Consider the following 72,089-nt stretch of genomic DNA (forward strand, 5'->3'; position numbering starts at 1 on the left):
AGGGTGCTATGGTGTTAAATGCTGAGCCGTAGTCAATGAACAGCATTCTCACATAGGTATTCCTCTTGTCCAGATGGGTTAGGGCAGTGTGCAGTGTGATTGCATTTGCGTCGTCTGTGGACCTATTGGGGCGGTAAGCAAATTGGAGTGGGTCTAGGGTGTAAGGTAGGGTGGAGGTTATATGGTCCTTGACTAGTCTCTCAAAGCACTTCATGATTAAGGAAGTGAGTGCTCAGTTACCTTAGCTTTCTTGGGAACAGGAACAATGGTGGGCCGCTTGAAGCATGTGGGAATAGCAGACTGGGATAGGGATTGATTGAATATGTCCGTAAAAACACCAGCCAGCTGGTCTGAACATGCTCTGAGGACTCGGCTAGGGACGCCGTCTGGACCGGCAGCCTTGCGAGGGTTAACACGTTTAAATTATTTACTCACGATGGCTGCGGTGAAGAAGAGACTTCAGGTTTTGGTAGCGAAAAAGTTGTTTAGTTTGTCTGGGAGCAAACCAGGAAGGCTTATATTTTGAAAACTCCATGTTCCATAGCCTGCCTTTGCTCCATTTAAAGCGATATCAACCAGTTTCCTGTTCCTATTGCTTCCTCAAGGTGTCAACAGTCGTTAGACATAGTTTCAGGCTTTTATTTTGAAAAATGAGTGAGAAGGATAACATCACGTCATTGTATGGCCAGGTACCAGCAGCGTTTTGTATGCGTAACAGAGTTTGTGCAGCCATTGCCTTTCCCTTTCCGAATGAAAAAGACAGTTGCGGTTTAGTTTGTCTGGGAGCAAGACATCGGTGTCTGCAACGGGGCTGGTTTTCTTTTTGTAGTCCGTGATTGACTGTAGACCCTGCCACATACCTCTCGTTTCTGAGCCGTTGAATTGCGACTCTACTTTGTCTCTATGCTGACGCTTAGCTTGTTTGATTGCCTTGTGGAGGGAATAGCTACACTGTTTGTATTTGGTCATGTTTCCGGTCGCCTTGACCTGATTAAAAGCAGTGGTTCGCGCTTTCAGTTTTGCGCGAATGCTGCAATCAATCCACAGTTTCTGGTTGGGGAAGGTTTTAATTGTTGACGTGGGTACAACATCACCGATGCACTTGCTAATAAACTTGCGCGTACACATCAATGTTGTTGTTCGATGCTATCCGGAACATATCCCAGTCCACGTGATCGAAGCAATCTTGAAGCGTGGAAATAGATTGATCGGACCAACGTTGAACAGACCTGAGCACGGGCGTTTCCTGTTTTAGTTTCTGTCTATAGGCTGGGAGCAACAACATGGAGTCATGGTCAGATTTGCCAAAAGGAAGGCGAGGGAGGGCTTTGTATGCGTAGGCGGAAGTTAGAGTAACAATGATCCAGTATTTTGCCAGCCCGGGGTCACGCATTCAATATGCTGATCAAATTTAGGGAGCCTTGTTTCAGCAGATTAGCCTTGTTAAAATTCCCAGCTACAATAAATACAGCCTTAGAATATGTGGTTTCCGGTTTACATATGAAGTTCTTTCAGGGCCGTTGAGGTGTCTGCTTGGGGGGGATGTACACAACTGTGATTACAATCAAAGACAATTCTCTTGGCAGATAGTGCAGTCGGCATTTGATTGTAAGGAATTCTAGGTCAGGTGAACAAAAGGACTTGAGTTCCTGTATGTTGTTATGATCACACCAAGACTTGTTAATCATAAGGCATACTGCCCTTCTTCTTACCAGAGAGATGTTTGTTTCTGTTGGCGCGATGCGTGAAGAAACCAGGTGGCTGTATCGACTTTGATAACGAATCCCGAGTGAGCCATGTTTCTGTGATACAGACAATGTTACAATCTCTGATGTCTCTCTGGAAGGCAACCCTTGCTCAGATTTCTTCTACCTTGTTGTCAAGAGACTGGACATTGGCTAGTAGTATACTCGGGAGCGGTGGGCGATGTGCCCGTCTACGGAGCCTGACCAGAAGACCACTCCGTCTGCCCCTTCTGCGGCACTGTTGTTTTGGGTCGCCTGCTGGGATCCGATCCATTGTTCTGGCCGGTGGACCAAACAGAAGATCCGCTTCAGGAAAGTCGTATTCATGGTCGTAATGTTGCTCTTATATCCAATAGTTCCTCCCGGCTGTATGTAATAAGACTTCAGCTTTCCTGGGGTTACAGTGTAAGAAATAATACATAAAAAACAACATACTGCACAGTTTCCTAAGAACGCGAAGCGAGGTGGCCATCTCTGTCAGCGCCGGATGTATATCTCTGTTGGCGCATATGACCAATAAAAATTTGACTTGACCTACTTTTTCCACGAAATAGACGGACCAAGTGAGAGATACGATCCCTTATTGATGTCACTTGCTAAATCCACTTCAATCAGTGTAGATGAAGGTGAGGAGACAGTCTAAAGAATGATTTTTAAGCCTTGAGACAATTCAGACATGGATTGTGTGTGTACGCCATTCAGAGGGTGTACGGGCAAGACAAAGGGTTTAAGTACCTTTTAAAGGGTATGGTAATAGGTGCCAGGCACGCAGGTTTGTGTCAAGAACTGCAACGCTGCTGGGTTTTTCTCCCTTAACAGTTCCCATGTATATCAAGAATGGTCCGTCACCCAAAGGACATCCAGCCAACTTGACACAACTGTGGGATACATGGGAGTCAACATGAGCAAGCATCCCTGTGGAATGGTTTCGACACCTTGCAGAGTCCATGCCCCAATGAGCTGTTCTGAGGGCAACTCAATATTAGGATGGTGTTCCTAATGTTTGGTATACTCAGTTTATAGGCAAGCCAGCAACAAATCAACTATTTTAAATACTGAGACCATTCTAAGAACAGGCAAAGACGAAATAGTTATGCAACATATCTATGATTAGTGAATTAGATCGAGATGAACTTCTTTCACTAGCCAGGCAGCTAACAGGCAAGAAAGCTAGGAGTAAACAAACAATGAGGTAAGTATAATCAGACAGCATTACTGTCAGTATAAGAATGTCGGGTAACAAATTAGTGGCAGAATAAGTATAATTTGTTGCTGTGACAGCCAAATATGTTAATAACGACATGTGAGGCTGCTGAAAACGTTTATTGAAACTACAAAAAATTGCTCCCAGACAAAATTGTTTGCTTAGGATGACGCCAAAGTTATGCTAATTACAGGGAAGTAGTGGGAGAACCCTATGGCTGTCCCATCCTCAGGAGCTTGGTTACGTTAAAAACATCTTAAGGATCTGACCCTTTTTTTCAATTTTCGCCCAAAATGACATACCCAAATCTAACAGCCTGTAGCTCACATATTGAAGGAAGGATATGCATATTCTTGATACCATTTGAAAGGAAACACTTTGAAGTTTGTGGAAATGTGAAATTAATGTAGGAGAATATAACACAATAGATCTGGTAAAAGAAAATACAAAGAATTTGTAAAACTTTTTTGTACCATCATTTTTGAAATGCAAACAAGTGTCAACAAGATACAATATTGCCAACTCTCCAGTATCTTTGGTTTATTAGCTAACCGAACATTATTTCCCTAGTTCATTCATTCTCGCAAATCCTTTATTCCGGTATTCAGATTTTCATTGATGTAAATAATCCCATGAACTCTCTCTGCTCTCACTTGGTATGTTTACATGCACTCAGATTAATAGTTTGATTAATACGTTTACATGCTTTGCCAGAAGAATGATTTCCCTAATAATCCTGTTTACATGGACACTTAAAATCAGGCTTCTTGATGGGACTTTGATAAATGCAGAAAAATAGCCAATCAAAATAACCACAGTGACCATGTTATTTTTGGGAAGCATGTTGATTTTGAGTTCAGACACATTTTGTATGTGAAAACTATTTCTAAGATGTATACTTTCAGTTTTTCCGAACTCACTAGGATAACTCAAAAAGTGGGGCAGGGGGAAAGGGAGGCCTCCCTTCTACTTGATATCTCTCAGGTCTCATAGTTTCAGCTTTCAGTGCATATATAACATAATTTAAAAGGGCAACTCCAAGAGACCATTAGTCTCAGCACAGTACTACACTGCAATGCATTGCAATTAAACATATTCCTATGTACATAACTTGTATTATTTTCAATCTATTGCTTCTTGTTGGAATGGATCAAAAATGTATTTAATAATATTCAAATGTGGGTTATGTACTTGCTCAAGAATATTCTGATATGGAAAAAAATATCAACATTTTTCACACCTGGCCGTTACGATTGGAGACAGACAATTAGAGAAGCTGCCTGTCCCTAAACTAGGGAGAGACTGGACTTACTGCTGTGAGGAAACGTGTGTGTCTGTGTGAAATGTACCATTTGATCTTGTGTATGGTATTCAACAACATGTCGTTTTTGTACACGTCTGTACTGTAACTTTACCTCTTCAAAAGAAAATGTCCTAATTGTGGAAACACTTAAAAAAACGTGTCTCTGAGTCAATTCATCCTGATAAGGAACCTTTCAGACCTACTAGGTTGCCCAGGATGGTTCAGTTCCAGTCCTAGAGGGCCGAAACCTTTTCTTCTACCTGGTACTTTATTGCACTCACCTGGTGAATAAAGTCCCTGATTAGAAGGAGAGGATGAAAACAAGAAGTAGTTCTTTCTAGGGGCGATGGTTAGATCTGGCAAACAGTGTAGAAATGAAACCGGAGTTAGTCATTCCACATGACCATTATTTAACTTTCTCAGTGCCCTGCAACTGTAGGTTTCATTTGCCCAATACAAACACAAAACATGGGTTCCAATGATCCACCAATCATGTCATTGTCAGAACATTAAAAAGGTAGGTATCTATCACTCAAAGTTAACGCTATTTTGCTCATGCGTAAAAAAAAAACGAACAAAAAAAACAGGCCAACATTGTTCAACAGAAGAGGGAAGACAAAATATACAGGTTGTTTTCGCAAGGTAAAAAATAAAAATGTATTTGTCAAGAAATTTTCATATTATACACTTTTGAACATAAATATAATCAAACACACAAAACATGGAATGATATAAAGCATGCCCATTGTCACACACTAACAAGGAGGCCAGCAATATTAATTCTGCATTCTCTTAATATTGGCAGTAATCTACCCCATAATCCAACCTTTTAACACATCTGACCAGAGTTGGGAATGATTTTGGCATCCTATCAGAATTGGTTATCGCGTCAGACCATTGGAAGATTGAGAGTGTCGTACATTTCCTTAACATTAGTCAACTTATCAAAAGTGCTTGTGATATCTATACCATGCAATATACAGTGAGCAGAATATTGTCGATGATAACTTAGTATATCGGTGTGAGAAGCTTGTGAGTTGAGAAAGATTACAACTTGGCTTGTAAAGGGATCATGATGACCGACTTTGTTCAAATTAATTTCTTGCATATAGGATGCTGAATCCACAAACTTCAGAAACAAAAGGAAAATGTATCCAATGCACCAGTGGACAGTGTACACATAGCACCATGGTAGCATCGCTCCTCGTGACATTGACTATTTAACTGGAAGCTCATGAAGATGGTTCCGTATGGTTCCTCTTGTAAAAGTTGTTGTCATGGTCTAGTTAGTACAGTGGGACAAAAAAGTATTTAGTCAGCCACCAATTGTGCAAGTTCTCCCACTTAAAAAGATGAGAGAGGCCTGTAATTTTCATCATAGGTACACTTCAACTATGACAGACAAAATGAGAAAAAAAATCCAGAAAATCACATTGTAGGATGTTTAATGAATTTATTTGCAAATTATGGTGGAAAATAAGTATTTGGTCACCTACAAACAAGCAAGATTTCTGGCTCTCACAGAGGCTCCTCTGTCCTCCACTCATTACCTGTATAAAAGACACCTGTCCACAACCGCAAACAGTCACACTCCAAACTCCACTATGGCCAAGACCAAAGAGCTGTCAAAGGACACCAGAAACAAAATTGTAGACCTGCACCGGGCTGGGAAGACTGAATCTGCAATAGGTAAGCAGCTTGGTTTGAAGAAATCAACTGTGGGAGCAATTATTAGGAAATGGAAGACATACAAGACCACTGATAATCTCCCTCGATCTGGGGCTCCACACAAGATCTCACCCCGTGGGGTCAAAATGATCACAAGAACGGTGAGCAAAAATCCCAGAACCACACGGGGTGACCTAGTGAATGACCTGCAGAGAGCTGGGACCAAAGTAACAAAGCCTACCATCAGTAACACACTACGCCGCCAGGGACTCAAATCCTGCAGTGCCAGACGTGTCAAGGCCCGTCTGAAGTTTGCTAGAGAGCATTTGGATGATCCAGAAGAAGATTGGGAGAATGTCATATGGTCAGATGAAACCAAAATATAACTTTTTGGTAAAAACTAAACTCTTCGTGTTTGGAGGACAAAGAATGCTGAGTTGCATCCAAAGAACACCATACCTACTGTGAAGCATGGGGGTGGAAACATCATGCTTTGTGGCTGTTTTTTTTCCAAAGGGACCAGGACGACTGATCCGTGTTAAGGGAAGAATGAATGGGGCCATGTATCGTGAGATTTTGCGTGAAAACCTCCTTCCATCAGCACGGGCATTGAAGATGAAACGTGGCTGGGTCTTTCAGCATAACAATGATCTCAAACACACCTCCCGGGCAACGAAGGAGTGGCTTCGTAAGAAGCATTTCAAGGTCCTGGAGTGGCCTAGCCAGTCTCCAGATCTCAACCCCATAGAAAATATTTGGAGGGAGTTGAAAGTCCGTGTTGCCCAGCAACAGCCCCAAAACATCACTGCTCTAGAGGAGAACTGCATGGGGGAATGGGCCAAAATACCAGCAACAGTGTGTGAAAACCTTGTGAAGACTTACAGAAAACGTTTGACCTCTGTCATTGCCAACAAAGGGTATATAACAAAGTATTGAGATAAACTTTTGTTATTGATCAAATACTTATTTTCCACCATAATTTGCAAATAAATTCATTAAAAATCCTACAATGTGATTTTCTGCATTTTTTTCTCATTTTGTCTGTCATAGTTGAAGTGTACCTATGATGAAAATTACAGGCCTCTCATCTTTTTAAGTGGGAGAACTTGCACAATTGGTGGCTGACTAAATACTTTTTTTGCCCCACTGTACATGGTTTGGATCAAAGAAGGTAAAAAAAGATGGGAAACCGCATCAGTCTTAATTTGGGTCCGGGCTGGAGCTTTTTGAAGCATTGAGTCTTTCTGAGGACAACAGAGAAGCATATGCGTTTCTTCCCAGTGAATCTGTTTACTATCTCGCGGCAGCCATCTTGTCCCCTGTGCTTTGTTTCGCTTTGGCAGGGCCCGTGGATTTGGCTCGGATTCTGGCAGGCATAGCGGTGGACACCTGGGTAAAGGGGTCCTGTGAGTTGGCCCGTTTTATGCTGGTAGTAGTAGTAGTAGTAGTAGTATCAGCCCTGGGCTGGAGGGGAGGGGCAGTTGTGGGCCGGACAGAGAGGGACTGTCTAGTTGGATGGAGACGCTGGGGGGAGGGGCTGTCTGACCTGCAGTGGGAGGTGCTTAAGCTACGTTGGGTCACAACAACGCAGCGCAGGGGCATTCGGGGGCTGCTGCAGGGCTGGGCGGGGACAGGACAGGGCCTTGGACAGGAGGAAGAAGAGGAGCCGGTCTGCAGAGGTTTAGACCGCCTCTGGGTTGGGAGAGTGCTTGGTCCTATTTTCTGAACTTGGAGCCTGAAATGAGAATAGGTGGAATAAGAGTTAATCCTTCCCCTCGGAAACCTTTGATAAGTCATCATTTTCAAGTGTTATCACAAAAATCATAAATCTTTACAGTAACAGGACACCTTTCAGCCAATCAAATTAAGCTTAGGTCGTAAACAAGATAAATCAGACCATCTTTGACAGAAATGGCAATGGCTAAACTCTTGATATTTGGCACCGCAAAGAAGAGTTCTCATAAATTATAGTAAAACAAGCAAGGGTCTTTTCATTTACTATTGTAACCAATACAATGTTAGAATGTTATGTTTGCAAACATGATGTTGTGAAGGCTACCTACCCATTACCAAAGGTGGATGCATCTCTACAAATGCCCGATCCTGGCACAGCGAGAGGAGAGGACACGGCGGCCAGCAGCCACCCTGAGGGCCTCTTGATGGGGGTGACGGGCCTGGGGATCCTGCTGTTCCACTCCGTCTGGCCCTGGTCCCCTCCAGCCCCTGCGCTGGCCTTCAGACAGGACCTCCTCCTGGCCAGAGACTCGTCCGAGGCATGGGTGTCTTCCTCCGAGCCGGTAGTGGAGAGCGTCTCGGAGGCCCTACCGTTTCCGGAGGACAGCGAGGAGGATGTCCCCGAGGGCAGCCTCATCCAGCGGCCCTGCTGCTTCTGCACCACCAGGCGTGCCAGGTCCAGTTTCCGGGCTCTCTTCTGTAGTTGCGCCCGGGCAGAGAGCGAGGCTGAACACTCCGAGCCTGTGCCCTCTTCAGACAGTAGAACCGGGATGCGGCTTTTGATCCTCCGCCTGAGGGTGGTGTGCGGTAGTTCAGCGTTGGCAATACCTTCGGTAGACAATGGCCCCTTGTTGGAATCTACAGAGAGAGTTTTGTGTTCCAGAATGGGCGACATGGCTTCCGGGACAGGCTCCAAAGACTTGACGAAGACCAGCGGTGGGCGGTCGTCCGATTTGGTGCGCGTGACACCATTCTCCGGGGTCACGTCTGGGATAGAATGGGCTTGGGGCTCTCTGGAAGGACTCTGGGATTCCTCACCCTTTTCGACATGTCCGGTCTGTTCACGGGTGTCTCCTTCCCATGGTGAGGCCTCCTGGGTAACGGCTGAGATGTCGCAGTGGTCGCTGCTCTCCTTTGCGGTTTGACCTCTGGAAGACATGATGTTAAAGTGGGAAGTCTCGGAGATGTGGACAAAGGTGAGCTCAACTTTGGTGAAGGGGGGAGATGCGGGGGCGATAGGGGTGGATGGCCCCAAGTCCGACCTCAGTGTGAAGGAGAGCTCTGGCTGGCTGCCCGCACCCACCAGAGGCATATCGTTCCTAGGGGTAGAGGCAGACGGTGTCCTGAAGTCAACCTCGAGCAGGACGTGTTCTCCCCCAGTGGATGGAGACTTCCGGGTATCCCCCGGCGAGAACAAAACCAGGGTCTTGGAGCCGTCCTCAAAGTCAGGGTCAGCATCTGCGGCTGAGGCGGGTTCCCGGGGGCCGGCCATGAGGGTGTCAGGGGCCCCATCCTGGCTCCGCTCTGTGCTCTTTTGGCTGGTCTCGCTGTATGACTCACTCTTGGACACATCATCGTCCCGCGGGCTCTGGGGCTCCTGGACCTCGTTCTCTGCCGACAGAGCTGCTGGGAAGGTTCGCCGCTGAGGAAGGGTGCCGGTCAGCATGACAGTGAGGAAGTCGGCCCTCTTGACCTGGAGCTGGGGAAGGATGTGGAAATACTCCTTCTCATCCATCTGGCCCTTGGTCCTGAAGTCTGGACAGGGCTGATATAGGCCATTGTGCTCAGTCAGAGACATGATCATCTACAAAAGATGCAATTAAATAATTACTTTTACAAGAGGCATGCTGGAAATATGGTCAAGGCAAAAAATATAAAACCACAACTATTTTGGAAGATATGGCTCGTGTCACATGATGTAAATGGGGACAAAACTGTGAAAACACCCAACATTGTGTAATGTGAACATATCTAAGATAAATTAATAAAGAACGAAACGAGGGACAGCATTTTCCCCCCAAACAATTTAATGTTTTTTTGGTTATTCACAGGCTTTTAAAGATTGTCTAGATTACATACATTTTTAGAAAAGGCACAAAAATGCTTTGAAGAGTTTTCCCTTTTAGATACACAGTCCAATATCTTGTAATTTTCAAGTGTTTCCCTTCATAAAGATTTGACACACAGTACACACTAAAACCAACTATCTTGCATGCTACTACAGATTAACTGAGAACTCAGTAGTCAAACTGGTTAAAATGACATCTTTTCAACCAGTTTTAATGTTAAAAATACATAATTTCAACCAGTTTTGCCCATTGGGAATGGAATATTTATTGAGTTGTATGTACATAAGTTTTGTTGATTTACAAAAGGTTTAAAATACATGCTTTTTACCTGTAAATGTTACAAGCAGACTGTACAATTGTATTGTGATACAAAAAAATGCTTAGACATGTATATACAGTGTATCGTACATCTAAAAGACAGTCATGGATCACGCTTGACAAATACTGCAGTTATAATCACTACCATTTCTTTCTTTGACAATTCTATCATACAGTACCTTCTACTATCTCATGAGCCCTCTGTTTTTATTGCCAGTATTTTCAAGAGCTGACAAACAGAGACAACGAATAAGCCAGTGTCTCCAAATGTGACGATGAATGCTCTTTCATTTATAACATTTTGACAGAAATCTGTCCATTTCTTTAGGTTGTGCATGTGAATTTACTGAAATGGAGATTAGTGTTTTTTGAAGGACACCAAAAAAAAAAAAACATGGTCCTTGTAGCTTCATTGAACAAATTCGTAACATCTATCTCCTCAAATGCAATCAATCACATAATGAACTATACCCTGTTTTTCAAAAAAATATGTACGGATATCCACTTTTCAAATCTGGTCAGATGAAAAACTATGTACTATACAACTTCAAGTAATAGACGAGGCATTTGTGTGCCTACATTAGAGCCCTGCACTGGCATACATTTTGTAAACCTAAACCCATTTTAAGCCCAAACGGTTGTTTCTGCCAAATTTCAGGCCCTAAACAAACGCAAAATCAGAAATAACCTCCTCCGTTATTGTCCATTAGCTGCTCGTCTTTCTGTCACTAGCTCCCTGCGCTGCTGCATGCACTCTGAATGCCTGTCCATACGACTCCGTGCATGCGGCTCTGTGCATGTGCTTTGTCAATAGCAAAGCCTCTGCTTGCTGTTCTGCACAATGACGAGACAGAGAGCAGTTAGCTGTTAAACTAGCTACTTTTCGTCACTCTAAACCAAAGGAACATTATTTTCAGTAAAGTAATCTCTCCTGTAGACTCAAACAAATGTCTTGTCTTATATTTGACGAGGTTGAAGCACTTCTGACACCATGATATGTACTGCGCAGCAGAGCAGAAGCAAATGGCTCAGCTTCAAAATGTTAATGATCAAATTTAGTGATACCCGTACCCTAGTTATTTTTTTCATTTCCTGCACTAATGTGTTATCATTTACACACTGTCAAGTTTCATGTCTTAATTAATTATAAAAATAAAACTTTTCTTTGACAGAATAATTATTATCCTATTTGACTGTTCATTTTCGGCAGTTCTTACTTTCTCTGGGGGTCTGTACTCCCGATGTTGACTGTTTATGTGCTTGCCAGTTAGCTAGCAGTTCTCGGCTGTTAGCAGCCAACGGCTAGCAGTTGCTGACTGGCAACAAAAATGGATGACTGTCATTAATAACTGAATTATTTAATGTAACAAATCAAATATGAAACCTTGTACACAATTCATGGTAACCGTAAACAATTCATTTAGACCCGACGTTCATTTGAAACACGCGTTTATTTGCTGAAATGTGTGCCGTTGCCCAGCTATTAAAAGGGACAGGCGGCTGTTTGAGACTGCGTTTAATTGAAGTTTTACGGTACATCTTCATTTTCAGTCAATTTTCCTTATGGAGATTCATAAAATATTCAAGTCATTCAACACAGTCAATGACTTATAGACTGAAAACCCTCTTTCAAATTCTAGACTATGGTTGACAAATATGACTCTGCAATTCAAGTGATAATTGTTTACAAGACCAAGTCAGGCTTTTTATATTAACTCAACTTGAAAGCCTAAGGGTTAGGGGACTTTGAGCATACAGTGTACTTTACATGTGCAGTGGCTTTGTGTAATGTTATGTGATATTATGTTACATGTTACACATCTATGGCATTTTCAATCACTCTTAGTCCATAGCTAAAAGGGATTTCTGCCGCAGTAAACAGTTTACAATATTTCACAACAGACACTTTGCCCATGTCCTGTGGATTTCACAGCAGATCTCTCAACCTATACTGCCATCTAGGTTGGACACCCAGCCTTGTGGAACAAGTCATTTTTCAGAATATAGGACAGGATATGCAGAACATATGGAAGATGTGCTCATGTATCAGTGACGTGAACCGAATGTTTAACTTGCCATCTGATAAATTAAAATAAGAAGGTGCGAATCACAGTCCCTCTTCGCTGCAACTTGAAATTCATTTTTGATCCTTGAGTATACGCCAAGTCAATATTCACATAATAATAATAATAATAAGGAATTGCACGCCCAGAAATTGGGGAAAACAAACATTCTTTCCTTCGTCGTTGATTTTTAGTTATACAGAAATAACAAAACATGCCGAAAAGCTGCTGTGTTGTTCAATGTACATGTAAACAGGTAAAAGAAATCCCAATTTATGGTTCGCATTGCTCCCACGTTGGGAAATAGAGCCTGCGAGAAGAGCCCTGTGGCTTCAGGCTATTTGGTGTGGGAGAGTGGGAAATGTGGGGAGCCGGTGTCCAAGTATGCTACACATAGCTATGTGTATGGAAAACATTTCCTCACAGGTAAGACAGTTAACTTGTTAAATATAGTCTGCTTGGTAACTCCATTCACTACTTGTAGCTGTATAGTCTGTGTTGGCTAGCTTAATGTCGCGGTCGGTAGCTAGCTAGCACTCACTCACACAGCCGCTAGCACCGTCATGAAAAGGGGCATGAGGGAAGCCCTACAATATTCTGTTTTTAAGTAGGCAATGTTGAAAAGTAATCTTTAGACATATTGTACTTTTCTTAAATGTAGTTTTGTAATTGACTAAAACAAGCAGACAAGAAAAGTGTGTTTGAAAAGGCTCACATTTTTGCTGTGAGCCAATGGGGTAACCTAGGTAACCTCAGGTTGTTTTCCCCACAGGTGAGCAGGGCCGGGACGTTCTATCTAATACCGACTGGGACTATCCCGTTACCAGTGGTAATGTACTGTACATAACTCCCAGAAAAAAAATACTGGGTTGTTCCACCAATTGGGTGCCCTTAGAGTAGTATAGTCAAACATAACTTGATTTCACCAAATGAATAGTTTCACCATATCAAACGAGAATTCAGTTAACAGGGTTGACCTTAAAATGAGGGACAGAGGCACATAAACCACTGATCACATTAAATATATAATAATCTTTCAGAAATCAACATAACTTATAGCTTTACAATGATGGTGTAGACTTGGGAATTTTTGGGGGTTAAGTTGGTTAAAATCTTCCTAAATTCTGAAGAATTTGAGGGACCTTTCAAAATGCTGGCACTTCAGCACGTCTTTATTCATATTATAAAACAGACTTATTGAATTGTCCATGTACTCTATATTAAAGGGTACTTCATTGAATATAACAGGCTTTTAGAATTCAATATTAGTGCACAATTATTATAATTGTTTTATTTTATTTTGTACTTTTACCCCCAATCTCGTGATATCGAATTGGTAGTTACAGTTTTGTCCCGTCGCTGCAACTCCCCTACGGACTTGGGAGAGGCGAAGGTCGAGAGCCATGAGTCCTCCGAAACATGACCCTGCCATGCCGTACTGCTTCTTGACACACTGCTTTCTTAACCCGGAAGCCAGCAGCACCAATTTGTTGGAGGAAACAGTCTAGCTGGCGACCGAAGTCAGCTTGCAGGCGCCCGGCCCACCACAAGGAGTCGCTAGAGCCGGGTGGGACAAGGGAAAAACATTAAAGGGACGCAAAAGGCACTCATTTAATAGAACAACCCTACTATACATTCATAGCCAGAGTTTGATCTTATTATATATCATGCAAATAGGGTTAGAAATATGAAAACAGTCTTGTACAATACAATTTCTCTGCAAGTCAATTTCAAAATTGCCTGCGTTATTTTTAGAGTTCAGTGACAATGTTTGACATCCTGTTTTGATTGAGCGTATTATGGCGAGATTTGTTTTACCGAGAACGGACAAAAAAGTTCAAAAACAATATGTTTTTTAATAGCAGTGCCAATAATGTCCAGGAAAAATGTGCATATGTGCAAAATTAAGTTTGGAGTTAGCAGCTAATCCACTCTCAGTACATTCACTGAGTAGTGCTCGCTGCGTGGTGCTACACACACAAAACGACTAGCATGATTTGCAGAAAATCGTCGAACCAAAGCAGCGGGAAATTAACTGATGGAACAGTTATCTTTTCTAATCAGAGACAGAGGCGACATTCAGAGAGGGATGCTTGCTTGCTTCTTAGTGCTGTTAAGTAAATGCAAATGTCTTAAATGCAAAGCTTGGCAAAAGTAAAAGTGGTGCATATTTTGTAAGCGTAGCCCTTTAGCGCATTCACAAAAGCAATCATAAAAGAAACATAAGATCCTACTCATTGAGAAGACCAAATAAGAAGGCTGCATGTGGTTATGCCATTTCAGAAATACAGTAGTGTCGTTCCTCCTCACAATTGTTTCAGAAAAACAGGGAACACAAAGCCAAGAGATACACGGTTATTACAAGAAGACATCAGTAAAATATCAGCATAAAACATTCATTAAATGTTGAAAAGACGTCCAAAAAAACTTGGTGTGGAGCAAAATCAGCATACAGTGCGAAGCCTGTGATGTCACGGGTCTGAGGTGTAATTCTATACAATTCATTTCTATACTGTAAATTTTTTCACTTGGCTACATCTACAATGCATGCCCTTTACATTAGAACTGCTACCCACTTAAGGGTCTGTTACCTCATTGGCATAAAAAAAAAAAGTGGCATAAAATGAGTGTGGAAATAACCAATACTCTCCCTGGTCTCCTTTCCTCTTAACCTTGTTTCTTCAAAATGGCATAACATTTTTTTCCCCCAAGCACCCTTAGCATATCTTATTTATTGCGTTTCTCATCTTTTGCATCAATATTTTCTACCTGGGCCCAATAGTGACCATGTTCTCCTGTTAAGTCCTTTATAAAGTGCAACAGTGAGGTACAGTACTCAACGAACAATGGAGAAAGAAGTGCTATGTTGATGACTTATCTACACAAATATACTGTCACATACAACAGTCGATCCTGATATACAGGATATATGTATGTAGCTCACTTCACTGCAAAAATGCACACCAAAACCCACAGAATTCCAATGGCATTGTTGGCTAACTTTGGCTACTTTAATGAATGGTTATGCCATTCGAATAAATGGTTTATGCTATTCCGCAAGAAGATAGATAAGACAAAGCCCCCCAGTGCAATCCAAACCCTGGCATTATCTATCTATAACAATGATACAGTTGAAGAGCTGAGCCAATGCAATGGCAGAGATGCCATTCTATGGAGCTTAAACTGTAAGTGCCTGAACTACTTTGGAACCAGATTTCATTTCATAAAACACAGCTGTTTGCATAATACCTGCCTAACATCACAGCTCCTCCCTAACCACCCTAACCACTGGTCCAGGGTCTACCCTCCTTATGGTTAAGGATAGGATTCAGTGTTGGGTGATCTTATCCTAGATCTGTGGTTAGAGACAACTTCTATCTCAAGCAGGAAAACCACCGTCTCTCTGGGTATTACTTTATACGTGCAAGTTTTCCTCCGTCAACATTCACACATAGCAGCTTTGCTACCGATTCCAGACGGTGACGTGATTTCACATTATGACCAAACAAACTTCAGACAACTGTGAAATAACTACTGGGGTGATCTGAATCTGGAAACAACGTCAGCACAAGACCTGTTCATCAGGAGCTTCATGAAATGGGTTTCCATGGCCGAGCAGGTGCACACAAGCCTAAGATCACCATGCACAATGCCAAGCGTCGGCTGGAGTGGTGTAAAGCTCGCCGCCATTGGACTCTGGAGCAGTGGAAACGCGTGGAGTGATGAATCACACTTCACCATCTGGCAGTCCAACGGAGGAATCTGGGTTTGGCGGATGCCAGGATGCCAGTTTGGTGGAGGAGGAATAATGGCCTGGGTCTGTTTTTCATGGTACGGGCTAGACCCCTTAGTTCCAGTGAAGGGATATCCTAACGCTACAGCATTCAATGACATTCTATACGATTCTGTGCTTTCAACAGTTAGGGGAAGGCCATTTCCTGTTTCAACATAACAATGCCCCTGTGCACAAAGCGAGGTCCCTACAGAAATGGTTTGTCGAGATCGTTGTGGAAGAACTTGACTGGCCTGCACAGAGTCCTGACCTTAAACCCATCACCTTTGGGATGAATTGGAAAGCCGACTGTGAGCCAGGCCTAATCGCCCAACATCAGTGCCCGACCTCACTAATGCTCTTGCGGCTGAATCGAAGCAAGTCCCCGCAGCAATGTTCCAACATCTTGTGGAAAGCCTTCCCAGAAGAGTGGAGGCTGTTATAGCACCAAAGGGGGGACCAACTCCATATTAATGCACATGATTTTGGAATGAGATGTTCGACGAGCAGTTTGTCATGTATTGTAGCACATGTTAATAAATGCTATGTCACGTAACTGAATTAAGAACAGTTATATGAAAGGAGGTTTCACCATTTCTTGCATCATAACGTTCGAATCATGTTACTGTAGCAACAAGCCTTTTTAAAAACTCAAATACATAACGTTTAAATTCTCAGCAACAAAAGAGTGATCAAATTAAGATTGTACATCTATACAGTACATTGAACTCAACCACGATAACGCTTGTCGTAAAAACATGACACTGAATATTAGAGAAAGGGAGTTTTCCTATTGCAAAACCCCACACCTAATATCCTCACCCTTCAAAAGCCTGCCTAACCCATTGCTCCAGCATTTCAACGCATAGAAAGCATGGATATGCCAGCAACGGACAGACAAAAAACACCTCTATAAAGTACACCAAAAGCAAGATAAGACATATAGAATATAGCGCCCTGTGAGATAAACATACAGAAGCGGAAATATTTCTGTTTACACTCCACAAGAACTAGCCTGGTCCCACATCTGTTTGTGCTGTCTTGCCAACTATGGTCATTTTTATGGTTACGGACGTGACAATGATCATAAGTGTTGGCAAGACTCCACAAACAGATCTGGGACCAAGCTACACAAGATCAGTGTGTAGACTGCAGAGCACTTCTACTGCATTACATGCCTTCTCTGGGGAATAATTTAACTCTAATGCTTTGTCACAAGACCCTCGTAACAGTGTCAGGAGCATGACATAACTGACGCCTTGGGATAAACAAGGACAACTTATGACTCTACATTGTTATGGCACCGTTGATAAAGTAGCTGGGCTAGTATGTACCTAACTCACAGTTTCTGTTATGACTGCTTAAAGTCAGCTATCATTAGAGGCAGTAACTGCTTATGACATCTATATGTCATTCTCATGACAGTGCACATAGGTCTTACAAGGAAATATTATTTAAGGAAAGTGTGGTAACTCTTAACTTGTAGCTTGCAGGTATAAAGCTTTATTACTAGTTATAAGCATGTATGAGCTTTTATAATAACTTACATTGCATTATAACCTCATCATAATGCCTTATAACCTCCTCATAATGCATTATAACCTCATAACGCATTATACCTGCACAGGCAAACTGCGATTGGTACATCCATTTTAATATATACCCATTGATTCTTAAAGAATATAACTTATAATTTCTCAGTTCAACTGTCGTACCCCATCAGAAGCCAACATATAAGCTTGGTTTACTCCATTGTTTGTAAACAATGTAATTGTTAAACAGCATCCAAACATGGCTAAAACTACAAGTTTGATATCATGGATCTTCATTCCTTGCATCTATAGCTCTGTCTAGGAATTCAAGAAAAGTACTTCATCCCCATCCCTCAGCTGTTTACCAAAACAGTGGTGGGGTGTCCGCCTTGTTATTGTTTGATCAGAAGAGGACTGGCCACCCATCATAGCCTGGTTCCTCTCTAGGTTTCTTCCTAGGTTCTGGCCTTTCTAGGGAGTTTTCCTAGCCACGTGCTTCTACATCTGCATTGCTTGCTGTTTGTGGTTTTAGGCTGGGTTTCTGTACAGCACTTTGAGATATCAGCTGATGTAAGAGGGGCTTTATAAATACATTTGATTTGATCTATAGATTGCCCCTTTAAGCAAAGTGTTACCAAAAGCGTTACTGAATTCCTTTAGCTACGCATTGCCGACATGACCTGCATTCGACGACAATCCCTCAAGCCTGCAGCATGAATGGAAAAAGAATGCAATGAAGTTGAACAGTCTCTTAACAGTCTCGGTTTTGTGACTCCTCCTCCGCACGGTACCAATAAATGATGAAGAGGGAAAGGGGAAACCTCAAGTTTACACTTCCATCACTTTTTACTCAAATTGCACGTGCAACTCTGACTTTGCAAGGAGCAGACTTTTATGAGTTTATTAAGTGAAAAATATTTTGCCATCAGCACTTTTCTTCTCTTCCTATTCACTTTTTTAAAGTTAGTTAAATTAAAGTGAGTTGTTTGAACTGTGTTTTGTTTGTATGTTTGTGTGTGTCTGAAAGATAATGTGTGCGCAAGCGTGCATGTGTTTGTGTTCTAACCAACCCGTCAAAATAGGGCTCTTTGGGTTTCAAACTGCGATTATGTCCCTGTGTATGTACATAATGGGTGAAAACGAGTATACGCTAATGCATTGTGGCATGCAGAGTGCCCCCCCTCAGCTTGTGTTCTTATTCATGAGCTTTGCAAGCAATTGCTGGATTTGCGTGCGCGACACGTTCAGGACCGAGTGCCTGCTCCGTGGGCTGCCAGGGCTCTGCAGGGGAGCGTGGCGCCGGTGTGTGGAAGAGTTCATGTGAGCGGGGCTGCTCTCGGCTGAGCGGCTCCGCTGGATGAAGGACCCTCCGGGGTGCGGGTACTGCTCCGTCTCCAGCGTGGATGATGAGAAGACGTAGGAGGCCAGCCTCCGCAGCTGATTGGGCCTCGGGTGGTGCCTGTCATCCTCCAGCTGCAGAAGAGACCAAACAGAAAACAGAAGGAGGGGCATTAGGATGGAAGGGGGAGGGACAACAAGGTCATGCTAACAGACTATAAACCAGTAATTGGTTCACGTTCCAACTCTCATGAAACGGCTTCATTTCCTTGCCTTCTTACCCTTCCTCACCAGTATTCTAAAAGGATTAGATAGTTGAGAGTTATGGGCTTGGGAGCTCAACTATCCAGTACCTTTCAGGTCAGCTGATAAGAGGGTAAAAGAAGGAGACAAGAAAAGGGATCCATATGGAGTATTGGAACATATCTTGTCATACATCTCTCCTTCCCTGTGTGCATGCTGTAAGGGCTCTCAGGTGTAGTCCAGAGAGAAACAGGGAGAGGAAGACTCTATGGTTGCCATTACAGCAGAGGCGTTACAGTATGTTAAAATGATAGAAGACAGTATTCTACAAAACAGTTAAGTAGGTTGCCAGATTGGAAGCAAATGAGAGTAGGTTTCCGTCTATCTCATAATCGAGGCACAGAGCACGCATTCCTCAACAATGGCATTAAAAACACGCACAAGTACGGCACATGTTCTTCTAGTATGTAAACACATTGAACCTGGGAAAATGCCTGGACACGATCAAATTTCATTACACTCAATTTGACTAAAATTCGGAAAAAATAAATCACCATTGGAAAATGCAAAATGAATAACACAAAATATAGATGGTCTCATCAAGCACACGAAACACAAACGCACAACGAAGGAAAGGGGATAAATATGGCTCAACAAAAAAAGGAGGAGTTCGGAACAGAAACGAAGTAAGAAAAAAACAACAGAAGTAAGGACTATCCTAAACTGTGCTTACCCCAAAACACCACTTTATTTCTTCGCTTGTTGTTCCCATGGCACCCTCGCTTTTTCTCCTCTGGGTGAGTGCAACTTGACATACTGTACTTTTAAGTGATAGGTTGAGCAAATGCATCAGTTATGTCAAGGAAGAGGTCGCAGGGCAAATAAATCGAGGGTCCTTGACATGTTTGCGATAGCGAGGCCTGCCGTACTAGGCACTTGCAATGAAATCAAAAATAAGGCTGGTAAAACGTGATTGGCGAGGTAAGTATAAATCGACATGTTGTTTTCTTTTCCGGTAATCCATGACAAGGAAATACAACTGGCACAGGGAATGGGTGAACTGGCCTTGTGGTTTTGAAGGGTCCTTGTGTATTCAGGTTTTTATTCTTACCATACACCTGAGAAAAACGTTCTTTAACATATTTCATGGACATACTGTAACCGTCAGAAAAAGACACTTACAAAAACGTACAAAAAGGTTAAATAGACATAAAATATCAACTTGTTCAAATGGTACGCAGACTTGCATAATTATACAAGAGACCTTCCGGACTGGTTTCTAATTGATGCAGTGCTAACGGACCCTAATGGTACATGGATTATGGGTAATGTGTATTCAAAAAACAATCTGTAAGATTTTTTGTTCAAAAAGGTTTTTAGGCAGGGCAACAAGGTCAACCATATTAAATTGTAATCTAAGCCAGTGGGAAAAACTGGTTGAGGTCAGGTTGTGTTCTGATTAACGTCTTTAAATAGTTGAAATCATCTGACCAGATGGCAACCAAATTATGGTGCCTTTCCCATGGCTGGATTACCGAACGAGTATGCAGGGCACATGCCCTGGGGCCCTAACCTCCAGGGTGTCCTCCCCCCAAAAACTATTGAACACGTTGGTTGGGGGCCCCCGGAAATGTTCTCTCAGCCTCATGGCAAAATGTATAGAATAGCATGAAATTTGCTATAAAACTGCAAATGTTTCTGTCTGCCCCCTGGCAAAATGTGTAGAATTGCAGGAAATGAGCTTTAAAATCAGGTTTAGTATGATCTGAGCTAGTTTATGTATTTTTTTTCAACGTGAAGAGATGGATATAATTGGTTGAAAAGACAAACAAACTGACATTATGGTCAGGTTGATAAAAGAAGGATTACATTACTTTTTGCACCTGGTTGTAATCTGATGTTGGTTCAACAACAACCTATATAGTCTTCATTTTTCCCAGGGTTGTTGATGTCGTCATGTCATCTGATTATCTGACTTCGCTTCAACCAGATTTCAACAAAAGGAAACCTTACAAAAGCATGTTGTGTGAAGTTTTGGATTTGTATACAAAATAGTTTGAGTGTGTGTATTTTCTTCAATAAAAATAATAAAAACAAATTAGATTTTGGTTTTCAAAGAACAAGGATTTGCTCCAAAATGAAGTATCTCCAAAATGAAAATAAAATATTTGAAAAGTCATTCTTCCACAGTGCATTTAAACTCCATTTAAATTACACTCAATCGAGCCAAGTCGTTACATGAAATGAGTCCCTTTTGGGTAGTGTAATTTGGTGAAAGTTTTATTTCACCTCATTGTAACATTCTGTCATGATGAGCACATGTTCAACTTAGTAAAAAAGTGCCAAATAAAGTAACAGGATTAAATCAGCCATAAAACCCCTTGTGATAGGGGGAACGAAAGCTTGTTGTGTGCAACAGGAAGGGGCAATTGAATGCAAGCTTCAAACATTTTTTTATTGTTAAAACATTTCTAGCCTGTCCACCTATGGGTAACATGGTTGACATGTTATGCTCAAACGCACTCAGTTCTCCACTACAAAACATGGCCAAAAAGGGTAGAACCAGCTCACCTGCCTTACACTATGATTTGACTATATATATTAAATGTTCTTAAAAGGGCCAGTGCAGTCCAAAACTAGATTTTCCTGTGTTTTATAAATATTTCCACACTATGAGGTTGGAATAATTCTGTGAAAATGATGATAATGCACTTTAAGTGTAAAAGCTGTTTGTTTGGCTGGGTGAGATTTTTGAACCAACTGGTGACATCGCCAGGTGGTACAAGTTAAGTCCAATAAAGAGAGTTTGCCCTACTCTCTGCCAATAACAGCTAGTTTTCAAATTGAATTAGGCTCCTTCAAATTAGGTCCCTCTCTCAAACCACTAGCAGACAGTTCTAACTAAATTCTTGCTTGAGAAATTTCATTTAGCTAAGGAGCTATTTTGGTTTCTTTGTTTTCCATTAAAAAGGCCAAAATCACAGTAAGGTACTTCATTTTTACCCAGAAATGATTTCATATTGAGATGAAAATGGCTGCATTGGACCTTTAAGAAAAATATATTTAAAAGATAGTTTAAATCGTATTAAAAACGAGAGTTCAGTTCCTGTAACAGGGTGGACCTTAAAGTGAGGAAGAGTTTTTTTTCTACTTAAAATTAATCACAAAATAAATATGAATCTTCAGAAATGACTGTCAAAGCAACAAAATAACTAGGGCTTTATGAAATGTTGCAGTTAAGTAGGTTAAACTCTTCTGAGATGTCACAGAGTGCACAGAGGAACATGTACACATTTTGGCACTTTAGCAAAACTTCATTCATATAAAAATCTAATGAATGTATTTCAAGTCTAAGCCTTGGTTGGTTTGGGGTGGTTGGGTAAACAGACGGATTTTGATGGGAATATCGGCCCTAGGGGATGGGTCATTTTTAATATTATAGGCTTATAAAATCCAATATTGATGCACAATATCTATTTGAAATATCAAAGGGGCACAACATGGACTGGAATGACCCAACTACACTATTGTTTTAATTAATCAATCTGAACTAACTGGAGTTAAAACCACATCTCAGTGACTACTGACTGACATTCTTGTTAGTTTTGTTCTTTTTTTGGCTGTTGTCCTTTATCAGTGAGGGCCATTGTTTCATTCATATAGAGCTGTATCCCGTTTTCCATTCAAACCTTTCAAATGATCTGGAAGTTATTGCTCACCCTAACCTCATAGATAAATACACCTGTTCGTCAAACATCTCATTCCAAAATCATGGGCATAAATATGGATTTGGTGCTGCTGTAACAGCCTCCAGTCTTTCTGGGAAAGCGTTCCACTAGATGTTGGAATATTGCTGCAGGGACTTGTTTCCATTCAGCCACTAGAGCATTAGTGAGTTTGGGCACTGATGTTGGGCGATTAGGCCTGGCTCGTTCCAATTCATCCCAAAGGTGTTTGATGGGGTTGAGGTCAGGGCTCTGTGCAGGCCAGTCAAATTCTTCCACACCAATCTCAACAAACCATTTCTGTATGGACCTTGCTTTGTGCATGGGGGTATTGTCATGCTAAAACAGGAAAGGGCCTTCCCCCAACTGTTGCCACAAAGTTGGAAGCACAGAATTGTCTAGAAAGTCATTATATACTTTAGCGTTAAGATTTCCCTTCACTGAAATTAAGGGAACTAGCCCGAACCAGGAAAAACAGCCCCCGGCCATTACTCCTCCACCAACCTTCACATTTGGCACTCTGCTTTATGGCAGGTAGCATGCTCCTGGCATCCACCAAACCCAGATTCATCCGTCGGACTGCCAGATGGTCATAGGAAGGCCAAAAAAGATCATCGAGGGCATCAACCACCCGAGCCTGTTCACACCGCTTCCATCCAGAAGGCGAGGTCAGTACAGGTGCATCAAAGCTGGGACCGAGAGACTGAAAAACAGCTTCTATCTCAAGGCCATCAGACTGCTAAACAGCAATCACTAACTCAGAGAGGCTGCTGCCTACATTGAGATCCAATCACTGGCCACTTTAATAAATGGATTACTAGTCACTTTATACAATGCACTAAATAATGCCACTTTAATAATGATTACATATCTTACATTACTCATATCACATGTATATACTGTATTTTATACCATCTATTGCACCTTGCCTATGCCGCTCGGCCATCGCTCATCCATAGACTGACATGTACATATTCTCATTCACCCCTTTAGATTTGTGTGTATTAGGTAGTTGTTAGGGAATTGTTAGATTACTTGTTAGATATTACTGCACTGTTGGAACTAGAAGCACAAGCATTTCGCTACATTCGCATTAACATCTGCTAACCATGTGTATGTGAAACACAATTTGATGAAGTGTGATTTGTCACTCCAGAGAACGCATTTCCACTGCTCCAGAGTCCAATGGCGGCGAGCTTCACACCACTCCAGGCGATGCGTGGCATTGCGCATGGTGATCTTAGGCTTGTGTGCGGCTGCTCAGCCACCCATTTCATGAAGCTCCCGACAAACAGGTCTTGTGCTGACATTGCTTCCAGAGGCAGTTTGGAACTCGGTAGTGAGTGTTGCAACCGAGGACAGATGATTTTTACGCGCTGCATGCCTCAGCACTCGGTGGCCCTGTTCTGTGAGCTTGTGTGGCCTGCCACTTCGCAGCTGAGCCTTTGTTGCTCCTAGATGTTTCCACTTCACAATAACAGCACTTACAGTTGACCGGGGCAGCTCTAGCAGGTCAAACATTTGCCAAGCTGACTTGTTGCAAAGGTGGCATCCCATGACAGTGCCACGTTGAAAGCCACTGAGCTCTTCAGTAAGGCCGTTCTACTGCCAATGTTCTATGGAGATTGCATGGCTGTGTGTTTGATTTTATACACTGTTCAGGCTGATATAGCCAAATCCACTAATTTCAGGGGGTGTCCATATACTTTTCTTTGTATAGTATTCATACTCTGCTCTGAGTTAGGTTGTTTTGAGGGATGTTTTGTGGCACCCTCTAGTGTTGGGCACAGGGGAATAAAAATAAAGAACCAGTGTTACTGTACTCACACCATGTGTATGGGCCTCCCATTAGACATACACAGTAGCCATGTATGACTCTTTTCAGCATGCACAGTTTATGCAAATCAGGGTTCTCCAACTCTAGGGAGATACTGGATGTGCAGGTTTTTTCCCCAACCCAGCACTAACACCTGTTTCCAATAATCAACTCATCATGACCTTCATTCAACCAGGGATGTCAAACTCAAAACAGTCTATCCATCATTTTGGGACTTTTTGATGCTCCCTGATTGTCTAGCTTTCAAATTCTGTGATTATTAGTGAGCTGGACACAGTCAAGAACATTTATGTATGTAGGTCCATTATCATTTCAACACAGTTTCAATTTGGTTTTAGTCATTTTAAAGTATATTGAGTTTGTTCCCCCCCACCAAAAAAAAACAAACATTTATATTGTTTCAAAAAAATAATCAAGCCACCCGTGGGCCGGATTGGACCTCCTCGCAGGCAGGATCCGAGCTCTGGGCAGTACGTTTGACACCTGTGCCATATGCCAACCAGTGATTGGACCTCCTCGCAGGCAGGATCCGAGCTCTGGGCAGTACGTTTGACACCTGTGCCATATGCCAACCAGTGATTGGACCTCCTCGCAGGCAGGATCTGAGCTCTGGGCAGTACGTTTTGACACCTGTGCCATATGCCAACCAGTGATTGGACCTCCTCGCAGGCAGGATCCGAGCTCTGGGCCGTACGTTTGACACCTGTGCCATATGACAACCAGTGATTGGACCTCCTCGCAGGCAGGATCCGAGCTCTGGGCAGTACGTTTTGACACCTGTGCCATATGCCAACCAGTGATTGGACCTCCTCGCAGGCAGGATCTGAGCTCTGGGCCGTACGTTTTGACACCTGTGCCATATGCCAACCAGTGATTGGACCTCCTCGCAGGCAGGATCTGAGCTCTGGTCAGTACGTTTTGACACCTGTGCCATATGCCAACCAGTGATTGGACCTCCTCGCAGGCAGGATCTGAGCTCTGGTCAGTACGTTTTGACACCTGTACCATATGCCAACCAGTGATTGGACCTCCTCGCAGGCAGGATCTGAGCTCTGGTCAGTACGTTTTGACACCTGTGCCATATGACAACCAGTGATTGGACCTCCTCGCAGGCAGGATCTGAGCTCTGGTCAGTACGTTTTGACACCTGTGCCATATGCCAACCAGTGATTGAGCGTTGGAAAACAAAGCATTTATGAATCTCTTTGAAATGCTCATGGATGTGTCTTTGGTTCATACTTAAATGCCTGTTTCTTGACACATATTTGTGTACAAAGCGGTATTTCAGAGTTGAAAGTGTAACGTGACAAAAATTAAATATAATACAGATATCATTGTTGGGCAAAATAGTATGATTGCATTACATTCTCACCTAGAAGACCCCTGAAGAACTGAAACCCTAATGGAAGCTACGGGACATTGGTTTTAACAATAAAAAGAAACATTTTGTCAACTTCAATTGTTCTCCAAGAAATTGCTGAATTTCCTCTATAATTCACCTAAAAGACTTGAACATTCCCCATATTTTCTTTCTGCATCTTTTTATGTATGAGGTAACGGTCAGCTTAATCACATTTGGTGGCAGCGGTGGGATATGTTTCCCTAGCCTGATGGGAAGACCCACTGTTTAAATGTTTTAATTTAACATTTTCAACCAAAGGTTTTCATGTCAGGAATTTATAACACTGACGTCAAGAACATGTTCGGTATGAAGAAAACATTTTGAAACTTGGTGGCACCACCTGAACATGTCCAAAGATGATATTTCTGTTACAAAAACCTTTTGCTACGGCTATCTGGATGTTTGTTACATTATTCTCATCAGAATGACAAAGTGTCATCATGTATGCATATATCTTGTTTCATCAGTGTGTCATAACGAGGGCATCAAGTGCAGTGCAACCCTAACAAATGTCAACCCGAATACAGGGACGTACTGGGACCAGGAATCTTCCCGGGGTATGGACCGGCCCATCTGGCATTTGCCGGAACCGTAAAATGAAAAAAATGCTTGTGGAGTCATTGAGAAAACTATTGAGAAAATATTGTAGAAATACATTGGGGGGAAAGAACCTATCAAAAACAACCCTACTCATGCCACCATCTCACCCAAAAAGCATAAACTGTTCAATAATTATTATATGTAATACTACATCTGATCTGATGCTGGAATATGCAGTTAGCAAAGCCACGTCTCCCATTCATACCGTAGCATTACAAAACAATGGTTAAAACCAAAAGTCATGGGCAAAACCAAACTGATGGAAAGGAACAATTTGTGCCTGCTGACACAGAAAAAGGCACATTTTCTCTCTTTACACTGGCAGGATATGTCACACCAATGACAGTGTGACTGACACTAAAATGGCTGCAGGAATAATGGTCGCCCCCCGCCAAGGTATTCACTTCCCACTGGCTTGCAAAATTGTAGGATTGCAAAATTCCCAGGTTTTCTAGAAAGATTACTTGAATTATAAGGAAATAAGACGGAAATCCGTGAATCTTCCAACTGAGATTTCTGGAAAAACAGGTAATTTGGGTTAAATTATCGGAATTTCGCAACCCTTGGTTTACCACTGCATGTTAATGGACATCCCGACCAGAGGGGGCACCGAACAGCTCATCTTTACATAATCTGGATAGATCAACAACACCCACCGCTAAGGTGGGTCTCATCCATATCATCTAAAGATTGACCACACTGTGCAGCAGGCGACCCAGCTCTGAGCCGACTACCATGAACATGCAAGGAGAGAAGGCTCCCTCCACCAATAAGGTTGGCCCGATCTCTTACCGGTCTTTGGGGTCCGATAGGACGGCCTGGTGGGAGTGAATGACAGGGCGACATGGCGGGGCTTCCCCCACTTCGTCTGGAGGCTTCCTCCTCGGTGAGCGTGAGCATGCCCCGGCTGCTGTTGGTTGTGTGGGTCGTCTTGGGCCGCACCACCATCTCCGCCCCTAAAACAAAGGATTGGTTAGGAATCTAGTACCCTTTTCACCATATCATGCCAACCGGAACCAAACTGTGATGGGTTGAATATTTAATTTTCACATGGTCCTTTTCAGCACGGTTCCAGCAAATGTGATGGATGCATAACCAGGTCAGCTCAGTACAAATGCTTTGGTTCGGCTCAGTAGCGTGAAAAGTGTTTGTCGGATTAAGTCAAACGTTAAATAATATTTTAATGTCAGAGGAGAGATGAGCATCATCGTCAACACAACTTGTACGGAATAGAACAGAACTGAATACAACAGAACTGAATAGAACAACATTGAACTGACTGAAATTTCACATTATTGAATGTACATAAAACCTTCAGGCCCACCTCCTCCCCGCAGCTTCCTCCTCTCCTCTCCCTCCTCCAAGGGCCTCAGCTCCTCAGGCTCCTCATCTGTGGTGCCCGACGTGGTGGGCTGGAAGTCCCTCAGCTCTGTCTCCTTGTCAATGATCACCCACTCCTTGCTATCAAAGTCTTCCTCCTCTGCTAGCGGCACCGATCTGATAAAGGCATTGCTGTGGGCTTCCTGGTCCACGGACGCCACCGAGCCCTCGCCGTGCCGCCCGCGCTGCAGGCCGTCGTCCACAGACAGCATCATGGCCGGTTGGGACGAGTACATGTGGCGCGAGGGCGAGCCCAGGATGTCCATGCGGGACCTGATACTGTGGCACACAGATATGTCCACATACACACAGGTACAAGCACGAGGATGTAGAAGTGCACATAGACACACAAGCACGCACAAACAGATGCAACAAAAGACCAAAAGAACACACACATTAAGTATTGAATTAAGTATTAAAGTGGAGGGCTATAATAGATAGGCTTATAGCAGTTACACAGACCCTAACCCAAAGGACTTTCCTGGAACGCCTAAGAGACTAATGTAGCTAGGTACAATACTAAATGTATTTTAGCATAATGCACTTCCTGGTTAACTACTATACTTAAATACTACTATACTAAAAGCTAGTACAGGTCTGTAACTAATACTAGAGCTGGTTTGTAGTGGTCACCTTTGGCCATAGCCATCGACGGCCCTCCCATCAGCGGCCGACATGCGGTCTGACTCTGGGCTGTTGATGCGGCGGTACCGGAGGGAGCGCACCTGGCCACTGGGGGACTCTGGGGCCCCTCCTGCCCGGCACGGCGACATGGGACAGGCCCCTCTGCTGGGTTCATCCCCCTCCTGGGCCCCCTGCAGACACAGAGGGGAGAGGAGGGGAAGAAACGGGAGGGGAAAGGAGAGACAGGAGGTCACGATGGTGTATGCTAAACAGTAATTCATTCTAAAATGTGTCTATTACCACTGCTAGGAGTTTAAAGGGTAGGCCTTCGCCTGTCTAGTGTACACATTTTCTGTCTGGATGTTCGTCTCAGTCTGTGCATCTGTATGTCCGTCTATCATCCTCTACCCAGCCAACTAACAATCGATCCCATATTTTTCATTAATAAAAAATGCTAAAAATACTGTTATCAACAAACAGTATAAGCTACGCTAGAACAACATCTACATAGATGCCATACAGTAAAATGTTGTGTTCTCCTTCCCCTCATCCTTCCCCCTTACTCACCTTGCCCAGGCTGATCCTGAGTTTGTTGCGGTTGAAGTCGGTGTCCTCCCATCCCTCGCCCTTTGCGGGCGTCTGGCCACCGCCCTCGCCCCCCTGGCGGCTCCCACTGGGAGGCAGGACCGGAGGGGCGTTCTCCTGGTCGCTGAGGTGCTCGTCCTGGAGCACGTTCTCCGTGTTCTCTCTCTGGAGGTCTCCAGGCACCGGGGTGTTTAGGGCTCTGTGGGAGAAGATGGATGGGAGTTGCGGGATGGGTTCAGGTTAAATCAGTTGATTAAGATCAGCGGCGGCCCAAGGATGTACACAATGTATATTATAAACACATGTATAACACCTATATGTGAATATATGTCCACTGGGAATGCAGGTTTTTGTTCCAGCCCTACTCAATTCCAAAATGTTTTTTATTTTTTTATTTCCTGAATTATGCATGCACTTAATTAATGCACTTTGTACAGGCAACCCTCAAAGTTCAGTAAACATCTATTTATTCAGTGAAACATTGATTGTAAACTGGTATTTCAAAGTCCTTTTACAGCCTAGTTTAGAATTCAATATCATGCATTTCAAAGGGTTTGGATGAGCAGTGTGGCAGTAGCCTCGAGGTGTGACAGCAATACTGATGGACACAAAACCAGTTCTTTCTCTTTTGCACTGGGAGGCTAAGGATGCTTCCTAAATGGCACCCTATTCCCCACATAGTGCAATATGACGTCAAAGTGCACTACTTAGGGAATAGGGTGCCATTTAGGATAGAGCCTCATGTGTGATGACGACCAAAACACTAACGATGTCTCCAGAGATAAGGATGTTGTGTTCGCAGGGAAGTCATGCAGCTGTGTGTAGTCTGTGCGTGTCTAGGCAGCCTGAACAGTAAAGAGCTTCAAACCAGACAGTCATCAGAGAGAGAGAGAATCTTCAAAAATAATATATTTGGGTGAGTGAGTCAAACAATAGCTCCCATGAAAGATGTATAAAAGACAGATTAAAAATAGAGCACTGTGACTGCACTATCATGTTGTGGCACTTTCAGGATCTAATGTATTGTGCCATTGCACTGTGATTTGATACTGTAAATGTCAAGTATCAAAGACAGCCAACTGGTGAAAAAGACTCTAAGATAAACGAAGATGCAGAAATATGACATCATCATACACAATGGGGAAACGTTCTGCTTACAAAAGTCAACAACTACAAAATGTGAATCTGCCATGAATTAATGAATTTCAGCTGGCACAGCTGGAACACTGAAATGTTGATTAATGGTTACTGTCCCTGTTAACACTAGAACCACTAAAGCATTCATTTCGACTGCTCATTCATATAATTGTTTTTATTACTCTGCCATTTTTAAAGCCAATCCCCCCACCGTCCTTGACTTTTCTTAAGTCTATATAACCGTAGGTAGAACGTTAATATCACAAACCGAACTGGAGTTATAACCAGTTTCAGGAGGGCATCTCATTTTTTGAATGGTTTTCCCCGTTGCACCTTCCACGACAGTGCCCAGTTGATAATCAGAATGTAATTACCCATTTTGAATGAAGAATAAGGCAGGCCATTATATTGTACTGGTATAATGTAATCATAATCTGAATATGTATACCCTAAATATGTACCCTCTATCAGTCCACCTAATCCAAGCAGTTTCATCAGTCTACTCAGGCCTACTTGGAGTACACAGTGAGAGCGTGCGTCATTTACAATGGCAAGAAGACAAAGACGAACGGATGCACATGCTGTGTTAGCCCTGCTACTAGAACTGAATGAAAATAACTCATGACATCTGATTACTCTTCAGATTCTGAGCCTCAGCGTGAACCTACACCTCCAAGGTCTTAGACAGAACAGCATGCAGCATGCAGCAGGTGCCCTCGCCTCCAATAAATGAAATGTGAGAGACAAAAGAGAGGAAGAGACGGCATCGTTTGGATACAACAAGCCAGTGACAATGCTACAGGCTGATTATCAGTACAAAATGTCATCACAGAGAGCAGGCCCCAGGGGTGTAGCCAGGTCAGAGAAATCATGTCACGGGATCGCTTCAGAGAGATCATGCGTCACCTTCGTTTTGGTGTTAAAGAAATGAGAATGCGATGCCTGGAAACAAATTCGCCATGGTATCCAACGTATAAATAATCCACTCTTTTTTACTGCTGTCATATCGATACTTATATTCATTATAATGACATTATTACATTTGTGCAGATTTTCACCATTTATCAAGTACAGTTGGTGCTAACCATGCGCCTTGGTGGTTGGAATATGTTTTATTTATTTAATCATTATTAAAAGAATGTCACGTCCTGACCTTAGTTCCTTTTTTATGTCTCTATTTTTGGTTTGGTCAGGGCGTGAGTTGGGGTGGGCATTCTATGTTTTTGTTCTATGTTTTGTATTTCTGTGTTTAGCCTGGTATGGTTCCCAATCAGAGGCAGCTGTCTATCGTTGTCTCTGATTGAGAACCATACTTAGGTAGCTTGTTCCCACCTGTGTTTGTGGGTAGTTGTTTTCTGTTTTGTGTGTCTTCACCTTACATTTTTTGTTTTGTTCACGCTCTCTCTTTGTTGTTTTTTGGTTATTGCAGTGTTCAGTTTATTTATTAAAATTAACATGGACACTTACCACGCTGCGTTTTGGTCTTATCCTTCCTATTCCTCATCCGAGGAGGACAACGATCATTACAAAGAAGCTGTTACCGTGTTCCAACACAAAGGCACTCCACAAATAAAACTGATTGAAAACTTGAATTTTTACATATAGCCTACAGCAACATAAACAAATGAAAATGCTATTGTGTTATTTTAAATGTTTTTTTTTTTACTCAAATGTTACCTTCATAAACACAACCAAATACTAATTTTTGTGATAGCACATATGAAACGTATGAATCACACTGTTAGTGTTGCAGTCAGAATCACTGCTCATTAGCCTGAAGGGGGTTCCTCGAGGCCCAGCGGTTCTAGTGTTAAATGAATTGCAAGCAGAAAGTTGCCCTGCAGTGTAAAATTGTGGACTTTCCTTTTAATCCTAATGGTAAATATATCAGGGTCCTTACCCCACCATGGCGACGGTGGGCCGTGTGTTGTGCTGTGGTTGGGTGGAGGCGCTTGTTGACTGTGTGGAGTCTGTCCCGCCTTTCTCCCAATCAAACGGCTCATTTTCCGTGATGTTGCGCTCCTTCATGCTGTTCTCAAACACCGACATCAGCAGCTGGGAAATAAAGGAAATTTGACTTTGGCTACATCCCAAATGACACCCTAATCTTTAAATAGACCCTTTCCCTTGACCGGCCAAATAGAAAACAACTCCAAATTAGACTCTGGTTGTGTCCAAACGGCACCCTACTTCCTTTATATTGGTCAAAAGTAGTGCAGTACATAAGAAATAGGGTGTCATTTTAGATGCAATTTAGCTATTGGAAATAGCATAGGGAGAACTAGGAAGCATTGATGAAGTCAATATATCAGTTTGTGTGAGCATACAAAAAAGTCCCCGGAATAGTGAGATGGTGGCCAGTCAAAAAAAAAAGAGACATTTGTTGGAGCATTTCAAAACACTTTCAAAGTACTTTCCTTATTCTCTATACTGCGAAAGGTACCTGATAATCCGGCTTGGTGTAGTAGTCCAGGCCCAATACATGGTCGAGGAAGATATGAAACTCTGACGGCATGTGTTTCAGCAACATCCTATGGTCATATCGATCTTTAATCTGCCCAACTTGCTCCTGCGCAAAAAAACCCCAGAATAAAACATTATATATTTGTTTGACTTTATTTAATTGTCATTCAGCAGCTGAACAAACCAGTCCTTTCCCCTTCCCCCTCCATTTAGCCATTGCGCCATGTGGCACAAGTGCCCGAAAGCTGACGGAGTGAAAATGATCAAGGGTGTAGGGGCAAATTAGACCATCCTATATGCAACTTCAACGGAGCCAACACACACTGTGAAATTTGGAGTTTGCACAATTTCATACAAAGAATCGAGAGGCGTACAAAATGATATGCCACATGCATTTATTTCTATCTGATTTCGAAGGCGCAACTCATATTACAAAATAAATACCTACTAAGTGAAATGTTGAATTGTTACTTACATTGTTAAGAGTTTGAAAGATAAGAAGGTCCAGAAAGGCTTGTGTTTTGTTCAGCTTGCGTATGATTTGATTATTTGACTTTAACGATTCGCTAGAAATACAGTGGGTCTGTCGTGGACGAGTGAAGGGACTCTACCTTGTCCTTGATTTTCCTCCATGGTAGCTGTCCAACTGCAAATTCCACCAACATGTAAAATAAAGACCATAGGTCATCATGGCGGCCCATTTCCTGGGGAGAGAAAAAATTAAAAGTAAAGATTATGAATGATATCCACGCTATACCGTTTCAATTAGTACACTACACCCTTTTAATAGTGCCAAACCTAAGGTTGCCCCCATAGAGATCCTATTAAATAACTAGAGGGGTTATGTATTGTAATTCCTTATTATATGGTTGCCCACCACCAATTGACAGTACAACAACATAATTAACAAGTTCTACGTTTATTTCAAAAGAGCAAAATTGGCAGAATACATTTTCCAGCATTTACATTTCGACAACATGAACATTTGTTTACTTTGTTTTTATGTGCGTTGACTGAGGCATATCGGACAGTTCCTCGAAAACCTGCAACAGTTCTCGGCTGAAAGGAAATAAAACAGTATTAGTGACGGACGAACATCAACAACGTCTTAGAAAAAGAAAAATTCTTAACACATCTTCCTTCTAGGTTTATCCCTACTGTTCACTCTCCAAAATCTGGTGGTTTTAAAAAAACAAACTATTCCTATCTAAATGTTTACTTAAATGTGAAGTAAATAATAAGGACAACAAATGGAATAAAATAAAATGACTGACAACGATTTACATTTACACTACACTAGCATTCATCCCACATCCGTTAGCGCCAAATAAACATGACACAACAGCTACATAGAGGACACATGCAATACAAACCATCTTAAGACCCAAAAGCACGCCATCGAACGTTGAAAATGCTATATTTGACCTTGACTACTCGATCTGACATGCGCCATAAGATGCCGAAGTCAAATATAGGTAATATCAATGCTTTTGTTGCCAGCATTTAGTGCCGTAGAGGAGTTATGAATGCTTAATGTAAACACAGTGAATCTAAATTGTAAAAATAAAAGCTAAATAATAAAGTAGACAGAAACATAAGTGAGGGGTCACACCTTTAATCTGTACACTAAATCCTACTAAAAGCTCATGAATGCATATCTGTGTGTTCGGCTCAGTGAGCGACTTGGGTCAAACCATAATGGTATTATAACGTAGTTGAGCTAAATTCTATTTTAATCCAGTCAATATCAATAATTAATATTAAATGAACTTGAATTGAAATCTTTCAATAACTCCTTCGAATTTTTTCCTAAATGTCGATTCATTTCCTATACTGACAATCTGAAAATTGACTTGCGCCTCTCTAGTTGAGTAACTCAATCTCTTGTGTTTGGCTTGGGATGGCAGTATCAGTGGCGCAGAACATGCTGTTCGTTCTCACATTACCCTCGCGGTTTGCTGGTGACGTGACCTTCGCTCCGAGTAGATATTCTGTTGCTTTCAAGTTTGTTGCTTTCAACTGCGTATGCATCAGAATTAGGACCCTGCTCTGACACATTGCTAAAACCTAAAAGAAACAGAATATCTAAGTGTAAGTTAGAGAGTGAGCAATAATGTACAAATATCTCACATCCGAATGTGGCTCTAATATTATTGCTATGTAGATAGATCCACTTATAGCTGTTGCTATATAAAATAGCTGCAAGCAACAATAAGGGGGTCCTAGCAATAGAAATACCATCACTTGGTTAGTTATTGATATAAGTATAACAGAAAGGTCAAAGGTGGGTGTCCTTAGTGTGACCCCTCTGCTATGAGGAGAACAGAAAGCTTGGTGACCACACTCACGTCACTCTGTCATCATGCACATGACAGCCACGGCGGAGCAAGGATCTGATGGAGAAACAGGTTGGAGCATGCACTTCAAAATCAAATATCCAAAGGAACTGTAAAACACAAAACAAAGGCAAGCACTGAAACAAAAGGAATTAATAAACGTAAGGAAATGTAACAGAAATAGGCACACATCACATCACAAAAAGTGACAATTACACATAGTAATGGCAGTAACTTGTCAAACATTTTCTATTGGCTTATATGTAATAGAGAGAACTATATACTTAATGAGTTGATAATAAGCAATGTCCTTGCTCACCATCAATGGCCACAATTCTGTCTTAAATATTAACATTTTTGTAAACGTGTTTGAACTTCCTGTAACAACCACATTCTGGCTTACAACATCACACATTCAGAAAATGTGTCAGTTTGATTTGTGGGAACTGCTGGTGAGTTGGGATCTTACTTTTTTCAACTGGCTGTTTTCAAGTTTCAAATCCCATTTTTTCACCTACTGTAGGTCTGAAAGTGGATTGAGTGGTATCCTATCCAAGAGGCAATAACGTGCATGAAACAGCCTAAATAATACCCATATAATGGCGTTATATAATCTGTAATAACAGAATATTACAAGTTAAAAGCCCCAGAAAAAGTATGGCATTGCTGATATTACTATACTGACACTGAGCCGAGAAAGGGGGGGAGAGAGTAAGATATCAGAATAATAAATAGAGCTGAACACTGTAAAAGGCATCATGGACAGTGAAGTTTGTACAGTGCAATAATGTTATGTATATCTTGCATAACTGGCAGCATTTAGCAAAGTATAACATACAGTATTTGAGAACTGTGCAGTAGTATTTCTCCTTAAAAAGGGATAGTTCTATCTAAATAAGAAATTAATCAAGGGAAAAGTCTACGTATTGGGGCGGTTTCCCAGACACAGATTAGGCCTAGTCTTGAACTAAATAAATTCATGTGTTTGAGTCTAGAAATAGACTTCATCTGATTACACATAAAACTCCCTGAAAAGTGGCCTAATCCTGCAGCATTACATACTCAAAATAGTAAACCAGCTTCAATCAAATATAAGTGTGTTAAAGCCATACATTTTGTCAGCTGATATGTAATTTGACGGATGCCTCAAGATAAAGCTAACTTTGAAAGCATTTTTTTCCAGCAGCGCCTGATATATTTTAAATGTAGCCTTTATTTAACTGGGCAAGTCAGTTAAGAACATATTCATATTTACAATGACGGCCTACCCCGGGCCAAACCCGGACAACGCTGGGACAATTGTGCGCTGCCCTATGGGACTCCCAATCACGGCCGGATATGATACATCCTGGATTCAAACCAGGGACTGTAGTGACATCTCTTGCATTGAGATGCAGTGCCTTAGACCGCTGCGCCACTTGAGAACCCCAATATGTCAATATATGAATATGAAAATATCCCAAGAGTTTACAAAACCCATCAACATTTAACATGCATGCCAAAATCTCTACATAAATAATATCTTCCACTTCTCAGAAGAAGTCATGGAAAACAAGATTTCTTATAAAACGCCTGATGCGTGCCATGAAAGGAAAAATAGCTCTGCTATTTATTATCCACAATGATTTATTCAGTTATCAGGGAGGGAAAGTGAGGGAGGATCCTTCTTCATTGCGGAGAGAACACTAGTGTTTAGCAGCTGATAGGTCTTTCACTGCACAAGCACTGAATGCCAACGGCTGAGTGCTAACAAATATGCTTTTTTGCTAATGGCTGGGGGCTAACAGCTACATGCTAACAAAAATGCTTTGTGGCTAATGGCTAAGGGGCTGACATAGTGGCAAGGTGAAGGACATTTGGACAGGGGAGGCCCCTGACACTTGCTTCCCTGGAGACCTGGCTGCCTAGGGGTAGGGGAGAGGCATACACTGCTAATGGCCAGGGACTGGGGGAAGAGGGAGATGAAGAGAGGGAGGGGAGATGGAATGAGAGAGGGAGAGGGAATGAGGAGGAGGGAGAGAGAGGGAGGGAAGCAGGGGTAAAGAGCGAGAGAGACATGGAAGCAGGAGGAGTTAAATAAAATGAGATGGAGAGACAAACAGGCAGGGAGAGGTAGACAGAAAGAGGGAAAAGCAAATGGGAGAGAAAAAAGGAGGGATAACGATAGAGAGAGAGGGAGCCAGAGCCTCACATTCATCACGAATCAATGAGCTGAAGCTGACTCAGCTGTACTGGCTAGAAGGGCAAAAAAATCAGAGAGCAAGAGAAGGGAAAAAGGAGAAGGGAAGCGAGAGGTGTAGCCATAGCCCACTGACGCATGCAAAAGCAAATTAAATCTCACACTGCTGCACACAGAGCTCTGAATGCAGAGAGAGAGAGGGGGCGGGGGGCTGCTGCATGAGGACACAGAGTGTTCGGGCCAGAGATATGAGAGGAGAGGGGGGAGATGTAGAGAGAAATCGAGGAGAGCAGATAGTGACTGAGTCAAAGAGATGAGAGAAATAGAGAGATGGAGAAGAGTAGGAGAGTGGAGGGAAGGGGGAGAGCGGTGCCTAAGAGATGGGAGGCAAAAGAAGGGGAGAGTAATGGAAAGAGTGGATGGAAAGGGAGAGGAGCCGAAAGAGAAATGGAGTGGATGAGAGAAATGAATAAGAGGCAAGCGGGGAAAGGAGAGAAGATACTTGAGAGAGTCTATTTAAAATGAGGGGAGAGGAGAAGAGGAAAGGAGGGAGGAAAAGGAGAGAGATAAAGGGGGAGAATAGTCCAGGGGAGAGAAGGACAAATGCATAAGCAATTGATGAGAGGGAGAAGAAAGGAGAGGAGGTGAAAGTGCTAGAGGAGATTAAGGGAGATAAAAGGATAGGGAGAAGAGGAAATGACAGGATGGAAGTGGAGGAAAAGAAGAAGAAGAAGATCAAAGAGGGGAAGAAGTGGAGAGATTGAAAATGCAGTCAATAAATCAAATCAAATTTGATTTGTCACATGCGCCGAATACAACAGGTGTTGTATTGTGTACACCTTACAGTGAAATGCTTACTTACAAGCCCTTAACTAACACTTTGGATACCTCTCTCTTGGATGAAGGTTTGTGTAGAGACAGAGACAAACAGTGTGCTGGTAGGAGAATGGGGAGGTTAGTCCTTCTTCTGCTTAGTTCTGGTCGCATAAGACTTTGATTAGCATGTACAGTTGAAGACGGAAGTTTACATACACTTAGGTTGGAGTCATTAAAACTCGTTTTTCAACCACTCCACAAATTTCTTGTTAACAAACTATAGTTTTGGCAAGTCGGTTAGGACATCTACTTTGTGCATGACAAGTCATTTTTCCAACAATTGTTTACAGACAGATCACGTATAATTCACTGTATCACAATTCCAGTGGGAAAGCAGATTACATACACTAAATTGACTGTGCCTTTAAACAGCTTGGAACATTCCAGAAAATTATGTCATGGCTTTAGAAGCTTCTGATATGCTTATTAGCATAATTTGAGTCTGTGGATGCTGTGGATGCATTTCAAGGTCTACCTTAAAACTCAGTGCCAAAATGGGAAAATCTAAAGAAATCAGCCAAGACCTCAGAAAAAAAATTGTAGACCTCCACAAGTCTGGTTCATCCTTGGGAGCAATTTTCAAACGCCTGAAGGTACCACGTTCATCTGTACAAACAATAGTACGCAAGTATAAACACCATGGGACCACACAGCCGTCATACCGCTCAGGAAGGGGTATACGTTCTGTCTCCTAGAGATGAACGTACTTTGATGTGAAAATGCAAATCAATCCCAGAACAACAGCAAAGGTTCTTGTGAAGATGCTGGAGGAAACAGGTACAAAAGTATCTATATCCACAGTAAAATGAGTCCTATATTGACATAACCTGGAAGGCTGCTCAGCAAGGAAGAAGCCACTGCTCCAAAACCGCCATAAAAAAGTCAGACTACGATTTGCAACTGCACATGGAACACAGATCATACTTTTGGGAATAATGTCCTCCGATCTGATGAAAAAAAAATAGAACTGTTTGGCCATAATGACCATCGTTATGTTTGGAGGAAAAAGAGGGAGGTTTACAAGCCAAAGAACACCATCCCAACCATTAAGCACGGGGGTGGCAGCATGTTGTGGGGTGCTTTTCTGCAGGAGGGACTGGTGCACCTCACAAAATAGATGGCATCATGAGTCAGGAAAATTATGTGGATATATTGAAGCAACATCTCAAGACATCAGTCAGGAAGTTAAAGCTTGGTCGCAAATGGGTCTTCCAAATGGACAATGACCCCAAGCATTCTTCCAAAGTTGTGGCAAAATGGCTTAAGACAACAAAGTCAACATATTGGAGTGGCCATCACAAAGCCCTGACCTCAATCCTATAGACATTTTGTGGGCAGAACTGAAAAAGCGTGTGCGAGGAAGGAGGACTCAGTTACACCAGCTCTGTCAGGAGGAATGGGTCAAAATTCACCCAATTTATCATGGGAAGCTTGTAGAAGGCTAAAAGAAATGTTTGACCCAAGTTAAACAACTTAAAGGCAATGCTACCAAATACTAATTGATTGTATGTAAACTTCTGACCCACTGGGAATGTGATGAAAGAAATAAAAGCTTAAATAAATAATTCTCTCTACTATTATTCTGACATTTCACATTCTTAAAATAAAGTGGTGATCCTAACTGACCTAAGACAGGGCATTTTTACTAGGATTAAATGTCAGGAATTTTGAAAAACTGAGTTTAAATGTATTTGGCTAAGGTGTATGTAAACTTCCGACTTCAACTGTAAACTAACTTCAAAGGCTTTCTATAATGGTTAGCTGGCTTGGAGGAAGGATTTAGTGTTGTGTGCACTTAGCTAACTGCTATCCCATAGCCTACAGTACATTGCACATGAAGTGTGACTGGCTGAAGAAAATGCCCCAACATGTTCTCATGCTATCTGATTTGCTCAAAGTCAAGTTGTTGGCCACTGACAAGCGTTGCGTAGGTTCATCGAAACCGGGTCAGCACATAGCAGGTAACGCTTTTGTTCTAGCAAGAGAAGGAACAGCCTCCCACTGTGATAAGTACCTATCGACAGTCTTCGGCAATCAGATTCTCAGTGTGTTACATACTTTAGGATGGGTGACGTGACGTCATTGATCCTGACCCACCATGGATATATCATATTACCGTTTGCCTTTTAGATCATAATAAATGGACAGGGGTACCTGATCCTAGATCAGCACTCCTACTCTGAGATGGTTTATAAATACAAGCCTAGACCTGCTAATCTGTGCAGCCTCACCATTGCAATAAAGATGACCTGGAATTTATCCACGAGCTGGACATTATTCTAATAACATCACAATAACATTTAAGTGGGCGGCAGGTAGCCTAGTGGTTAGAGTGTTGGGCCAGTAACTTAAATGTTGCTGGTTCGAATCCCCAAGGCACTTAACCCTAATGGATAAGAATACTCGGCTCAAATGTAAATATTCATCTAATTTTGTAGGACAAACCAAAGCAAAGGAACAGAAGAGGAGACTTACAGGGCGGACTTCTCCAGTGGTATTGGTGTACTGCCGTGCGAGGCCGAAGTCTAACATGTAACACTTCCTTAAGGTTGAAGGCAGCCTTCCCATGGCGAAGTTTGACTGCAGAGAAAATACATGATTATACAATGCATTTTAGATATGGTCTGGTGGCTCAGATGGTAAGAGTGTGGGGCTACTGTAGCAACACCAAAGAACCATCACAGTGCCATTAGTGTTAGCCAGGAGGGGCGCTTGTTCTTCTTAGGGCTGCATTCCCGTTAACGGGATGAAAGTGCAGGGCGCCAAATTCAAAACAGAAATCTCATAATTAAAATTCCTCAAACATACCGTTTTAAAGGTAATTTTGTTGTTAATCCCACACAGTGTCCGATTTCAAATAGGCTTTACAGCGAAAGCACCACAGACGATTATGTTAGGTGACCACCAACTCACAGAAAAATCCAGCCATTTTTCCAGCCAGAGAGGCGTCAAAAAAAGCACAAAGAGATAAAATAAATAAAAGTTCATATTTATATAAAAAAATCGGAGTTTACATTGGCGCGTTACGTTCACTAGTTCCAAAAACATCCAGTGATTTTGCATAGCCACATCAATTCAACAGAAATACTCATCATAAATGTAGATGAAAATACACATGGAAGATATACACATGGAATTATAGCTATACCTCTCCTTAATGCAACCTCTGTGTCAGATTTTTTTTAAATGTACAGAAAAAGCAAACCATGCAATAATCTGAGACGGCGCTCAGAAAATAAATACAATTATCCGCCATGTTGGAGTCAACAGAAATCACATTATAAATATTCCCTTACCTTTGATGATCTTCATCAGAATGCACTCCCAGGAATCCTAGTTCCACAATAAATGCTTGATATGTTTGATAATGTCCATTATTTATGTCCAAGTAGCTACTTTTGTTAGGGCTTAGGTATACAAATCCAAACGCTCATGCAGGTCCATCCGAACCTCGGACAAAAACTTCAAAAAGTTATATTACAGGTCGAAGAAACTTGTCAAACTAAATATAGAATCAATCTTTAGGGTGTTGTTATCATAAATCTTCAATAAAGTTCTAACTGGAGAATTCCTTTGTGTGTAGAGAAGCCATGGAACGCAGGTTGCTATCATGTGAATTGCGCGTGACCAGCCCTTGGCTCTCTGCCAGACACCTGGCTCATTCAGCTCCCATTCAGGCCCACAACACAGTAGAAGCCTCATTCAAGTTTCTAAAGACGGTGGAAGCCCTAGGAAGTGCAACTTCATCCATATCCCCCTGTGAATTCAATAGGGGCTGGGTTGAAAATCGACCAGATTTCTCACTTCCTGTTTGGATTTCTTCTCAGGTGTTTGCTTGCCATATGAGTTCTGTTATACTCACAGACATAATTCAAACAGTTTTAGAAACTTCATAGTGTTTTCTATCCAATACTAATAATAATATGCATATATTAGCAACTGAGACTGAGGAGCAGGCCATTTACTCTGGGCACCTCTGGGCTCCTTCCGTCCAAGCTACTCAATACTGCCCCTGCAGCCATAAGAAGTTTTAAGGGAGGGGGCATTGTTTGATGAAACATCAGTTATAAGACCATCTAATATGCCACAGATAGCCGTTGTGCCCATGAGCAAAGAACTTAACCCCTAACTTGCTCCAGGGGTACAGGTTACTTTAGGGAAAGCTCACCCCAATGCTGGGGCGTGTGTGTGGTGTCTGGGATTGGGAATGAAACGAACCGATGGCAAAAATACACATTTCCGTTTTGATGGACAACACAGATGCAGTCTTTTTTTGTTTTTTACATGCGTCATGGCACAGCACGCCACAGCATTATGGAAGGTTATCAGTGCCAATTCTAAAATGCAATGGTTAATTGGAATGCGAAAATGACAATTTGCATTTAAGCATTGTTTTTTTTAGAATTAGCACTGATAACCCTTCATAAAGCTGTGGCATGCTGTGCCGTGATGTTATGTATGATACGTACCGGTTTGATATCTCGATGCAAGAAGCCAACAGAGTGGATGGCCTCTATAGACTCCAGGATCTGTTTCCCCAGGCGAAGTGTGGTGCTCATGGTGAAAGTCCCCCGAGGCTGGCTCCTCCTCAAGTCCGCCAAATTGCGTCCCTGCTCCACCCCCCAAAACAAAACAACGCTCTGGGGTGAAGTTCCCTCTAGGTACAGATCTTAGAATCAGCTTCCCTCCCCCAATCCTAAACTTAACCTTTGGTGGGGAAAATACAAATCTGACCCAAAAATCAGCATTTGGGGCCACTTCACCCTACTCCAGAAAACCAACCATACGTAAACAAACAGGCTTTGTGCGAAATAACACATTTATTTCTTACCGGTAACGGTACACCCAATCGCCTAGGTGTGATCATAGAATTACATATAGAATCCTTATTCATTTCATAAATTATATCTGTGGGCCTAGTAGCCTGGGCCTAGTAAAGATTTGTCACATGACTTTTTTACATACAATACCTTTTAATATAGGCGGCAGGTGAGTTTCAAGTTTGGGGAAGCAAATGTGAACCATAAACATTCCATGCATCCTCACATTTACAGACTTATGTAAGATAGGTTACTATTCCTGATGTGATGATTAGATTTAGGCCAATAATATAACTCAATCACTGTTCACAGAATAGACTGTTCAATGCAGCTCGTAGTGGCGTAGAGTAGGCCTGGGCTACAAATACAAGATCGTATTTTTAAATATTCCGATATGCCTGGCTGGGTCTCTCTGTTTTTCACTGACAGTTGCAGATCAACAATCAAAGTCATACATTATCAAAAGTTTGGTCATGATGGATTTTTACACCCAAGTACCATGACAATCGACAATGGATTGGATTAAGACTCTCCATAATATACTTTCATATTATAGAAGGCTGACAATGCTATGCTGGATCATGTGACATAATGGCATTTGAATTACTATCCTTCATCAGTATGTGCTTTGTCAGCCTCTAACCAGCCGCTGCTTATGAAAAAAAATTTCAGTTAATATGGCCTATTTGCCAAGACTTCATATTTCACGATGCCTTATGCAAGCTTTATAAATTGCACTTCCTCAGAAAAACGTGTTTTTGTTGAATTGTGGTCAGATTCTCACAGAATGCATTTTGGGGATGGTGGTCAATCTATATTAAAAGCAAAGGTCAGCTTCTTACCTGAAGTTGCATGACCACGTAGTTGAATTTGTCATTTCTCCCACAGCCAATAAACTTGCAAACATGGTTTTTACCTAAACAAAAAAGGTAATATTTTAAGAATCGTAGTTCAAAGACGCATACGCCAAAATATTCCATATCACTTCAACTTGATGATTGGATTGGTTTTCATTGGTTACACCAGGGAGATGAGAGTGGTGACAGGGCCTAGGTAAGATCCAATTCAAATTCCCATATCAATCAATGAAAATACAGCAGAACCACTCATGTTGACACTCAAGGGCTGAAGAAAGGATAAAGCAATATTTTCTTTCCAGGTTTTCTTCCCGGCAACACCTGTCTTAGGACTGTTCTTTCCAGAACTTCTTTCTCTAGGACATGGCCTTGTGTTAAATATTCTATAAAAGATCACTTTAGATAAAATACTGGCAGACAAATAAAACCAGACAAATTCATGAGCTGGCCAGTCCATGTTTCCTGGTCTTCCTTTTCTTCACAGTTAATCCCAATTAAGGTCAGTTGGGCATGAATCATTGTTATTCATCATGCACCATTAATCTTTTGATGGAGCACCCTGTTAATGTGACTTAGTACCGAACATTTTGGAATCTCAGACTCTAAAAAAATTCTGAGGGAACTTCAGATTGTTTGATATTCCGTAAAAAGGTAGAGTCTGTAATATGACATCATTATACACCAACGGGTGTCGTCCTGCTTACAACAACAGTATTGGCAAGTCCTGATATGGGCATGCTGGGAAGAGCCAATAGTAGCAGTCTAAGCAGATTTGAATTTGTTTGTTGGTTCGCTCATCTACGTTTCGTGATGTCACATTGCAGTCTCTTCCTTTAATATGTACATAGAAATACCAACACACACACAAGCTTCTTCAAAGACATAGTACATGTTGCAAACCGATCATGAGTCATCATCACAATATGAGGGACAAATTTACTTCGAAAGCTGTCACACGTCAGTTAGAGTGTGTGACTGTCACCCACAGCTTTCGAGGTAACTTTTTTCCTCATATTGTGATGATGACTCGTAGCCAAAGTGAGTCACTTGTTACCCTGGCACATTGACGTGCATACTCCAGAAGGAGAGAGAGTTGCTCTCCTTCTTTGTGCCACGTGATCGCCATCACGTCTAACATGTTACTGCTGCCCATGCAAAAACGTGCTGAGTCACAACATTTAATCTACATAAAAACATATAGAGGGCCCATTACGGCAGAATTAAAGGAATAGTCTAAGCCAAAAGACTTGCTCTAGTTTGTTCACTGTTTTGGAAATACTGTTGGGACCATGCAATCAAGCATCAATCTTTTGTAAGATATTTGATTGTTGGGACCTCTACTTCCTACTGACATACGTATAACCAAAAACAAGCAACACTATATTGCTTATTTTCCAGGCACATTTTTAAGGGCCTTTTTTTAAATCATGAGTGGAGTATTTTTCACAGCTATGTCATAATGGCCTTGGAGACATTTTACCTACACTATACTTCAAGGAGATCAGAGGCCCCTTAATCAATACACAACATGAGCAATGATGTTGAGTAGTTTACTAGGTTACCTATTGATTCATAAGGTCTAAGCTATTCTTAGCCACTCTTCCGTGAAGCTACTATGGTGTAGTAAGCGAGAGAGACATCGGTTTCCACATTTGCTTGAACCTCAAGCAAAAGATTCAAGGGCCATAACAGCACACCAAAATGCAAAAAACGAAACAGATATGCTTAAATAGTGCATCGTGACCCACTAAATAAGGCCAGGAGGAAGAGAAGGTTCCATTAAATAAGCTTAGTGCATGGCAGACAGAGCTAATGTTTGCTCTCCCTAGCCACTTGGACTAAAGCGTTATTCAAAGTCCACAGCCACTGAGTCACAATAGTCTGGCGGCCCATTATTACATATTTACGAAACTAATGTAATTGGCTGTTTATTAGGTTACAGATTCTGTCACAGTAGACTGCATGGCTCTGCAGCTTTTAACTCTGTAGGATGCTTAAGGGTGTACATGACAATGTGAGAGGAAATTCTGATTCCTTTTGACAGGATGTCTCAAAGGACACCCAAATAACTAACACTTTACTTGGTTTTACTGTCCTGAAACCTATGCTGTGCTGTCATGAGGAGAGGTTATTACACTTTTCACTAGACTGTCATGAGTATGACATAGCAGATTTTATAGCCAATCATAAGTGCAGTCTTAAGCAGTATTGATGTAACACATTTATCTTACACGGGAAAGATAAACGTTCTTACTTGACTATGCACTGTAGCTGACACAAACCTTATATATTTGTCTGTCATGACTACAACAAAGTATACTGACACATGGTGTCAGCGGTGGGATCTGGGTTCAAGTCAAGTGACATCAACAAAGAATGCCATTTATTGAATTTAAGAACGGCTGAGCAGCACCTTCTTACTCATTGACTAAGCCGAACGGTAAACACAGAATGGTAACCGCAGTGGCACCACCAGGCTCATTGACAAAACTAGCAGAAAGGTCCAAAATGGCCACTGCAGTGGGCCCTTACCCTGCAGTTTCTTCAGGACTGCCACCTCCATCTTCAGGACCTGTTTGGGCTGCTGGGCCGACTCCACCTTCAATGCCACGTTCTCCCGAGTCAACAGGTCCAGAGCTTCGTAGATCTCCCCAAAACCTCCCCCTCCGATTTTCTTCAGCTAGAAAGGTGTTGAGGATAAAAAGTGTACTAAACAACAGTCTTCTAGTGCTGTTAGAATGCTGGCTTATACTGTACTGTACTGTAAAGAAGCTCAACTTAACAAACTTTTCGCATGACAAACACCAGTTTTGATGGAAGAGTACAGCGAGGTTAGCCTGTTCCCAGATCTGTTTGTGCTGTCTTGCCAACTCCTATGGTCATTGTCATGCCAAACAATGACAACGACCAAAATTAGTTGGCAAGACAGCACAAACTGATCTGGGACCAGGCGATAGAGAGGTGTGTCTTATTGATCAAACAGTAATTGAGTGAATTCATTTTTGCTAGATAGTTGCCCTCCTTCGTCCCACCCCTCTTTCTCCAGCCCCACTTCCTCAACTCCTCTATTGCATTTTTTTTCTTTATTTCACCAAGTACTTAAGTGCTTTGAACAACCCTATTATCCGTTTATGGCTTGATCATGACAGCCAAGTGCCGAAGACAAATATTAACCAGCCATGTGCAAACACACTCTACTTTCTTCCTCAGCTCTTTGGCCTAGGGATCTGTCGCTCCGTGATTGGTTCTGACAGGGTCGTCTAAGTGATCACCATCAGAAGCACAGTAACTGTTGCGCAATCAGCGAATGCGTGGCGCTGCGTATACGATACCATTATTAAAGGGGCAGAAGTAACCCCAAAAGTTTGTCAGATACCATTAAAAGGGACATTTGACAAAAAATACAAAGTTTGTCCAATGATTTAACAATTCTACATTCTGTTCTTGTCATGTCTGCTCCTGCTCCTCCCCTCCGGCGTTTGACGTCGCCAGAGTACTAACCACCGGTCCTGGGATTCATCATCACGCACAACTGACACTCATCATTAAGCGCACCTGTTAATCATTATGATTCACACCTGGACTCCATTACCTTCATCATTTCCTCCCCTTTATATATCACTCTCCCATGTTCGCTCACCAGTTGGTATTGTTCTTGTGTATCGGCGTTCTGCCTTATGTTGGTGTCGTGTTATTGGTTTTGTTGTTTTATTAAAACGTTTTACCTGCACCCGACTCACTGCCCCATCATTACAGTTCTGTAGATCCAGTAGTAGAGTTAAGGAGAAAATATTGTGGTCCCAAATGGACGGGAAAAAATGCTGCTGTGAATTAGTTAAAATCTTTCCCATTCAGGCTGGATCGAGGCCTGCATCACTCTGTAATCTGCTTGACGTAAAGGTACCTGATTTGAGATTTATCTGCTCAACTTCAAGGTATGAAAACACAGATTTGCGAGTACACTATCCCTTTAATTCTGGTGAGACACAGAGAACCTTGGTAATGGGGAGTCAAATCTGTGTGTGTTGATGGTAATCTTGTAATTAGCCCCTTAGGGAAACACTGATATAGAGAGACCATACCAAGACAAAACCACAACTAGATCAACTATGTAGCGTACTCACCACTTTCCATCGGTCCTTGACCATGCAGTTAGGCGGCAGTATGTCTGCCGTCTCCCCAGCCCCATTCATGTTGGCGTGGTCCTGGAGGCCTGGCACTAGGCACTGCATCTGCCAGCCCGACAGAACGCGGGCAGCTCCCAACTTAAATGAGCCATTTATCTGGAAAAGGATATTCAATAAAGACATAAGTCAGTCTTATTCCCTTTCTTTTAACACAATACCCATGAGCAGGCATCACACAGCGCACTCAATGCAAAAGGCATAAGTCAGGGTTGTCTTATAAAGCCATTCGTTTTGTAAGCTTCGGGCCAAAGTGGAGGAGAAAACAAAATGGTATTTTCCGTCATCCGTGCAAATACCATGGTCATACAGAAAGCTTGCTGGTATTGACGGTTGTAGTTTGCCATCTAGATTGTCTTGAAAGAACAAGGGGGACAGACAGTACACACTCTGCATTTCTTGCCTCAAGTGAACGGTGGAAAATAAGGCCTTGGGTATACTGTATGTTGGAGGTACATCAACTACAGCAACTACATATGTCCATGGATACTAAATGTCCTTCATATCTGAATAACATCAAGCCCAATAAGGAGATGCACTTTCCTTAGGGTGTGGCCAATTCAAATTTGAAATTACTTTTGGCACTTGAAGCACAGTACATCACTCTGCTTGAGCGCCGAGCTAAGAGTTTTGTACAAAAGCTTGATTATGTAACAATGTATGCCAACAATGTACCTACAATATGTCATTTGTATGTGATACATGGTTTTAGTGACCTCCCACAAAGCGGGACCATAACCATTCTCATAGTCTTGAACACTGCTGTACAACAACAAACTGACAATATATCTATGAAATTCATTGTAATGGATATACTATTTGGCCTCAAATTTCTGCTTGTAAACTAATTTGGGGGGTTAAGAAGACGTGATAACTAGATTACAACCAACTGGTCTCTGTTACAATCAGGTAAAGTGGCGGCAGGGTGGTTAGAGCATTGAACTAGTAACCGGAAGGTTGCAAGTTCAAACCCCCGAGCTGACAAGGTACAAATCTGTCGTTCTGCCCCTGAACAGGCAGTTAACCCACTGTTCCTAGGCTGTCATTGAAAATAAGAATTTGTTCTTAACTGACTTGCCTAGTTAAATAAAGGTAAAATAAAATTTCAAAAAAGACCAAGATCAAGGGGTCACCAGATAACATCCAGATTTGGTTGCTAAAAAGACTTCAGCAAAACTTCATTATACAACCTGACCTGTTTTGCCTGATGAGATAGACACTTCTTAAATTTGAATTGATCTGTTTTGCAATATTTTTTGCAATATCTGGCCAAACTATTAGACAGTATTGGTATTGGGTTCGAACCGATATCTATCAACTTTTATTTTCTAGATGCTTATAATTATTCTGGGTAAACAACATCGGGATAAGAGTGATGCATGTAAATAGGTTAGTACCAAAACCATGCTATTCTGCATGCAGGGCCATGTACCATTAGTTATGCATGCACAGCTCAGCTCCATTTGGGGGTACTTAGTCATGCCTAGGCTGAGGCCAGTAGAGAGACTGTGTGTATTATCTAGCAGATTAGTCCGTTGTGAAAAAGTGACAAAATGCACTAGAACACATACAATAGGTTTGGACAGAGGGTGTGAGCCTATGAGGGTGGTATTACCAGTGCTTATGGCTTTAAAGCAAGGTTTGTTAATGCACCTGGGTCGGTTCCCAACATTTGCATTGCTACGGCGGGAAGCATGTGAATGGAGGCTGTGTCATTGAACGTCAATATGCCAATAACTGGTGGTTATTTCAAGCACTCTCATAGCACAGCAAGATTACAGGCTGGTAACACTGCAAATGTAGCAAGAACTGGGTCACGTTCAGTAGGCAATTGTTGTGGAACCTTGCAGATAGAAATGTCATGAATAGAGCTTACGTGGCTCCTTATTCTACATGTCAGAGGTGCATGTTCGTTCTACATAACATTTTATATCTGAATGTCCCATAAACATTGCACCATGCTGAAAGTGACCCTAGCGCCCTCATCAGACTTGATCTAAAACCCACAAGAGCAGGCAATATGGTAAGTAGTTTAAGTTTAAATACAAAGAGGTTTGTTCAGGGAGCATTTCCTCACTTTAGCGTCCTCTGCACACTACAGCCATGGAATTGGAATTCATATTTTACTTTAACCTTAAATCATTAAAGGGATAGTTCACCCATTTACAAATCATATTGGTTTCCTTGTCCATAGACTGCTTAAAGGGTACGGAAATTAATGTAATTTTGTAATTTGAGTGAACTATCCCTTTAAGCTTATTTTATACTTTCAAAAGTAAGACTGACTAATAATGAATCAATCGAGATAATTGCTGATCAGCAGCTATAGTGACTGCTCATCATGATGCCACCCTATAAGATCATATAAAGTAGGCTTCATGTTGTATGGTTCAAGATAATATAGCATTCTCAGTCTAACTATTATAATGTTATGGCCATCTTGCCAGGTGTTATGAAAGATTCTTCTCATGTAGGGAAACACTGCAAGCCTGTTCCCTCCCTTTGGGTGTAGTTCAATAATAATCTTGGAAAATGAAAATCATGTTAGCATCACCATAGTTTCATTTTCACTGGGTTGTGATAGTTCAGGGTACAGTTGCCATAGCAAAAAGCAAAACATAGGGGCAGTGCATCAGTGAGGATAGTGAGAGACTCATATCAATTATAACACACAACTAAATGTGTATTTGCTGTCCTATACTAACAATAGTGTGAGGGGATCTACTTTGCAAAAAGCCAAGGGGTTGCAATCAAGTTTCCCAGAACTATGAAATCATGACATTTCCTTGAAATCCGCGAAGGAAGCCGCGACAGCCATTTGTGTTCAAACTGGTGGGTAAAAGTGCAGCCGCATTTCCAAGGGAACTTTGAAGAACACATGAACCTCTCACCATATTTACAACCTCTTCAAAAACCTTACGTCTGAGAAAAAAATCCTGAACTCGGCCAATTTAGTCGATGCCAAAACCCTCCTTTGTAAGCCTACAAGCCAAAATAAAAAAAATACAAATACAAAGAGGTTTGTTACGACTGCCTCCACAACCAAATCAATGATGTTTAGAGATATTTAGATATATAAATAATATTTATGAGAATGACAGTTTCATTTGAAGGAGTAGATAATGAAATAATGACAAGTAATAGTATAATGGACAACAATACACACAAGCCATATAATGCTATCATTTAGCATAACATTCATATAAGACGATGATTAGAACTACGAGCCAATCTTTTTACAATATATGAATTACTTTACAGGTCCCAGGTCTATATTTGGCAGTATAAATGTTGTACATAAGGCCTGATCCAAGCAACTGTTGAACCTGTATCATTAAATGTAACATTGGCAAGTAGAAAGTTGGAACAATTAAACAAATCTGACATCTCAACCTAAAGTATTTTACAATAGCCTAACAATTAGACAAATATTTAGCCTTACTCTTTAAGCACAAACTGTAATAGTAGTATGAGTTGAATTGATACTGCTTGATGGGCTATAAGCAAATGCACGCTCCACTGAGTGTGTGCTATAACTCCGTAGACCTATCTGCTACTAAGGCAACTAACTGACTGTTCAACATTCACAAAATACAGGCAGAGATAGTTTGATTTAGTCAATAACCAATACCAACAAGGGTCAGGTTAAGTAGTGACACATGCAGTATTTTTTTTAAACTAATGGGCCGAACTGATGCTTTAAATATAGTTACATAAACAGATAGCTGTTTAGCCCTATCAAACAATAATTAAACATAACTTTTTGCTAAATTTCGGGACAACATTTCTGTCCATTTAGGGCTCAAGAACAGTCCCAGAGGCAAAAGTCATATATAGTCTCTTTAATAAAGCACCTAGGAAGTCCTATTCATGTCCGATAGGCCTAGGCCAACTGATAATCTATATTATGTAAACGTTATTAGCCAAACAGATGTCATGAAGAATATTACCTGGTGCAGAGACGGCACGTTAGTCTTTTCCGTCTTTTTGGAATCTTCATTTGGGATTTTAAGGTGGCAGAAGACTTCCTCTGACAAACAGTAGCCCTACTGCTACAGCTATACACTCAATAATAGCATAATTTCCCCATGTAAGACCAAATCCATTGCGAGAAAGGTCCATATAGATATCTACTCCGATGTCCGACGCTAAACTGAACCGTACTCCTTTGCATTTAGCAGGCAATTATCCCAAGCGAAACCTCCAATAAATTCAATCAAACATATGATTTTCTTAAATTGTGTATTGGCCTAACACACACATTTAGTTTTTTTTAGCTTTTCTACATTAGTTTGTCAAGTTGTTTAAATTAGAATAAGATCCAATTTCTTCGACAATAAACGTGTCACGCAAGCGGATTCCGATGATTACAAACTGCAGTGTACAGGTGTATGCTTTGCATGAATGCACAATTAAAATACATTGTCGACGACTAAAATCCAGGTAAGCAGCGGGTCCAATTCCGATAAACTATTCCGATACAATATGCCTTCTCTTACTAATTGATGTCTCGGTTTAAAATACGGTCATATGCTCTCCAACGCCAAGGCTCTCGATCCATCCCACTTCTCGGTTTTTGTCCGCACTGCAGCGTATACTCATTCTTGACAAGAGACCCACCTATTACTACCGCCTTTATGGCGAGAGGTGGCGCACGACACCCCAAAGATATTCTGCAAAATCACAAAACTTGTACCATTTTACAAATATTATACCCTAATAACAGTCCGTTACTTCTCCTCGCGCGTAATGGACAGAGTTTGTAATTGGACGTCAGCCTTTCTAATCTTCAAAAATATTGCATATTTTAATGGAATTGTTTGATAAAGGTAGACCTACCACTAAGAAAAATACTACCGAATGCAATGTAGCATATATGAGAGCAAAAACACCGGACTACAATTCCCAATGTGAACCAATCACTGGAAAAGGCCAGCGCCTATATTTTAACTACATCTACTGCAATTCAAATCCACATTCCACATTTCTATTAATTAAGACAACTATAATTCCTTAAATCAGCCACCTGGGCCTTCAGTGTACAAACATACGGCTATATTTACATAACCTTTCAAACCTGGGGAATGGGAATAAAGAGAGGATAGTAGCTTTTCTTTTTACCTAATTCTCTTCAGACGCGATGACATGAAAACGTCGAAGACTTTGAAGAGGCACATTGTTTCGCCTCTACGGTCAAAACCATTGCAGGAGGTTCGCCCCACGTACCACCATTTCTACGGCAGCATCCTCCTCCCTGCCCTCATTCGCGTCCCCAGCATCAGCATCATTTAGCAACCAAAGCGATCTTCCTCTGTGCTTTCCTCAGAGATTTGTGGCATAGGCTACACCGCACATACCGCCACCTACCGAAGTGGAGAAGAACATTTTAGACCTGGATGCACAATCAGGACTATACCTATGTTTTGAAAAAATCTACATGGTGACTTAAAAGTTAGGGAGGATGACGGATGAAAATGATTTTTATAAAAAGCCTTATCTATATAATTTTGGGAGTTTCTCAAAGTAATTCTGAGGAGGACATTTCTCCCACAGATATTTCAGAAAAGGCTTGACTGAGTATACAGCAGCCTAAAATAGTATTACAGTAGTTTTAACAAGTGACAGGGCATGCAAGATGCTGCTGAAGAACATGGCTGACGTTTTGCATTTTCCCAACCAAGTGTGCTATTTTGTATTTTTGGGGGATTTTGTGTAATTTTTTTAAAAACTTATTGTGTACATAATGTTGCTGCTGCCGTCTCTTATGACCGAAAATAACTTCGGGACATCAGAAAAGCGACTACTCACCGCGGACTGGAAGAAAGATTTTTCTTTAACGAGTCTAACGAGAAGGATATCCTGCTTTCACTGGAACAGGCCTAGATCCACGCCTTTTGCGTGGAAAAAAAAGTATTCGGAAAAGAGGCCGCAGATCGGGCACTTCTGAGAATCCGGAGGCGAGCAAGTAAACTCCCATTGCCTTCCATTCTTCTTGCTAACGCACAATCATTGGAAAATAAAATTGATGACCTACAATTAAGATTATCAAATCAAATTGTATTAGTCACATGCACCGAATACAACAGGTGTAGACCTGACAGTGAAATGCTTACTTACAAGCCCCTAACCAACAGTGCAATTTAAAAAAATATGGGTAAGAATAAGAGATAAAAGTAACAAGTAATTAAAGAGCTGACAACAGAGTGGCAGTGGTTTGGAGAGGGGAGGGTGGGGAATGCAAATAGTCTGGGTAGCCATTTGACTAGATGTTCAGGATTCTTATGGCTCGGGTGTAGAAGCTGTTTAGAAGCCTCTTGGACCTAGACTTGGTTCTCCGGTACCGCTTGCCGTGTGGTAGCAGAGAGAACAGTCTATGACTAGGGTGGCTGGAGTCTTTGACAATTTTTAGGGCCTTCCTCTGACACCGCCTGGTATAGAGGTCCTGGATGGCAGGAAGATTGGTCCCAGTGATGTACTGGGCCGCTCGCACTACTCTCTGTAGTGCCTTGCGGTCGGAGGCCGAGCGGTTGACATACCAGGCGGTAATGCAACAAGTCAGGATGCTCTCGATGGTGCAGCTGTAGAATCCTTTGAGGATCTGAGGACCCATGCCAAATCTTTTCAGTCTCCTGCAGGGGGAATAGGTTTTGTTGGGCATGCTTTTTATTTATTTTTTTATTTTTTATTTCACCTTTATTTAACCAGGTAGGCTAGTTGAGAACAAGTTCTCATTTGCAACTGCGACCTGGCCAAGATAAGGCATAGCAGTGTGAACAGACAACACAGAGTTACACATGGAGTAAACAATTAACAAGTCAATAACACAGTAGAAAAAAGGGGAGTCTATATATACATTGTGTGCAAAAGGCATGAGAAGGTAGGCAAATAATTACAATTATGCAGATTAACACTGGAGTGATAAATGATCAGATGGTTATGTACAGGTAGAGATTGGTGTGCAAAAGAGCAGAAAAATAAAAATAAATAAATAAAAACAGTATGGGGATGAGGTAGGTGAAGATGGGTGGGCTATTTACCAATAGACTATGTACAGCTGCAGCGATCGGTTAGCTGCTCGGATAGCAGATGTTTGAAGTTGGTGAGGGAGATAAAAGTCTCCAACTTCAGCGATTTTTGCAATTCGTTCCAGTCACAGGCAGCAGAGAACTGGAACGAAAGGCGGCCAAATGAGGTGTTGGCTTTAGGGATGATCAGTGAGATACACCTGCTGGAGCGCGTGCTACGGATGGGTGTTGCCATCGTAACCAGTGAACTGAGATAAGGCGGAGCTTTACCTAGCATGGACTTGTAGATGACCTGGAGCCAGTGGGTCTGGCGACGAATATGTAGCGAGGGCCAGCCGACTAGAGCATACAAGTCGCAGTGGTGGGTGGTATAAGGTGCTTTAGTGACAAAACGGATGGCACTGTGATAAACTGCATCCAGTTTGCTGAGTAGAGTGTTGGAAGCAATTTTGTAGATGACGTCGCCGAAGTCGAGGATCGGTAAGATAGTCAGTTTTACTAGGGTAAGTTTGGCGGCGTGAGTGAAGGAGGCTTTGTTGCGGAATAGAAAGCCGACTCTTGATTTGATTTTCGATTGGAGATGTTTGATATGGGTCTGGAAGGAGAGTTTAGAGTCTAGCCAGACACCTAGGTACTTATAGATGTCCACATATTCAAGGTCGGAACCATCCAGGGTGGTGATGCTGGTCAGGCGTGCGGGTGCAGGCAGCGAACGGTTGAAAAGCATGCATTTGGTTTTACTAGCGTTTAAGAGCAGTTGGAGGCCACGGAAGGAGTGCTGTATGGCATTGAAGCTCGTTTGGAGGTTAGATAGCACAGTGTCCAAGGACGGGCCGGAAGTATATAGAATGGTGTCGTCTGCGTAGAGGTGGATCAGGGAATCGCCCGCAGCATGAGAAACATCATTGATATATACAGAGAAAAGAGTCGGCCCGAGAATTGAACCCTGTGGCACCCCCATAGAGACTGCCAGAGGACCGGACAGCATGCCCTCCGATTTGACACACTGAACTCTGTCTGCAAAGTAATTGGTGAACCAGGCAAGGCAGTCATCCGAAAAACCGAGGCTACTGAGTCTGCCGATAAGAATACGGTGATTGACAGAGTCGAAAGCCTTGGCAAGGTCTATGAAGACGGCTGCACAGTACTGTCTTTTATCGATGGCGGTTATGATATCGTTTAGTACCTTGAGCGTGGCTGAGGTACACCCGTGACCGGCTCGGAAACCAGATTGCACAGCGGAGAAGGTACGGTGGGATTCAAGATGGTCAGTGACCTGTTTGTTGACTTGGCTTTCGAAGACCTTAGATAGGCAGGGCAGGATGGATATAGGTCTGTAACAGTTTGGGTCCAGGGTGTCGCCCCCTTTGAAGAGGGGGATGACTGCGGCAGCTTTCCAATCCTTGGGGATCTCAGACGATATGAAAGAGAGGTTGAACAGGCTGGTAATAGGGGTTGCGACAATGGCGGCGGATAGTTTCAGGAACAGAGGGTCCAGATTGTCCAGCCCAGCTGATTTGTACGGGTCCAGGTTTTGCAGCTCTTTCAGGACATCTGCTATCTGGATTTGGGTAAAGGAGAACCTGGAGAGGCTTGGGCGAGTAGCTGCGGGGGGGGGGGAGCTGTTGTCCGAGGTTGGAGTAGCCAGGCGGAAGGCATGGCCAGCCGTTGAGAAATGCTTGTTGAAGTTTTCGATAATCATGGATTTATCGGTGGTGACCATGTTACCTAGTCTCAGTGCAGTGGGCAGCTGGGAGGAGGTGCTCTTGTTCTCCATGGACTTCACAGTGTCCCAGAACTTTTTGGAGTTGGAGCTACAGGATGCAAACTTCTGCCTGAAGAAGTTGGCTTTAGCTTTCCTGACTGACTGTGTGTATTGGTTCCTGACTTCCCTGAACAGTTGCTTCATGACTGTCATGGTGTGCTTGGACCATGTTAGTTCGTTGGTGATGACAAGGTGACACCAAGGAACTTGAAGCTCTCAACCTACTCCACTGCAATCCCGTCGATGAGAATGGGGGCGTGCTCAGTCCTCTTTTCCTGTAGCCCACTATCATCTCCTTTGTCTTGATCACATTGAGGAAGAGGTTGTTGTCCTGGCACCACAGAGCCAGGTCGCTGACCTCCTCCGTATAGGCTGTCTCGTTGTTGTCGGTGATCAGGCCTACCACTGTTGTGTCATCGGCAATTTTAATGGTGTTGCAGTCGTGCCTGGCCGTGCAGTCATGAACAGGCCCCCCATTAACATCAACAGGGCTGTAGTGGAGCTGGTCGAGGGTTTCAAGTTCTTTGGTGTCCACATCACCAACGAACTATCATGGTCCAAATAGACCAAGACAGTCGTGAAGAGGACACAACAAAATCTTTTCCCGATTTAGGCCCGATTTAAGGTAATCTAAATGTAGGATAATCTGGGCCTTAACTACAGCAACATTCAAGTTAACTGCGTTGTCTTTGACCAGTGGCCTCATTTATAACTGTTGCGTAAATTTCAGGAAGTTCAGGAAGCACAGGAAGTTGGCGCAGGTCTCCTACCTGGCTTTGCCATACTCCCTGTGTACCCCCCCCCCAATACATTTTTGGGGCTGACTCTCGGGCTTCCTTGCCAACCGTGTTCCCTCGTATCGCCGGCTCCTCTCTCCGGCTGCCTCTGCTCTCCTAGCTGCCTCCACCTGTTCCCATGGGAGGCGATATTTTCCAGCCAGGATCTCCTCCCAAGTCTAGCAACCCTTTCCATCCAACACATCATCCCATGTCCATTCCTCCTTGCGCTGCTCCTGCTGACGCTGCCTGTCACCACTCCGCTTGGTCCTGTTTTGGTTGGTGGTTCTGTAACAGTTTTCCTCCTGGGAAGGAGAGGCGGAACAAAACGCAGCGTGGTTATTATTCATGGTATTTTTAATAAGAAAAACTATACATGAATAAACTACAAAAAACAAGAAATGTGAAACCCGAAACAGTCCCGTGTGGGACAAACACTGACACAGGAGACAACCACCCACAAAATACCCAAAAGAATATGGCTGCCTAAATATGGTTCCCAATCAGAGACAACGATAAACACCTGCCTCTGATTGAGAACCACTCCAGGGAACCATAGACTTTCCTAGACAACTATACTGAACACAACCCCATAAATCTAATAAACCCCTAGAGAAGACAAAACACAATAAATAACTCATGTCACACCCTGGCCTAACCAAAATAATAAAGAAAACACAGAATACTAAGGCCAGGGTGTGACACTACCGGGCTATTTAGTGTGTTAGCAGAATGTTTTAATATTTTGCAGTAATTTATGCTATATCTGGGAAAGGACTGTGTCAGTTTCTGAAAGAGAAAACAATGGCAAATTATTGTAGACCTGTCAGCAGAACATTTGAATTCAATTGTGTTTTGCATTAAACTTTTCTTCCAACCTAAATATAATGGACTTCCCACGAATTCTGAAACATTGTCTTGGGAAAGCTACAAAAAACAATTACAGTACTTAAAGTAGCATACATAGGCCTACTTCAATGTAAAATATCAATTGTATATTATATATATTATGGGATCTTTTATTTCAGCTCATGAAAAATGGGACCAACACTTTACATGTTGTGAGGACAGACATTGGGAGATGAGAAGCAAGTCCAGCGAGTGAATATTTAATAAATAATGGACATGAAACAAAACACGGACAGCGTCTGGACAAATGAAACAAAATGACATTAATGCAGACACGGGGAAAAAACTGAGGAAGTGACAGATATAGGGGAGGCAATCAAAGATATGATGGAGTCCAGGTGAGTCCAATGAAGACAGAGTTGCAAAGAAAAAGTCATATCTCAGACTGGCCAATAAAAATAAAATATTAAGATGGGCAAAACAACACAGACACTGGACAGAGGAACTCTGCCTAGAAGTCCAGCATCCAATATTCACCTCTTTACTGTTGACGTTGAGACTGGTGTTTTGCGGGTACTATTTAATGAAGCTGCCAGTTGAGGACTTGTGAGGCTTCTGTTTCTCAAACTAGTCACTCTAATGTACTTGTCCTCTTGCTCAGTTGTGCACCTGGGCCTCCCACTCCTCTTTCTATTATTGTTAGAGCTGTTCTGTGTAGGGAGTAGAACACAGCGTTGCACGAGATCTTCAGTTTCTTGGCAATTTCTCGCATGGAATAGCCTTCTCAGAACATGAATAGACTGACGAGTTTCGGAAGAAAGTTCTTTGTTTCTGGCCATTTTGAGCCTGTAATTGAACTCACAATTGCTGATGCTTCAGATACTCAACTAGTCTAAAGAAGGACAGTTTTATTGCTTCTTTAATTAGAACAACAGTTTTCAGCTGTGCTAACATAATTGCAAAAGGGTTTTCTAATGATCAATTAGCCTTTTAAAATGATAAACTTGGATTAGCTAACACAACGTGCCATTGGAACACAGGAGTGATGGTTGCTGATAATTGGCCTCTATGTGCCTACAGTAATGTAGATATTCCATTAATGTATATCAGTGATTCCTTAGTGCTTGTCAGTTTATGCTTATATTAGATTATTGCTGGTAGTGAGACATTTTTTTGTTGCCAAATAGCGTTTCTTACTGCCAATAAAAAAGAATATCATATGTGATGGGTACTTTGAGCACCTATTTATTAGTTTCTCATTTAGTTAATAAATAATACATCATTAATTTTTTATGTCTTGCATTCATCTTCTGAAGGAATGTTAAGAATGTATAATTGAATTAATTCAATTGTTACTGCATATGTTTTATGGAGGATTTGACATATTTGTCAGATTTTTTGAGGACCTATTAAGTTAATTAGTGTTACTTGCTCAGCAGACTAAATATTGTATATATCAGGTAAGACCCAGATGCAGACCATGTCGAAGTAACAATGTTCATTACAGCAACAGGGGCAAAGGTACAGGACGGCAGGTAGGCTCAGGTCAGGCAGTGGTCGGTAATCCAGAGGTGGGGCAAAGTTACAGGACGGCAGGCAGGCTCAGGTCAGGCAGTGGTCGGTAATCCAGAGGTGGGGCAAAGGTACAGGACTGCAGGCAGGCTTAGGGGCAGGCAGAGTGGTCAGGCGGGTGGGTACAGGGCCAGGACAGGCAAGGGACAAAAACCAGCGGACGAGAAAAGAGAGACTGAGGAAAAGCAGGAGCAGATAACAAAAACAATGGTTGAGTTGACAAAACAAGACAAACTGGCAACAGACAAACAGAGAACACAGGTATAAATACACAGGGGAAGATGGGCGACACTTGGAGGGCGTTGGAGACAATCACAAAGACAGGTGAAACAGATCAGGGTGTGACAGTACCCCCCCGTCTAGGGGCCCACCTGACATCCTACCTGCCGCATACCTGGTTGACCGGGGTGTCAGCGGTGGAAGTCGGCTATGAGGGCTGGGTCCAGGATGTCTCTAGCGGGGACCCAGTACCTCTCCTCCGGGCCATAACCCTCCCAGTCAACCAGGCACTGGATACCCCTGACCCGTGGTCGAACCCTCAGGTGTCGTCTCACCATGTACGTCGGATGGCCATCGATGACACGGGGAGGAGTGTTGGGCCTGGAAATAGAAGACAAAGGGCTGTGAGACATGGGCTTAATTCTATACACATGGAATGTAGGATGAATACAAAGGGTACGGGCAAACATAATATGGACAGCAGAGAGGTCAGGGTCAGGGTTCGACGGGCGCTCGGGTGGCAGGCCAGCTTGGAAGAGCAGGCCCACTCAAGGACCGCGTAGCAGAAGGCATTAGGAACGAACATCCGGTTATCAACCCCGCTGGGGTTCGGCTGGGAATGCTGCGCCTCACAGACCTGCTCCTTATTCCCCAGCTGAGTGCCGTCGCCAGGCATGAAGTGGGAATGATGGTTTCGGGTTTCGGGGTAGTAGTTGTGGGGTTATAGCGGCGGGACAGTGCATACACCTTGATTTCTTGGATCCCGGCCGGTATGAGAGGGAGAGGTTGAACCGTGTGAACAGCAGGGCCATCTGGCTAGCCTGGACTTGAGGCGCTTGGCGGTGTGGAGATACTCCTGGTTCTTGTGGTCAGTCCACACAATGAACAGATGTTCTGCCCTCTCCAGGCCAAGGAGATGAGTGGTAGAGGGTAACAGTTCTTAACCGTAATGTCATTGAGTCACCAGTAGTCAATGCATGGGCGCAGGGTCTTGTCCTTTTCCTCCACGAAGAAGAACCCTGCGCCGGCGGGACATGAAGAGGGACGGATAAATCCAGCAGCTAGGGAGTCCCCAATGTAGGTCTCCATAGTCTTGGTCTCCGATCCGATCCCGACAGAGAGTACAGATGTCCCGGGGGCGTCGTGGTGCTAGGGAGAATGTCAATCCCTCAGTCATAGGACGGAAGGCAGGCTCAGGGTCAGTTCAGGCAGAGGTTGGTAATCCCGAGGTGGGGCAAAGGTACAGGACGGCAGGCAGGCTCAGGGTCAGTGGCAGGCAGAGTGGTCAAGTGGGTACAGGGTCAGGACAGGCAAGGGTCAAAAACCAGGAGGACAAGAAAGAGACTGGGAGAAAGCAGGAGCTGATAACAAAAACGCTAGTTGGCTTGACAAAACAAGCCAACTGGCAACAGACAAACAGAGAATACAGGTATAAATACACAGGGGAAGATGGGCGACACTTGGAGGGCGTTGGAGACAATCACAAAGACAGGTGAAATAGATCAAGGTGTGACAGTATAACTTGGTTCTGACTTATTAGCCCACTAAATCCTTCACTCATATCTTACTTTTCTTTGGAACACTATTTTTCATACAACGTTTAAGTTAGAAACACTATTCAAACTCTATAAAGTGCAGACTGGTATGGAATGGTGTGGTTGTATTCAACTTGTTCTTCTTTTTGTCCTTCTCCATCCACTTCGATGGGATTTTTCATAATTTTAAAGCTCCCATTGTTAAAAATGGCCACGACTTCCAACATTCTATTCATTGTAAACAATATAACTTTTAACACATATTACCTACTTTTACCACTTTCCAAACAGCTTAGACAAACACTTAAAGGGGATGATATGTGTCTACTTCTCTGCTATTCAACCTGTGATGAGGAAAAACATTAAGATCCACAACATTTATTCCATGGGACAAAACTAGGTCCAGAGTATGACTGTGGCAGTGAGTAGGTTCGGAGACATGTTGGACAAAACCCACTGAGTCGATGATGGCTCCGAAAGCCTTTTGGTTTGGGCCTGTGGACTTTTCCATGTGAATATTAAAGTCACCAAAAAATGTGAATATTATCTGCCGTGACTTCAAGGTCCGATAGGAATTCAAGGAACTCAGTGAGGAACGCTGTATATGGCCCAGGAGGCCTGTAAACAGTAGCTATAAAAAGTAATTGAGTAGGCTGCATAGATTTCATGACTAGAAGCTAAAAATACGAAAATGTAGTCGTTTTTTGGGGGGGTAAATTGAAATTTTATATCGTAAATGTTAGCAACACCTCCGCCTTTGCGGGATGCGTGGGGGATATGGTCACTAGTGTAAGCGAGAGGTGAGGCCTCATTTAACACAGTAAATTCATCAGGCTTAAGCCATGTTTCAGTCAGGCCAATCACATCAAGATTATGATCAGAGATTAGTTCATTGACTATAAATGCCTTGGAAGTGAGGGATCAAACATTAAGGAGCCCTATTTTGAGATGTGAGATATCACAGTCTCTTTCAATAATGACAGGAATGGAGGTCTTTTTTCCAGTGAGATTGCTAAGATGAACACAGCCATGTTTAGTTTTGCCCAATTTAGATCGAGACACAGACACGGTCTCAATGGGGATAGCTGAGCTGACTACACTGTCTGTGCTAGTGGCAGACTCCACCAAGCTGGCAGGTTGGCCGCTCCAGCTAGGATAGAATCCGTCATTCCTCAACAGGCCAGGCTTGGTCCTGTTTGTGGGTGAGTCCCAGAAAGAGGGCCAATTATCTACAAATTATATATTTTGGGAGGGTCAGAAAACAGTTTTCAACCAGCGATTGCGTTGTGAGACTGCTGTAGAGCTCATCACTCCCCTTAACTGGGACGGGACCAGAGACAATTACTCGATGCCGACACATCTTTTTTGCTGATTTACACCCTGAAGCTATGTTTTTTTTTGTGTTTTTTTTTTAAATATTTTATTTTTGCATTTTCCAATTAAGAACATTCAAAACAAAAGTGAAAAGATATTAGACAACGATAGGACAAAGTGACAGTAACAGACGAGCGTAACAAAAAAATCATTATAATTATATATACAAACATACAATAAGAAAAAAATAATAACGACATTGGATCACCTGCCGTAGGCTACATATTATACATTACATGTGAAACATTGTGAGGATTATATATAGATTCAATTAATGAGATGTGGGGGGAGATTCTCCATATCGTCAAAAGGTTGCCAAATTCTGTAAAATGTCTTTAACTTATTCCTCAAGCAGTAAGTGATTTTCTCCAAAGGGATACAACTATTAACTTCCGATAGCCACATTGCAACTGGCAGGAAGGAATCCAATTTCCATGTCAAGGCAATACATTTCTTGGCCCCCTGAAGCTATGTTGCGCTTGGTCTGACTGTTTCATCCTAACAGCGTTGGTGTCGCCATCGCTACAGTCACCAGTTTTAGCCTTAGCCAGCACCATCTTCAGATTGGCCTTAATGTCGGTAGGCTTGCCACCTGGTAAACAGTGTATGATCGCTGGATGATTCGCCTTCATCTTAAGTCTAATACTGCGGGTAATGGAGTCGGCAATGACTAGGGTTTTCAATCTGTCAGAGCTAATGGTGGTAGACTTCGGCGTCTCAGACCCCGTAACGGGAGGAGGAGAGACAAGAGAAGGCTCAGCCTCTGACTGCGACCCGTTTCTTAATGAGGAGAACTGGTTGAAAGTTTCTGTCGGCTGAATGACCGACAGCGGTTGAGCATTCCTACAGCCTTTCCTTCCAGAAGCCATGAGAAAATTGTCCGGCTTCGGGGACTGTGCGAGGGGATTTATACTACTATCTGTACTTATTTGTGGCACAGACGCCATTTCATCCTTTCCTACACTTAAAATACCATTGCATCTGAAGCTGGGCTTGCAACACAGCTATCCTCACCATAAGGCGATCGTTCTCCTGTATATTATGAGTACAGCGACGAAGGCATAATGTTAATGTTACAATTTAGCTTCGGCTGGTTGAGGTCCTGACGAACCACGTCCAGATAAAGGGTCCGGTGTGAAAAAGTTGAATATTTTTTCAAATATAAAACAGTAATTAAAAAATACAAACCGTAAAGTTGGCAGGTAGCAAAGTAAGGTTAGCAACAAACCACACAGGAGCACGTAAACAAGTCTACAAGTTGTACAGAAATCATAGTCGACTTTTCTGTTATTTAAATCTGAAATCAGAACAGAAATAACTTCTACTAATCTAGAGGTACAGCTGTTTTAGTAACCACATCAACTACTTTGGTAACCCTTCATTTTACACATAGTGTCAATTTAGTCTTAGGAACCAAGGAAGTTAGTACTACATGAATTAGTACATACAAAGTCACAAAATGTAATTATATTGATAACTACAAGTAAGAAGGTAGGTATAACTCAGTACCAGTTAATAACTATACCTAGTAACTTCAAGGAACATACAAAGTCACAAAAGGTGACAAAACATATAGCAACATTTTTTTCCCAAAAGTAAGTACAAGTAAGAAAAAGCTTATTACTATATAAATACGTAGTCACACCAGTCTCTTTCAAAGTAATACCTAAGAATCACCAATGAACATACATGGTAATTTATAATGTATTACTATGTAAATACCAACCAAAATACCTTCTCCCGTTGTTTCTATGTACTTAACCTTTAGTTACCATGAATGTTCATAGTAACATCTTCCTTCACTCATGCTGCTAAACATACCCTCGTAAAACTGACCATCCTACCGGTCCTTGACTTCTGCGATGTCATCTATAAAATAGCCTCCAACACTCTACTCAGCAAACTAGAGTCTATCACAGTGCCATCCGTTTTGCCACCAAAGCCCCATACACTACTCACCACTGCGACCTATACGCTCTTGTTGGCTGGCCCTCGCTTCATACTCATCGCCAAACCCACTGGCTACAGGTTATCTACAAGTCTCTGCTAGGTAAAGCCCCGCCCTATCTCAGCTCGCTGGTCACCATAGCAACACCCACTCAGAGCACGCGCTCCAGCAGGTATATCTCACTGGTCACCCCAAAAGCCAATTCCTCCTTTGGTCGCCTTTCCTTCCAGTTCTCTGCTGCCACTGACTGGAATGAACTGCAGAAATCACTGAAGCTGTGATTTCCCTCACTAGCTTTAAGAACCAGCTGTCAGAGCAGCTCACAGACCACTGCACCTGTTCATAGCCCATCTGTATACAGCCCATCTATCTACCTCATCCCCATACTGTATTTATTATTTATTTTGCTCCTTTTGCACCACAGTATCTCTACTTGCACATCCATATTTTGCACATCTACCATTCCAGTGTTTAATTGCCATATTGTATTGCCTTAACTCCCTTATTTGACCTAGTTTGCACTCACTGTATATAGACTTTGTTTTATTTTTTTTACTGTATTATTGACTGTATGTTTAGTTCATTCCATGTGTAACTCTGTGTTGTTGTATATGTCAAACTGCTATGCTTTATCTTGGCCAGGTCGCAGTTGCAAGTGAGAACTTGTTCTCAACTAGCTTACCTGGTTAAATAAAGGTTAAATAAAAAAATAAAAATAACAGGGCTGTAAAAATGAAGTAGTTTCTGTTTCCACGTAGATACAATTTAATTACTTATGAGGTACCATTGCATTGGACGACTCTATCCCATGAAGACAACAGAAAATCTATCCGTGATCTTACTCTATTGTTACAGGGTACCACCTTCACACTTACAGGGTAAGTAGGAGGTAAGAGGGCTGAAAAAAAAGTGGTGTCTGTTTCCACATAGATACAGTAGTTATTTGTGAGGTACCACCGCATTGGACGAAGATAACAAAATTATCTAGATTGTCAAAGTGAGCACATTTTTCACAATAAAGACAAGCACCCAATTCAGAGTGAAGTTTATTAAACGAAATTCAACCAAACAAACCTAAGTAGAAACAAATTTGTACTCACAATCATAAAGAGCTAGCATAACAACAAAAGTTTTTGATTCCTGGTTAGTCTCATGTAAATTCGTTCTTGGGATTGAGTGAAGTAGCAGCAAATGTGTTGACCTGTTTTGAGTGATTGTGAGCAACTGAAGCGCATGGAGAACCTCACAAGTTTGACTAAATCACCTTACACTCTTAGAAAAAAGGTACTCTGGGGTTTTGTCCGATCACTGCAATACAAAAAGTGTGAGAGCAATTTTAACCAATCAGCGCGCTTTTACTGCATAAAATAGTTCAATCAAGCAACGGGTACTGAAGTACTAGTACTGAAGGCTATTACTGGTTCTCACAAACGAGCTAGGAAAAGGCTTAGTAGAATCAAAACGAACAATGAACTGAACTAAACAGAATGAACAGAACTAAATAAGGAGCTGATGAGACCAGGTGAGTAACTTACACAGGTGAAATCAAATCCATTAACAAAAATGAAAGACAGGGCTACGTTCAAGAACACAAAGAAACAGAACACCAGTTTGACTAAGAAAATAAATACAGAAACTTACACTTAGATTACAACTCAGTGGAGAAACCCAGTCTCCATAGTGACAGTGGCCTACAGGTCAAGTCTCTGGTCTCAGGTGAGAACAACCTGACCAACAACTCCCTCTCTTGGCTCCAAAAAAGTCGAAGTCGTGTGGGATTCCATTCTGTGTGCGGACCCTAAAAACCACTCTGCAATCAAGATGATCCTGAGGAAGGTTGGTTGTCCAGGCTCATCTCAGAAGGCTGTGTTGAGTCCTGAGTTGACCCAGCAGTCATTGTGGTGACCAGGATTGGTGCAGGGTGCTGTGCGGAGGCCAGTGCCAATGCCAGTCAGGTGTCCGAGTACCTTTCCTTCCCCCTGACAGAGGAGCAGTTGAAGGATAGCCTTCCTGTCAACCAGGAAGTGAGCCAACTCAAGAGGCCTAAACTGTTGTACCCAGAGCTAAACCAGCTGTTCCAGAATGCTGTGTAGCATGTGGAGGGCAGTGCAAAAGCCAGTCAGGTGTCCACGCACATTTGCTGGAAGGGGCTGAGGGATAGTCTCGATCAGGAACTAAGCCAGTCCAAGAGGCCTAAACTGGTTCTCAAGGACCCCAGCACATGCCTACAGAAGCAGCATCGACAGAGAAAGAGGCCAATCGTAAGATAAGGTATCTGGCAGCAGGGGGCACAAGAGAGCAGGCAACAGCTTGTCCTTCTCCCATCTCCACAGAGAGCAGACAACCACAGTGAAGGAAGTGACAATTCGCCAAAATGCCTGAAAGAGGAAAGAGCATAGTCACTGATATTGACTCATTTTAATATGCACACATCAGATGTTAATTATATTTCAATTCAGTCAATTCAGGAAGTAAACAGAATTTCCAATTCTAATTGCGCTTGCGGAAAATTGAGGAAAATAATGTAATTGTAATAGGAATATCAGTTTACTTCCTGAATTGACTAAATTGAAAAGGAATTAATGCCAACCCTGACACATATATCAGAATGTCTCTTGAGGATATACGTTTTGTTGAAAAATAAAGACTAGCTTAGGTGGAGGACTGCACACTAAACTGGACAGCCTCTGATAGTAATAAGGTGGTGCAGTACTTCCTCTGTACGCAGTGACTATAAAAAACAACTAGCAAATAAAAACAAATCATCCTGATCTCGAGTCAAGTAGACTCAGTTGGTAGAGCTTACCAACTGAGTCTCTCTGGATAATACGTTTTTCTGTGTTTAAAAAAATCCAAGTATATCAATAAATCTTCTTTGCAGTCACTAAATCGTAATGATCAAAATTGGAAGTACAACCTTCTATGCATATTTCACCAAAAATGTTATACACATCAAATTAAATATGATTCCTGATATTTAAAAATAATAATGAATAAGCACATTGTGTGCAGGATTCATTCATCGGTATCATCACAATTCAATTACATGTATTCAATACAAAGGTTTGTTTTCTCATAGTTTTATAGACTTGCCATTGGTGCACAGAAATACAATCTACAGTTGAAATAAGGAAAGGTGAATACAATGGAGGATAACAGTGCATTCGGAAAGTATTCAGACCCCTTCTCTTGTTCCACATTTTGTAACGTTACTGCCTTATTCTAAATTGTATAAAATATTTTTTTCCCTCATCAATCCACACAAAATACCCCATAATGACAAAGCGAAATTATTCAGACCGTTTTCTCAGTACTTTGTTGAAGCACCTTTGCCAGCGAAACAATCTTGAAACACCTAAATGTGGGGAGTTTCTCCCATTCTTCTCTGCAGATCCTCTCAAGCTCTGTCAGGCTGGATGGGGAGCGTCGCTGCGTGGCTATTTTCAGCTCTCTTCAGAGATGTAGGTATGTATAGAACTGGTTGTATGTTGCTGCATTTAGCAAAGTCACCTTCAGTGGGCACATAGTAAAGTTCTCTGAGTGGGGCCCCACTGTATGGATTACTGCCTGAGTGTTGTTGGCTGTCTTAGGTACGTGGTTGCACTGATGCAAAAACGGTTCAACTTTTGACAGCGTTTGCATGTATGGCCCTTAACTGGGCAATCTGGAGCTCTTGTAGCATGACGGGTAGATCCACAATTTCCACAGCGCCTCTACTGATGGACAATGGCTGCCGTTTTATGGGCTCCTAACCAATTGTGCTATTGTGTGTGTGTGTTATTTCTGACATAATGTTTCTGCCACCATCTCTTATGAACCAAAAAGAGCTTCTGGAACAGCGATTACTCACCTCGTACTGGACAAGGACATTTTTCTTTAATGAGTCGGACGCAAAGGATTTACTTCAGACATAGGACAAGGCCCAAATCCCTGTCATTCTCATGAGGAAGAGACAGAGATATAGGGGTCGTAGGTCGGGGTGCCTTGTGAGAATCCGACGTTGAGTGAGTAACCCGCCTCTACCATCAGTCCTATTAGCCAACGTGAAATCATTGGATAGTAAACTGGATGAGCTCCGATCAAGATTGTCCTACCAATGGGACATTATAAACTGTAATATCTTATGTTTCACTAAGTCGTGGCTGAACGACGACAAGGATAACATACAGCTGGCTGGGTTTTCTGTGCAATGGCAAGACAGAACGGCTGGGGGTGGCGGTCTGTGTCTATTTATCAGTAACAGCAGGTGCAGTAAATCTAATATTAATGATGTCTTGAAGTTTTGCTCACATGAGGCAGAGTATCTCATAATATGCTACAGACCACACTATTTACCAAGAGGGTTTTCATCTACTAAGACCGCACTCAACGAGCTGTATTCTGCCATAAGCAAACAGGAAAATACTCATCCAGAGGCGGCGCTCCTAGTGGCCGGGGACTTTATAATGCAGGGAAACTTAAATCCGTTTCACCTCATTTCCACCAGTATGTTACATGTGCAACCAGAGGAAAAACAACTCTAGACCACCTTTGCTCCACATACAAAGACACGTTCAAAGCTCTCCCTCACCCTCCCTTTAGCAAATATGACAGTAACTCTATCCTCCTGATTCCTGCTTACAAGCAAAAACTAAAGCAGGAAGTACCAGTGACTCGCTCAATATGGAAGTGGTCAGATGACGCAGATGCTAAGCTACATGACTGTTTTGCTAGAACAGACTGGAATATGTTCCGGGAGTATTCCAATGGCATTGAGGAGTACACCACAGTAACTGGCTTCATCAATAAGTGCATAGATGACGATGTCCCCACAGTGACCGTACGTACATACCCCAATCAGAAGCCATGGATTACAGGCAACATCTGTACTGAGCTAAAGGGTAGAGCTGCGTCTTTCAAGGAGCGGGACTTATAAGAAATCCCGCCATGCCCTCCGACGAACCATCAAACAGGCAAAGCTCCAATACAGGACTAAGATTGAATCCTACTACACCAGCTCCAACTCTTGTCGGATGTGGCAGGGCTTGCAAACTACTACGGACAACAAAGGTAAGCAGAGCTGCCCAGTGACACAAGCCTACCAGACGAGCTAAATAACTTCTATGCGCACTTTGATGCAAGCAACACTGATGCATGCATGAGAGCACCAGCTGTTCCGGACGACTGTGTGATCACGCTCGCCATAGCCGATGTGAGTAAGACCTTTAAACAGGTCAACTTTCAACAGACAGATTACCAGGATGTGTACTCTGAGCATGCGCTGACCAACTGGCAAGTGTCTTCACTGACATTTTCAACCTGTCCCTGACTGAGTCTGTAATTCAACATGTTTTAAGCAGACCACCGTAGTCCCTCTGCCTAAGATCACCAAGGTAACCTGCCTAAATGACTACTGACCCGTAGCACTCACGTCTGTAGCCATGAAGTGCTTTGAAAGGCTGGTCATGACTCACATCAACAACATTATCCCAGAAACCCTAGACCCACTCCACAGATGACACAATCTCTATTGCACTCCACACTGCCTTTTCTCAACTGGACAAAAGGAACACCTACATGAAAATGCTATTCATTGACTACAGCTCAGCATTCAACACCATAGTGCCCTCAAAGCTCATCACTAATTTAAGGACCTTGGGACTGAACACGTCCCTCTGCAACTGGATCTTGGACTACCTGACAGGCCGCCTCCAGGTGGTAAGGTTAAGTAACAACACATCTGCCACACTGACCCTCAACACGAGGGGCCCTTAGGGGTGCATGATCAGTCCCCTCCTGTACTCCTTGTGCATGTCCAAGCACGAATCCAACACGAATCATTAAGTTTGCTGACGACACAACAGTGGTAGGCCTGATCACCGACAACGATGAGACAGCCTATAGTGAGGTGTCACACCCTGAACTGTTTCACCTGCCTTGTGCTTGTCTGCACCAAGTATCTCCTATTTGTTCCCATTACCTCCTGTGTATTAATACCAGCGTTTTCTGTTTGTCTGTTGCCAGTTCGTCTTGCCCTGTCAAATCCTACCAGCTTGATCCCGTGTTTCCTGTGGCTAGTTTTTGTTTTCCTAGTCTTCCCAGCTCTGAACTTTCTGTCTGTCCTGACCCTGATCCTGCCAGCTGTTCTGTACCTGCCTGACTCTGATTTGGATTTTAACTCTTACCTTTTGCCTGCCCCTTCTACTGTAATAAACTCAGAGACTCGTACTATCCACCTCCTGTATTTGCATCTGGGTCTTAGCCTGAGCCGTGAAATGAGGAGTTCAAAGACCTGGCAGTGTGGTGCCAGGATAACAAACTCTTCCTCAACATGATCAAGACAAAGGAGAAGATTGTGGACTATGGGAAAAGGAGGGCTGAGCACTCCCCCGTTCTCATCGACGGGGCTGTAGTGGAGCAGGTTGAGAGCTTCAAGTTCCTTGGTGTCCACATCACCAACGAACTGTCATGGTCCAAATATACCAAGACAGTCGTGAAGAGGGCACGACAACGCCTATTCCCCCTCAGAAGACTGAAAAGATTTGGCATGGGTCCTCTGATCCTCTCCAGCTGCACTATCGAGAGCATCCTGACTGGTTGCATCACCGCCTGGTATGGCAACTGCTCGGCCTCCGACTGCAAGGTACTACAGAGAGTAGTGCGTACGGCCCAGTACATCACTGGGCCAAGCTTCCTGCCATCCAGGACCTCTATACCAGGCGGTGTCAGAGGAAGGCCCTAAGAATTGTGAAAGACTCCAGCCACCTGAGACATAGACTGTTCTCTCTGCTACCGCACGGAAAGCGGTATCGGAGTGCCAAGTCTAGGTCCAAGAGACTTCTTAACAGCTTCTACCCCCAAGCCATAAGACTCCTGAACAGCTAACCAAATGGCCAACCCCTCCCATTTTTACGCTGATGCTACTCTCTGTTTATCATCTATCATCTATAGTAATTTTACCTCTACCTACATGTACATATACCTCAATGACCTCGCAATGACCTCGACTAACCTGTGCTCCCGCACATTGACTCTGTACCAGTACCCCCCTGT

At 42.5% G+C, this 72,089-nt stretch overlaps 1 protein-coding gene across 3 annotated transcripts; it reads right to left on the reverse strand.

Moving 5' to 3' along the window:
• Positions 1-7,021: 7,021 nt before the first annotated feature.
• LOC110486076 (tau-tubulin kinase 1) lies at positions 7,022-53,275 on the reverse strand. 3 transcript variants are annotated; one of them, XM_036940729.1, is made up of 16 exons: positions 53,116-53,275; positions 47,935-48,093; positions 46,343-46,490; positions 43,796-43,869; positions 42,603-42,746; positions 40,609-40,713; positions 33,736-33,801; positions 33,354-33,446; positions 32,723-32,848; positions 32,180-32,334; positions 29,125-29,341; positions 28,567-28,748; positions 27,878-28,212; positions 27,346-27,509; positions 7,984-9,458; positions 7,022-7,655 (listed from the first exon to the last, which is right to left on the reverse strand). In XM_036940729.1, the coding sequence occupies exons 2-16, from the start codon at positions 48,040-48,042 to the stop codon at positions 7,214-7,216; spliced, it is 3,834 nt and encodes a 1,277-aa protein (XP_036796624.1). In that variant the 5' UTR covers positions 48,043-48,093; positions 53,116-53,275; the 3' UTR covers positions 7,022-7,213. The 3 variants fall into 3 exon arrangements, with proteins under 3 accessions (XP_036796624.1, XP_036796625.1, XP_036796623.1); XM_036940730.1 differs by having other exon boundaries at positions 42,603-42,743; positions 51,945-53,275; XM_036940728.1 differs by having other exon boundaries at positions 51,945-53,275.
• Between the last annotated feature and the right edge of the window lie 18,814 nt (positions 53,276-72,089).

The sequence above is a fragment of the Oncorhynchus mykiss genome, chromosome 13 (genome assembly GCF_013265735.2).
Source record: "Oncorhynchus mykiss isolate Arlee chromosome 13, USDA_OmykA_1.1, whole genome shotgun sequence".
NCBI classification, from domain to species: Eukaryota; Metazoa; Chordata; class Actinopteri; order Salmoniformes; family Salmonidae; genus Oncorhynchus; species Oncorhynchus mykiss.

Coding starts and splice junctions, on each gene's coding strand:
- LOC110486076 (XM_036940729.1), bottom strand. CDS start 48,042: ATGCAGTGCCTAGTGCCAGGCCTCCAGGACCACGCCAACATGAATGGG. Junction 29,342..32,179: donor CCCACCGTCGCCATGGTGGG/GTAAGGACCCTG, acceptor CTTCTCCCACAG/AGCCCTAAACACCCCGGTGC. Junction 27,510..27,877: donor GAGGAAGCTGCGGGGAGGAG/GTGGGCCTGAAG, acceptor CCTTTGTTTTAG/GGGCGGAGATGGTGGTGCGG.